The 72089-nt window shown below is 32.9% G+C and overlaps 1 protein-coding gene across 1 annotated transcript; it reads left to right on the top strand.

The window, feature by feature from the left end:
* Positions 1-59766: 59766 nt before the first annotated feature.
* Positions 59767-62834, top strand: LOC149179083 (putative disease resistance protein At5g63020). The gene is given in 4 exon segments (XM_089422344.1): positions 59767-59907; positions 59910-60365; positions 60368-61242; positions 61296-62834. Coding segments are annotated over 4 exon segments (2979 nt in total). The 5' UTR covers positions 59767-59798.
* The last annotated feature ends 9255 nt before the right edge of the window (positions 62835-72089 follow it).

Raw genomic sequence — 72089 nt, 5'->3', positions numbered from 1 at the left:
ACTAAAATAGAAGAAAATGCAAAAGACCTTAATCATTCTTCGTGTGGAAGTGTTGTAGAAGAGTAAGGAGGATAGGAGAAGAAAAGGAGGCTGAGATAGATCCTATCAAATGAGAGAACACACAACGCCAAGGGAAACATGCTCGAGTTCAAGGCTTTAAGAGTAGGCATGCATCCCAAGAAAAAATGGCCCAACTTTTTAGTCTAGAAATTAGCATGTATATTGAGGCATAGAATTCAACTCCAATGTTGAGTTTGAGGAGCTTCTACCTAATTTTTAGAGGTTTTACAGGTCCAAAATAGAGGAGGCTCAAAGTATATTATGGGAAAGCACAAACTCGAAAAACTAGGAGATATATGTGGGTTTGTAGCGCACACTTCAATGAAGAGAATGAAAGTATACAACATGAAATCTGGTGGTAAGAGACTATTGCGAGTGACAAAAAATTCAAGGTATGAAATTCTAATAGTGGCATGTTTTTCTCACTAAATAAGAGTAGATATTGGTAGAAGCTTCAACACAAAGATTGTTGAACTTGTGGACAAGTTTCCATATCTGTGGCACAATTTCCTTGATAGCAGCAGGGAGAGATAAGTACATTGTGTGATGTAATTAATGTTGTAATTAATCATTTGAGATTACCAAATAAAATCCTCCTTCAAACTCGTTTTCCCCTTTGGGGGGTTTTCCAGTGAGGTCAAAGATTGACCAAAAATATATGTGTTCATAATTTATGTGATGCTTATGTTTAATATTAGCTGGAAGCAAAAGAGTAGTTGTAGCGTAACAATGTTTTAGTTGCAATTTTATATTCATGTTGTAATGTGCAAATGAACCATGTAGTTGGGCATTAAACAATGATGTGTAAAATAAACTGAACCCAGAGGGGCTATAACACACCTAAATTTTCTACAATTCTAAAATAGGTTATATGTACTTCAATTTTTGTTTAATTTTTGGCTCTATTAGAAGGTATTCACCTCCAAAGACTTGCGTGTTTTTAGTGTGTTGTATTCCTCTTCAGAGGATAATTTTAATTTAGGAGTCTGTAGATGCTATTGAATATGGAAGAAAATCATAATGTAACTCTTGGTGTACAAATATTATCTGCACACATATTTTGTAATTTATACAAATATTCACATTATCATAAATAAAAAGAATAAAAAAAGTGGTACATGTACATATAACAACTCCTAGTCAAAAGATTGTTGTTTTCCAAATTTTCATTGCAACTAAAGTGTCATGACATGGAAGCATTAACTTGCATCATGCTAACACAACACATGAAATGACATAATGGACATAAAATAAACAATGTAATACAAATACGAGTTCAAAAGTTAATCATGGAAGAGGACATTTTCAAGTTTAATACACCAAGTCCGAGTGGACCTTGAGAGATGAGTTATGGAGATATGATATACCTATATATATTTATAGGCCCAAATTCTTATTTCATCCCCCTATAGCCCCTTTCTCATTTTAGGAGAAGCGACGAGACCTCATTGACACTAGAACAAAATGGACAATAAAATTTGCTGTGTATGATATTAAAAAATTCTAATTTAATGTGAATGTGTTTTATTAGATTAGCATTTACTATGCACAGGTCTTAGAGAGGATGCATGTCTTTCTTATGGCCAACTAGACACCATTTGACATTTATTTTGGAATCTTCATTATGCCCATGAGTATTGAAAGGACGCATGTCTTTCTTATGGCCAACTAGACACCATTTGACATTTATTTTGGAATCTTCATTATGCCCATGAGGATTGAAATTTTATTTAGAACAATTTGAAGTACATTGTCCTAAAAATTATCCACTAGAAATAGACTCTCCTAGGGAATAAAGGTTCCATTGCAGTGAAATATAAAAACATAATCTACTTCCCTAATGGACACATATGATCTTTGCTTAAAACAAGGTTAAAGTTTCTACAATTAGGATGTTTATATTGACCATATACATTTAATAACAACTCCCTTCACTGTCAAGGATGTTGTTTATATATTTTCCTAATTGGTTGTATCTAAAATAAAATGTTAGGAAAGCACATTAGTGATCTCTTAAAATCTGTGTCATCAAAATAGGTGAATAAATTAATGGGAAAATGACTTAGTTTACTAATAAATATGAAGAGACATTTTCTCCCAATTCCACTAAACCATGGTATGACTCGGTGGGATGGGTGAGTTTGCCCTTTCTCAAAGTATAAACAAAAGCAAAATAGTCTAATCATATTTCTTTAAATATTTCTGCCTTGACTAATCTTTTTGAAATTTTAACTTTATAATTGCAATAACGAAAGAAGAGATTTTTTTTTCAAATGATAACAGTAATTTTTAATTTTTACCAATCTTAATATAAAAATATGATCATACTAATTTTTAAATTTTACAAATATTCATATAAAAATAAGACAAAAAAAGAGTAATACTTTGATAGGTCAAACTATTATTTTTTTTTTTTTAAATTTACAATATTGATATAATTATAACAAACATACCGCTCATTTTTTTTCCCTTGTATGATTACTTTGAAAAGAAAAAAATTCCTTTTTTAATAAGGAAGATTTTATCATAACAATCCCTTACCTTGTTTTAATCTTAGAGCCAAATAAATCCTTAGATTCAAATAATCTCCACTAACATTGAAAATAAATATTAATTTTACTATTATATAATAAAAATTTTAAATCATAAAAATAAATTATCTATTTTTTAAAATAATATTTAACCATACAAATACAAAGTTGTGGAAGGTTTTTGATAAAATAAGTTGTGGAAGGTTTTTGATAAAATTGATTATTCCATGTAGCTGAATCCATATATTCTGTGAAAAAAACTAGTTTAAATAACAAAAATCAAGATTTCACTTCAAAATTTTCTACCAAATTCAAGCACTGAAAAGTCCAAAAATCTCACACAACTTCGTTCTAGTTTTTTAAATTTAAGTGCGCGAATAAATGGGAATGGGATGTTGTTTCAAACTGAAAACGAGATGGTCAATCTCATTCACACGCTCGTTCAGAAACTGCTCGATACACTTCCTAATCTCGAGCGGTTGGACATGCCTGACATGTCTGTTTTGGTGAGCGAATCTCTATGATAAATTCAGCGGTTAGAGTGGACTTATTATCTGCTCTGCATATTTCAATGGTTAAATTCCATTGTATATGCCTCTTGCAATGGCATAATTATTTAATTTTTTTTGTAAAATGTATCGAAGACGTTGACATGGCCTGATTTTTTACTTTTAATCCAATGCAGGAGATAGTTAAAGATCTGCTACCGTCACTTCTAACCGCACCAGTGGGCCATCTCCGGATAATAAAAGTAAAAATAATGTATTCGAACGAGAGGGTAATAGCTATGTTGAGTAGCCTTCTTGAGGGTTGTTCTACTCTTGAAATCATGGAATTGCCGCTAGATGGAATTTATTTTTTGACAAATTTGTTACATGTGAATAGTGCTTCCAAACAAGCACTATTGAAATCATGGAATTGCCGCTAGATGGAATTTATTTTTTGACAAATTTGTTACATGTGAATAGTGCTTCCAAACAAGCACTATTTTCAGAGAGAAATCCTTATCATATGGTCGAAGTCCATAGATTACAATTAATATGGCCGAGAGAAATCCTTATCATATGGCCGAAGCCCACAGATTACAATCAATATGGCCGAAGCCAGCAGATCATTACAGCATAGCCGTCACATATTTCGCCATAACTAGGGAGCCTCCGCAGGAATCGAACACGACTGGGGAGTGCGAAAGCCATCCGCCCCAACCGTCATATCATACATGTCAAGTGCGCCAAACAAGCACTATTACCATTTATATTTCATGGAATAGGCGGCAAGATATATTTCTTAATATCTACTGTAAATTAATGTCTAACATTTATCCACCATTACCATTATATTATATTAAACATAAAATAATGTTGACTTCCACTAAATATATATAACAACAATCAAATTATTAAAACTAAACCATAGTTGAATTCGAAGGGTTATTCCTTCCTTTGTTTAAAGGTTTTCTGTTTTTTTTTTAAATGACACCTCTTTGTGGTATAAATAAACTTTTTATTTTATTTCATTGTAACTCGCGTAATTAACAGTGATACTTATGGGCAATTCTTAACTGCTTGGCTTAGTGCATGGCCATACATTGCTATGGCCATTTGAAAACCATTTGGATGTGCCCTTGTATATGATACGATATACGACGATCAACAGAATACGTTGTGCGCATTAATGCCAAGCTTATTTGAATTTGAAATTCGAGATGGCTAAATCAATTTCATTCCATGCTATTTCATTCATGAATGTTAAGTTTATGTGCAGGAAACAATGATCGCAACTTTTCTGAGAAAGCTTTCTTTCCTTGCAGTATTTTCTCAAATTCAATATGAACTTGTACATTGTGCTATACCTTCGACATTTAAAATATCATTTAATGTTAATGTTATTGTTTAAACATTGGAAACATAGCAATTTATACCTCTCATTATTTTTTGTTTAATGGCAAACAAAATCCATAAAAACCTTTTTTCCTCCATGCTTTTCATGCTAATTTGATGGAAATAATTAATTTTATATGATTTTTTTATGCTTACAGTACCTTGTATATCTCATAATGAAATAATTAATTTTATATGACTTTTTATGCTTATAGTACCTTGTACATCTCATAGTTACTGTTACGCTATTTGAAATTTTATTAAAAAATACATCGATTAATCAATTTTATCAAAAACCTTCCACAACTTTGTATTTGTGTGGTCAAATATTATTTAAAAAAATAGATAATTTATTTTTATGATTTAATTTTTTTATTATATAATAGTAAAATCAATATTTATTTTCAATAGTATGGAGATTATTTGAATCTACAGTTTTATCTTGGTCTAAGATTAAAACAAGGTAAGGGATTGTTATGATAAAATCTTTCTTATTAAAAAATAATTTTTTTCTTTTCAAAGTAATCATATAATGAAAAATAAAAATGCGCAGTATGTTTGTTATAATTATATCAATAATTGTAAATTTTAAAAGAATTAATAATAGTTTGATATATCAAAGTATTATTCTTTTTTGTCTTATTTTTATATGAATATTTGTAAAATTTAAAAATTAGTATTATCATATGTTTACATTAGTATTTGTAAAATTTAAAAATTAGTGTTATCATTTGAAAGAAAAAATATCTTCTTTCTTTATTGCAATTATAAAGTTAAAATTTCAAAAAGATTAGTTAAGGAAGAAATATTTAAAGAAAGATGCATAGAGTGTTTTCCTTTTTTTTATACTTTGAGAAAGGGCAAACTCACCCATCCAACCGAGTCATACCATGGTTTAGTGGGAATTGGGAGAAAATGTCTCTTCATATTTATTAGTAAATTAAGTCATTTTCCCATTAATTTATTGACTTATTTTGATGACACGAAGATTTTAAGAGATCACTAAACTACTTTCTTAACATTTTATTTTAGATACAATCAATTAGGAAAAATATATAAACAACATCCTTGACTGTGAAGGGAGTTGTTAGAAGACTCTGTTTGGGGTAGTAAACCAATGTTAGATAGAAAGTCAGACCAATAAATCTTCTTCTTGTCTATTTCAAACTTGACCAGAATGTTAATAAGGGAGAAATGAAAAAGACTGGACATGTGGTTATCCTTCTGAAGCTGAACCTTTGCTTCCATCCTTTCCAAACTTTTGAGTAAGAAGAAAGGTATATTCATGGGTTTTTTATATGTGAAATTCCATAGAAGCCTCTAGTGATATTGGTACACCCTGCTAAATCTACCCTCACATGTAAAATACCTTTGGATAACTTTCAAAAGATCGTTGTAATGACCCTGAATATACATGGTTGGGAAAGTTGTAGAAAATTTATTGCTAAACTTAGGTTTAACAAACTACTTGAAGGCTGAAATATCCAACTCATCACCCTTGAACCGGTTCTCACCTATTGTAGGGAGGCTTGTGGCATCTGCAATAAGCTTCTCTGTGACAACAATTTCCACATTTCCCAACTTTACTCTGTTATCATGGAAGTTCAAGGTGAACAGACTAGCTAGTCTCATGTTATGACCCACTTCTAAACCTTTTGGAAAAATGAAATGCAACCAGCATTCTTGAAGGCGACTCTGATAGTTGGGGAAGAGTTCACTAGGTTTAAAGTGTTGGGCTCAGTGCGTACAACATCCCCTCCCTTTCTTATAGTAGTAGGATCCATTTAACCCTAACACACCTCGCAAATTTAGCTTGAACTTTATGGCAGGATACGTGTACAGGACAAAGAATGAGAGACTTCACAATTATGACAGCGCAAAATTCCACTAGACAGTAGTACTACACAGTGATGACAGAGCATGTTTATAATTTTCAACTTGAGTGGGAAATATTTTTATTTCACCCTATAATTTACCCTAGCCACTCAGCATGCATAATGACCATGACTCTCATCTATAAGACATAACTTTAAGCAACAAATTTTTCAAATAGAATGTAATAAGGGTATTATTTTCATCAATTGGAGTATTGAACATAAAATTCATAAAATGAACAACTGACCCCCATCTCCCAAAAACTGAAATTAATCTGTGTTGACATTGGTAGCCTCAAGAAAACACTGCGTAGCAGCTGCATAGTAATGACATAGCACAATTTTTGAATCTCTCTGCAATCTGTCTTTAAATCTGTAACCAATCTTGGAAACTCATGTAAGACAAGCCAAAAAATTCGCCTGCGATCATAAATAGTGAAAATGGCAATCTCCTGGAGCGATTTGAAACTGATACTTAATCTCTCATGACATGATTAGACACGATGTTTAACTGGCGCTCAATCTAAAAAGTAATCATGTTTGAATATGGGAGCATGATAGTATCTGGGTAATGGATTTGGGTATGATGATATGAATTCATGTATGGGGTATGTGGGTGATGTTCACTCATCATGTGAAATTATGTTTTTGCAAGGGGGATTTAGGCCTAAGATAAAAGGGAATTTAGGCCCGGGATAACATAAGGGATATTATAGGGATGTGAAATAATCTGAAAAGGACTAATGGTATAGGGAAATAGGATAGGTAATGGGGAAGGTATTCAAGGGAAGAAGGGATATTAGAAGTGGGAAAGAAGTATAATACTTAACAATCATGTTTCCTTTAGCATCATCCCCCTTTAACAGACCTTTCCTTCGACAATATACCTCATGACCCAAAATTCTACAACAATGACTCCCAAAGACTCGACACCACTCTACATCACTGACCAAAAACTTTGACAACCAATTTAAGGTGACTTCCGAGGGAGTGGTTGGTCGAATTCATGACAATAAAAATGTTGGTGAGTTTTACCTACTCCATGACAGCAAAATTATGGATTCGAAGACATTCAACTACTCATGAATTAACTTACTCTAACAATGTGATTTCCTTTTCGATTTTAAAAATTGGTTAAATTCATAATTGCACAATTGAGAATTTTTTACAAAATTGAAAAAATTTATATTTTAAAAATTTATAATTATTAAAAAAAGCATATGACATATAAGTTCATATGATATATATTATTTTTTATTGTTTAAGGTTTCTATCTCTTGCGCATAAGGAAATAGGTGAATAGTCCCAAACTAAGAGATATCTAATAAGAATGAAACTATATCCTCTTTCAAACTATTAGTAAATTATTTCAAGTGTTATGGATTTTTTCGAATCATAATAATTAGTCATTTGTTTTCATAAATAGTAGCTAGTGATGGTTGTCCTCATCATAATCTAGTTATTGTCCTCATCATGGTAGTTAGTGTTCTCATTAGAATTAAGGTAGTTAAAGAAAATAAAATGAAAAGTGAAAATTTAAAGTTTGATTTTTCTTTTCAAATAATATAGATGATATTTTTCTTTCCAAAGAGAATCACAATTTTTTGTTGTAGTTTATAATGAAAATGACCTTCACGAATATACTGTAGATGGAATTGAAGATTACATTACAAGAATAAAATTACATAATTAATATACATGTTATTTTAAACATTTTAAAAGTGGTCATCAACATTGTCCTTTTACAACTTCTTCTTTCTAACCTCATGGTTCCCCTTTAATAATGAGCCACAATGGCTGCCTGTAACTTAGGAGAGAGCCCTAGATTTTAAGAGGTCACCAATTCCTTATTAGAATTAGAGATTTCGGTTTCATGGAGTTACTTCATTCCACTAGGAGGGATGGTATGTTCAACTACCATGCTCAAGGATGAATTTCCAATATCCATGTCTTTTGCTTGAACTTCCAAGACATGATAGGGTTTACCAATTGGCATCTCTAGATAAGAAATATTGAACTTCTTTGAATATGTTCTTTGTTAAATCTTATCAACTTTTTTCTTTTCTTCAACTAGTGAAAATGTCCAACTATTTAATTTAGATTTAGCCCTGTTTTCCATGAAGGATGAGTTCATTCATGAGGACAAGAATCTAGTAGACGTCGTAGAATATGATATATTTTCCAACAAAATGTTTCATTTTCATCATCCAATACTTAATTCCATATAAAAGTGTATAATTGAGGATCATTTTGTCTAGAATATCCTTAGGTCAATCTCAACAAATAGGCAAACATATCGCTAAATCTTTCTCAAAATACATTTATGTAACTACCAAAAGTATTATCAATGTCATCCATAATTGAAATATGCAATAAATGTAAGTGAAAATTTGGGAGATGAACCCAATTTGGCATCTAAGTAATTGACATAAAGCTTGGATAAAAATCTAGAAATTGAAGAGCTATAAAAATTCCCACTCATCTTGAAAACTAGGGGCCCTCCCTAAAACTTACTCATATTAAGCATGATAAAAAAGATGAACCATAAACAAATATTTGGAACAAGGAGATATCTTACAGCTCTATATCCATTTGAATAAATTCACTAGTATAAATCCATTGAAGTAGGATAATGACTATTAAATATGCAATTCATAATTTTGATGTAGTTGAGTGACCTCAAGTAATATTATTTCCCTCAATGGTTCATCTTTCACTTTATATGCCATATAGGCACCACTTGGAAAACTAGTTGAAAAAATTATAGCGGAAGAATTTTTATTTTTCACCACATATTTAAAGGATACCAACTTTGAAGTTGAAGTGACCCCAAGTCCCACTAATTGCAATACCAAATGGATTATTAAATAATTAAATATGTTATATTCAGATATTAAATATTAGTATTCTAGTAGTTTGACTCTCTGCAATCTCCAATTATTGTTTTAAGTGTGTCATAAGTCCATTTGAATTCATGCACAAAAGTATGCTATTCCCACTGAGAGACTTTACCATCATCTAAAATCTCTGCAATATAATAATGGTTTTACCAAATAATAGTATAGTAGGTATTTCATCAAACACTCGGCATTCAAAGGGTTTAGAAAACACTTCTAAAATATGATTTTTATCAAACTCCTGCATTCAAAGGTTTTAGAAAGTAGGTGTTGGAAAGACATTATGTAAAACACGTAGCATTCAAGTGGTTTGTCTAAGACTTAGAATACAAGGATTTCATCAAACAATTGATGTGTAAACTATTCGTCAAATAATTGGCATTTATCTAAACTAAAAGTTGAAATTGGAATGTGCCAACATTCTTGACTACATGAAGAAACACATCCATGTCCTCAATATGATCTTTTCCTTATGATCCCCAACCCAACATGGCACATATTAGATCTGCCAAAGGCACACATTCACTTAGCTTTTTGATCTAGTTGTTATAATGATCACAAGAGACCTCCTCTCCATAGGGTACATAAGTTTTTGCAAAACATAAAGGCCTTTCTTTTGAGGATTTTTGAGATTTCAAGTACAAAGGATTGCTATAATAAAACCCTTACATGGTCACGTGAGTGCTATCACTACATATATCCTTGATACTTTGAGAGAAAAATACTTTGATAGAAAGAGACCTATGAAGCATGGTGGGTGTGTGTTCTTAATTAGGTGGCTCTGACTTATATTGTGTTGTGTTTCCTGAGGATGCAGAGATTCTTGTGGAGACGTTGGTAGAAATGTGGAGCGCAGAAAAGTTGATCACCCAAATGGATGCGGGGCACGAGTACATTAATGTACTGGTAGATCGATGCTTGATCGAACATGTTGCAAGGGATCACAAGGGGTCGGAGCATCCATATAGCCCAGAGTTTGTAAAGGTTCATGATGTGCTGCGCGACTTGGCAATCTATATTGGCCGAAGTAAGGAGAAGTGCTTGTTTGCCGCAGGTCAACATCGACAAAATTTCCCCATTTGACTGCAAACGAATATTAGTTGGTCATAATGATATTCGTGTTCTTCCAACCAGTCTGGCTTGCCCAAAACTGGTGAGTTTGTTAGCTCCATGTATCTGGTCATGGCCATGAACAGGCCACGACCGGTTCTCACGGAAACCGTCTCACGGGATTCCTTTTCTTGTTGAGAGCTCTTGAATTGGTCCATAACTTCCCTTAAGTACTCTTCCACATTCATAGGGCAGCTGGAACATTCCCCATGATCAACTGAAGCTGTGGAACACTTGGCACGTAGCCACCGATTGCTTGATGGAAGCTTGGCTATAAATACGTCAGTTTGGTCCCCAAACTCACCACTTAATTCCCTTCAGTCTTACACCATAAACACAGAGTGAGTAGAGTTTTGGAAGTGCCAAAATGGGAAAGAGAAACAGTGACAGAGTGTGAGCAAGTATCAATGGTCGGAGGTACGATTTCTTGGGCATTAAACTTTTCGATTCTTTTTAAGTGTTTATTCTGCATTATAGAATCGTTATTATGATAACATTTGGTATCAGAGCATTTTATCTCTGCCTTGGTGTTTATAGACATGCTCTGTTTGGTCTGCCTTGGTGTTTATGAACGACATTTTGTCTCTGTTTGTCTTCGTGTTATTATGCTAATTGGTTAGATCACCAGCCCGCAGGTTTAGATGGGCCATAAAAATTTATAAAACCAACGGGAGCCCATAAGACTTTAATTGTTTAGAATGCCATAAGTTTGATTATTCTTTATGCCATCATCTTCAACCTCCAGACGGGTCAGTCGTTGACCCGTTTCAGAACCGAAAAACCATAACAACTGAAACGATGGTTTTTGACATAAAATAATAATAATAATAATGGGTATTATGCGTGCGGCCCAGATGGCCCAACCCTCTTTCTTTCCTTATATAAAAATTGAAGAGGTATTTCGTAGGGACTCAAACCAGCCCCCTAGATCAGGTTATGAAGGCACGCATTGAGCCATTGAGCCATCGGTTTGGCTCAATGCCATATTTTGAGAATTTTCTGAATTAAGGCATTTATTTGGAATATGTCTAATTTTTGCTCAATTTTTATGCTTATAATATTTATTTGGTTTAATTATATGCAATTTGGATAATTGTTGTGCAAATTTATTAACTATGCTCATATTTAATTTGCATGAATTGATTATTTATGCTCTAATTAATACATGCTATTTTGGATGAGTATACGAGACCCATTGTTGAATGTTATGCATGAATATTATTTTTTTATTTATGCAATTTATAATTATTCTCATATCAAGTTAATTTTTATGCATAAAAGAAATAATGTCTAGTGATCCATATAGTTTTCCATTGATTAGAGAATAGCCACAGCATCTCTAATTAAATAATATTATATATTATGATTGATTAGGATCACATAAAGAATATTTAGACATTAATTGTAATTAATTATACTTAATATAATAAATTTTATCCCACGTGAATTTTTATTACATTTATATAATTAATGACGATAAAATATCAAATTATTCATAACTTACCCACAGGAATTATGAATTAATATTTTTATCGTAAAGTTTAATCTAAGATAGAATTTATATCAAATTATAATCATAATATACCCTTTAGAATTATGAATTAAGTGAATAATTTGATAAATTCTTTCATAAAGAATAATTGAATCTGCGTGAATTAGTAATTTAGCCCACAAACAATTTTTATGTCATTAGATTCAATTTTAAGCATGATTTACATTGGTAATGCGTGAAATTTTATTTAGGCCTCAATTTTAACATAAGCATGTAATCTTTAATTTTATGTAGTCGTACAACCCGCAAATTTCTCTGATATTCGTTGTGATATCCCTGAACTTAAGGGAGATAACTATAAGGTCTAGAAGGAGAGAGTTCTCCTTCATTTAGGGTGGATGGACATAGACTATGTTATTAGGAAAGATGAACCACCAACACTCACTGATACCAGCACTACAGCGAACATCACGCTTTATGAACGATGGGAGCGATCTAATCGCCTAAGCATGATGTTCATTAAGACTAAAATTTCTGACAGTATTCGTGGTTCCATTGATCAGCATGAAAAGGTCCGAGACTTGCTGAAAGCCATTGATGATCAATTCGTCACTTCAGACAAGGCACTAGCAAGCACCCTAATCATGAAGTTCTCATCCCTAAGGCTCACCAATGTGAAAGGTGTGCGCGAGCACATCATGCAAATGAGGGACATTGTGGCTCAATTGAAGAAACTCGAGGTTGAAATATCGGAGTCCTTCCTGGTGCACTACATCCTGAACACCCTTTCACACCAATACAGACCCTTCAAAATCTCATACAACACACATAAGGATAAATGGTCAATTAATGAACTCATGACCATGTGTGTTCAAGAGGAAGGGAGATTGGTGATGGAACTGGGAGAAAGTGCAATGTTGGCAACGTGTGGAAAGGTCAAATCTCAAGCCAATCAGAAAGGGAAAGGTAAAGTACCTCCCCAAGCTGATATCAAGAAGGATTTCAAATGTTTCTTCTATAAAAAGAAGGGACACATGAAGAAGGAATGCGCCAAATTTCAGAAATGGCTTGCGAACAAAGGTAATCCAACCTCGTTTGTTTGTTATGAATCTAATATGGTTAATGTCAATATTAACACATGGTGGATTGATTCTGGATCAACAATCCACATTTCAAATTCCTTGCAGGGTTTGCAAAACCTAAGGAAGCCAGTGGGAAGTGAGCAAAGCATATTATCAAGAAACAAGATGGGCTCGCATGTGGAAGCTATAGGAACATGCTATTTAACTTTAAGTTGTGGCTTTGTTTTAGAATTAGAAAAGACCTTTTATGTTCCAAGTTTTCCTAGAAACTTGATTTCAGTTTCAAGGCTTGTACCTTTTGGATATTCCTTTAACTTTTCAGAAACATCTTTCAGTTTATTTTATAAACATGATTGTGTTGGGAATGGTACTTTGTCTGATGGTCTTTACTACATTAATTTACAAAACAATGTCACTTAAGATTCAATGCATGTTCACACTGGCACTAAAAGATGTGTTATTAATGAAGATTCCTCTAAATTATGGCACCGGAGATTAGGTCATATCTCCATAGAAAGAATTAAAAGATTAGTAAATGAAGGGGTACTTAATACTCTAGATTTTACTAATTTTGAGACTTGTGTGGACTGCATAAAGGGAAAGCAGACCAACAAGTCAAAGAAAGGTGCCAATAGGAGTTCGGACATATTAGAGATCATACATACTGGTATATGTAGTCCAGACATGGACTCACATGGTCAGAGATACTTCATCTCTTTTATAGATGATTACTCACGATATATGTATCTCTACATGCTTCATAACAAGAACGAAGCATTAGATTCCTTTAAGATCTTTAAGGCTGAAGTAGAGAAACAATGCGGAAAGCAAATTAAGATCGTGAGATCAGATAGAGGTAGAGAATATTATGGTAGATACACAGAGGATGGATAAGCACCTAAGCCATTCGCAAAATTTCTTCAAGAGCATGGGATTGTTGCCCAATACACCATGCCTGGTTCACCCAACCAGAATGGTGTAGCAGAAAGAAGAAACCGAAAATTATTGGATATGGTGCGGAGTATGCTTAGCAGCTCCAATCTTCCTAAATCCTTGTGGGCTGAAGCACTTAAGACGACAGTGTATATATTAAACTGAGTTCCAACCAAGGCTGTTCCTAAAACGCCATTTGAATTATGGAAAGGTTGGAAACCGAGCTTGCGACATATGCGCGTTTGGGGATGCCTGTCTGAAGTGAGAATTTATAATCCACAAGAGAAGAAGCTAGACCCAAGGACCATTAGTGGGTATTTCATTGGATATCCTAAAAGGTCTAAAGGTTACAGATTTTATTGTCCATCTCACAGCACTAGGATTGTGGAATCAAGAAATGCAAAGTTTCTTGAAAATGACTTGATCAGTGGGAGCGATCAAACCAGGAACATAGTTTCTAAGAAGGATCATTCAGAATCTCAACCTTCCACCGTAAGTGATAGATTGGTTATTGTTCACAACACCCCTCAAGTACAAACTGGTGTTGAACAACCAATCGTTGAAGTTCCATAAGCTGCTGACGACATTCCACTAGATCAGGTAGTTCAATAGTTGCCAAGAATTTTTGAACAACGAGTTGAACCACATACTTCTCAGGAAGATGATGGTACAACATTAAGAAGATCTATTAGACCAAAGAAATCAGCAATTCCTGATGATTATGTTGTGTATCTGCAAGAATATGACTACAACATTGGAGCCAAAAATGATCCCGAGTCCTTTTCACAGGCCATGAGTTGCAAGGAATCAGAATTATGGTACAATGCCATGAAGGAAGAGTTGAATTCTATAAAGAGTAACGAATTCTGGGATCTTTTTGAGTTGCCTAATGGTGCAAAATCCATTGGATGTAAATGGGTCTTTAAGACAAAGAAAGACTCATTGGGCAACATTGAGAGATACAAGGAAAGACTCGTTGCTAAGGGATTCACTCATAAAGAAGGAATTGATTACATGGAGACTTTCTCTCCTATATCTTAGAAAGATTCCTTGCGCGTTATTTTGGCATTAGTAGCCCATTTTGACTTGGAGTTGCAACAAATGGATGTGAAAACAACATTTCTCAATGGAGATCTAGAGGAGGAGGTTTACATGAAATAACCTGAAGGATTCCCCTCTAGTGATGGTGAGCAATTGGTTTGCAAGATCAAGAAATCCTTATATGGTTTAAAATAAGCATCCCGCCAATGATATTTGAAATTCCATAATGTAATTTCTTCATTCGGTTTTGTAGAAAACATTATGGATCAATTTATATACCAGAAAGTCAGTGGGAGTAAAATATGTTTTCTTGTTTTATATGTGAATGACATTTTGCTAGCAACCAATGATAAGGGTTTTCTGCATGAGGTGAAACAATTCCTCTCTAAAAATTTCGATATGAAGGATATGGGTGAGGCATCTTATGTCATTGGCATTAAGATCCATAGAGACAGATTTCGAGGTATCTTGGGTTTGTCTCAGGAAACCTATATTGATAAAGTTTTAGAGAGATTTTGGATGAAGGATTGTTCACCAAGTGTAGCTCCCATTGTGAAGGGTGATATGTTCAATTTGAACCAATGCCTAAAGAACGACTTTGAAAGGGAACAAATGAAGAACATTCCATATGCTTCTACTGTCGGAAGCCTAATGTATGCTCAGGCCTGCACAAGACCTGACATTGCATTTGTTGTGGGAATGTTGGGACGAAATCAGGGTGATCCAGGTTTAGACCAGTGGAGAGCTACAAAGAAAGTAATGAGGTACCTTCAAGGAACCAAAGACTACATGCTTATGTATAGACGGACAGACAACTTGGAAGTAATTGGCTACTCAGATTCTGACTTTGCTGGATGTGTTGATTCACGCAAATCAACATCAGGATACATCTTTATGATTGTCGGTGGAGCTGTATCATGGAGGAGTGCCAAGCAAACCTTGACTACCACTTCCACTATGGAAGTCGAGTTCGTCTCCTGTTTTTAGGCTACTTTACATGGTGTATGGCTTAAGAGTTTCATTTCTGGGCTTAGAATTATGGATTCTAGCTCTAAGCCATTGAGAATGTATTGCGACAATTCAGCTGTTGTTTTTATGGCTAAAAACAACAAAAGTGGGAGTCGAAGTAAACACATCGACGTTAAGTATTTAACTATAAGGGAACGTGTTAAAGAAAAGAAAGTGGTCATTGAGCACGTCAGCACTGAGTTGATGATCACTGATCCTTTGACTAAGGACATGTCACCGTTGAAATTCAAGGATCATGTAGTGAATATGGGACTTGGTTCCATTATGTAGTTTCTCATTGTATGGACAATGTTATTTTAATTAAATTCTTAATTATTGTGATGTTTTCCTCATATTTATGTGCACCTTAATTTGATTTGAGAAATTCATCTGTGTAGGACCAAGAATAAACATAGGGTTTATTCATTAAGAAATTGTTGTCACATAAATTATGATAAAAATAAATACATAGTAATACATGGAAGATAATACTCGTCATTAGAGGACTTATCGCCATGATTCATGTATTTATTACTTAATATAGATTATCGATGGGTTTTAAGATGAGACGTTAGATTAGAAGTATGGACCAAGTAGGAGAATGTTAGCTCCCTGTATCTGGTCGTGGCCATGAACAAGCCACGACCGGTTCTCACAAAAACCGTCTCGCGGGATTCCTTTTCTTGTTGGGAGCTCTTGAAGTGGTCCATAACTTCCCTTAAGTTCTCTACCACGTTCATAGGGCAGTTGGAACGTTCCCCATGATCAACTGAAGTTGTGGAACACTTGACACGTAGCCACTGATCACTTGATGGAAGCTTGGCTATAAATACTTCGGTTTGGTCCCCAAACTCACCACTCAATTCCCTTCAGTCTTACACCATCAAAACAGAGTGAGTAGAGTTTTGGAAGTGCCAAAATGGGAGAGAGAAATAGTGACAGAGTGTGAGCAAGTATCAATGGCCGGAGGTACGATTTCTTGGGCATTAAAGTTTTCGATTCTTTTTAAGTGTTTATTCCGCATTATAGAATCGTTATTATGCTAACAGAGTTTGGTATTAGCTTGCACAAAAATTACAGAGGTTAATAAAGGATTTCTCTCAGCTGCCATGTCTCTCAAGGTTCTTGATCTCTCCCCCACTAACATAACAACGTTGCCAACATCACTGGGGCAACTTGGACAACCTGAGTTTCTGAATTTGACTGGCTGCTTCAATTTGGGTACTTTTCCAGAAAGCACAGGTAATATTTCTCATTTGAGATTTTTGAATCTTCAAAATTGTGTATCTCTATATTCATTGCCGGACAACATCGGTCATCTCAAAAATCTAAAGCATCTCAGCTTAGAAGGATGTCATAGCATAATGTCGATTCCACATGGTATCTCTCACCTCATTTCATTGAACAAGCTGTTCTTGCCATGGTCGACCGATAGTTGTGCTATAAATGTGGAGGATATTTCAAATCTCTCGAATCTGACGGAGCTGATTGCAGGGCTAGAATGTAAAAATAAAGTACAATGACTACATGGACTGACCTAAGAAGGTTGGAGGTATTGTGCGCCTACGATGCAGATAGAGATCATGCAGGTGGATATGATGCGTGGGATCTCTCAGATAGAGATGATGTGGGGGAGGAGTATCTGAGAGATGATGTGGGGGAGGAGCATATTTTTCCCTTCAACATGGATAATCTGAACAAGTTGGAACAATTTAAACTATGGAGTTATAAGGGGGTAAGTTTACCCAACTGTGTTCCTCAGTTTCAAAACCTGAGAGTTTTAGAATTGTGGAATTGTGAGCAACTTAGGGAGCTTCCTAGAATTGTAGGAGGCGGGGGCTTTCCAATGTTGAAGAGCTTGATACTTTTCGGTCTAACCCAATGCAAATTAGAAAGCATGATGTTGGGATCATCTGTTTTGTCAAGTGAAGAAACAATGCCCCAACTCGAAGATATACATATAACATCTCTCATTTCATTGTAGATGAGTGATGAAGGGTTAAGCCTCAAGTCCTTGAAGATGAGTGAAGGGTTCACTCAAAACATTAAGCAAATCTTTGAAGACAACACACAATTCTCCAAAAATATTCATAAACAAAATAATACTTTATATTATTTTTATATTTTATTAGAAATTTTACATTTTATTATTTAATGTATAATTATTAATTTTAAATTAGACTATTATTATTAATTTTAATGATATATAAAATGATAATACTAAAAATATATAATTGTTTTTTTTATTTGAAAATTAAAAAACTATTTATTTAAAAAATAAAATTTATTTTGTAATGAATATTATATTACAATATGCTTCAGTGTTTTAAATTGCTTAAAGAATCATAACTTCATGATATATAAATTATTTGAATTAAAGAGAGAATATTCATTATAGTAGATTGGATTATTTTGGATGGTAAGAAGAAGTTATTGATATCCTGCACATCTATTGTAAATTTTCCCTAGTAACATTTTTATTATAGTTAATTGGACTTATTTTGGATGGTAAGAAGAAATTATTGATATCATATCCATCTATTGTCACACCTATTGTCAATTCTCCCTAGTCACATTTTTATTATAGTTAATTGGACTTATTTTGGATGGTAAGAAGAAATTATTGATATCCTATCCATCTATTGTCAATTCGGACTTATTTTGGATAGTAAGAAGAAATTATTGATATCCTACTCATCTATTGTCAATTCAGACTTATTTTGGATGGTAAGAAGAAATTATTGATATCCTACCCATCTATTGTCAATTCTCCCTAGTAACATGTTGAAATTGTACTAATTATATTGTTATAATGATTTTGAATATTAATTTTTTTTTGTAGGTTAGCACCAACAGGGATTTGAACCAATGACCTATCCCAAGGAGTTCCTTAATAGTGCACCTATTCACCATTAATCCAAAGCTTAGTAAGCTAATTTTTCTCATTATAATTTATCAAAATTATATTTATATCTAATTATATATATAATTAAATTAAAAAATTTATCTTTTTAAATTAAAAAATAAATAATATTTATTTTAATATTCGTTCAAATAAAAAGAATAATGAAATATTAATTTATATCAATATTTATGGGAATTTGTAAAGATATTTGTACATTTTCATAATATTCAGAAGTATCATTAAAATATTTAAAAAATATTTCATTACTTAAAAGATATTAATCACAAAAATGTAATACTCTCATTTTAATCCCTAATTAATATTGTAATTATTGAAATAAATGTTGTTTGTATAGACATGTAAACACTAACCTGGTTAAAGAAACAACACAATATGCATTGTATTTTGTTTTAAACAATATTTCACTACTTAAAAGATATTAATCACAAAAATGTAATGAAACATGAATCATGAGTAGGGGCTAGCAAGACAGAATAGTAAGAATCTTGTCCTCACTAAAATAATATTTAACATTATTCTTTTGCCACTTAAAAATTTAAATATTTAATTTCTAAGAAAGTAGTTGGATAGGAATTGATAGTTGAATTACCAACTCTTTGCAATTATGAGATCCATTGGGATTTATACAAACCTCATTCAAAGGTATGCACAAATACATCCCTTACCTTTCTTCTTCCCATTTTTTCCATAATAGATAGCACCATGTTGAAGTCACACTACAATATTGTTTTTACCATAGTCAAATTCCCTCATTTCACTTAATAATTTTGATTTTGTTTTTTTTTTTTTAAATAATTTTTTTTTTCAATCAAATGTTTTTGAAAAGAAATATATACCCTTAAAAATTCCTAAATTAATATGTAAAATAACCCATACTAAATTAACACATGAAAATGTAAAAATTCTTGAAAATAATACCCTATAAAAAAAGTGTTGGATACACTTTTAGGAGTGTAATATCTTTATTCTCTCATTCCAATGTCAACTATTCTTTGGTTTTCTTTTAAAAGGTTTATTTAAAAAATTTAAATTTAATATTTTACAAATATTAAATCTAAAAATAACATACCAATTAATTAAAATTTTTACAATATAGTTAAGGTTTATGAAATTAATATATCATATAAATTAATTATATATTTGATAAAAAAAATTATAAATTAGATATTTGTATAAGAGGGGTGATTTTTAGTCATGGTGAATCTAAGTTTAATTAGAGTTATGTAATTGGAATTCAATTTTTTTTTTCACTCAACTAGTTTATTGTATTATAGGGTTTTTCGCTTTATTTTAACCATGGTGCACTCAAGGGGAGGGGGCATCTCTCTCTTATAGTAACATGATCTTTGGCAATGCACGAATCACAAAATGATGGGCCACACGTGCAATCTCTCCATTCAATTTTCGTGATAAGGGGAATGTATGAAGGTAATCTCTTCTTCTAGAGATCCACAACTAGGAGCTACCTAGAAATCATGAGGATGAGGTCGTTATTTGTCTAAAGCAACACAAGCATTAAATGTGAGATTAAATCTAATAGGATTGAGGAATATATTCATTTTACATAAGACCATGTCTTAATTAATAAGTTTATGGGATTTTGGCCCATAAAAAAGAGCCTTGATAATATGGATACAAAAAGAGAAAATTGATTTGGAGTTAGGAGCAATGGAATTTTTCCTAATAATATTTTCCAATATTGAGAATTGGACTTGAATCTTTGAAAGATTATACTTCTTTAATTATGTTGGACTATACCTCTAATTTTGGATGGACAATTTAAGCCTAGGCAAACAAAATTTCAAAGTGATGCTAGTCTAGATCTAGCTCTTCTCTTTTCCAAAATAATTATGGGAGGAAGAAACTCTTTAGGGCATATAAAATGTGTTGGGGCACTTTTTCAAAACCTCTAAGGTTACTCAAAGGGTACTATATACATCATATTCCATGATCTATGTGAATATGGACATATCACAACTCTTATTGGCTTTGATTGATATATTGTATCAAGATATAGTATGGAAACAATCATTAGACAATGAGAACATCCCCTTGCAGTGCCAAAAATTCCATGATTATGGCCACCTTTTCAAGGATTATCCCACACAAAAACCAAAGCCTACTCAAAAAATTAAATCTCAAATGAACAAGGATGACTTTGTCTAGCCCAATCATTAGTATAGACAACCCAAACCACAACCAACTTCCATGACATATCTAGAAATCTCAACTCGCATTAGCTTTGAGTCTCTAGCTAATTTATAAGATCCCTTCGTTAAAGAGGTATCCCAAGGTAATATAACCAACAACCATGTGGCAATGGGTTAATAAAAACAACTAGAGGAAAAACAACAAACCCAACTAACAAAGTCAATCTCATAGCCAAAAAAGAACATACCCACTACCAATCAGGGGATTGAATTCAAGAAACCCCAAAACATATGGATCTATATTCACTATATATCCATGCCATTGCAGTAGTTTAGAAGGGAAATGACCCATAGTTGATCTTAGAACATCATGTACAAATCCTCAAGGGACCCTTGCTAAAAAGAGATATTCATTGCACCTAACAACCATCATGTAATAACTCTAATAACCATAATCTAGGCATCAAACTACATTCTTTCGTAGACCCCATAAAATCATCGAAGGATGATCAGAGAAGGGGAAGGAGAAGTAATAAAATGATATTATAGGAATTAGATGAGATGCTTGTCAAATTCAAAATAATCTTCCATGTCTACAGTCACTTCCTCTATATGCTTGGCTCGGTTGTTTTGATTTGATTCCTCTCATTGAACCTGGAATCTTCCTCTATTTCCTATTGTCCTTTACCCCTTGTCTAACTTCTTTGTCTTCCTCTCTGACTTTGTTTCCTTGCAAATGTTTCCACTGCTTTAAGAGTAACTTGGTATGCCTCCTCAACTATTTTTAGGGCTAGAATGCTTATCTCATGTTGGATATCATATCTCAAGCCATTTATGTACCTAGATACTTTCTCCTCATCCCCTTCCACACAACTTACTCTAATATTGATCTGATAATACTCCTCTATATATTCTTTAACCATAATAACCTTTTGTCTGAGATTTTGCATTTGCCCAAAAAATGTCAACTAATAATATTTTTGCTTAAATTTTCCTTTCAATTTTGTACCATCCTATCATAGTTCTTAACCTTTTCTTTTCCTCTATTTTCCCTTTCTGCTAGCACCTCTTCCCACCATAATTTTGTGTTCCCTTTCAATCTCATCACATAATTAAACTTAACTTTCTTATCATCATTGACATCCTATCAAAAATTCATGTTACAAAATAAGTTTTACAAATTTAGATTTACTCTTAGATTTTGTGAATTAAGCTTATGAGAAATTGTTCTTATTTTAACAATATTTATATCTTAATTCTTTTTAAATGGAACTCCTTATCACACCACAATTTTTATACTATCCTTATTCCCCAAAATGATATCTTTTTTTATGCTTCCATAGTCTAACCAAGATCAAGCCTCCTTATGTCATCCATCTTGAGTCAAAGGTGGGTTTGGCTAGACTTCGAAATGATTTTATAGAACATCTTATTTTCCATGTGGTTTAACCTCTTAGTATACATTTCATACACAACCATAGTCATGCTCTCAATGAAAAATGGTTTTCTTTGCTTCCATGAAGAGAATAGAATTTTGAAATTAAGTTGTTTTAAATCTCTTGTATCTTTCTTTGAGACTTCCTCTAAATCCATTATAAACTTTGGAAACTCTCTTAATCATTTTTTCAATATTATAAATTTAGTTGAACATGTGATATGAACTCCAAGATATTTGAAAGAATACACTTACTTCAATTAATTATTGATTGTCATATACCAAATGTATAACTTTTTTAGATTTAATTATCATGATTTTCATTTTATCAATATTAATAATCATACTCAAATTAAAAAAATAAATAAATAAATTCTTAAATATATATAAAATTTGAAAAAAAACAAAAACATTATAATCAATTTAATAAATAATAAATATTTTAAATTTTAAAAATATATTAAAATCACATTTTCCTTACTGCTTTTTCAATTTTTTTCCAAAGAAATAACGTAAATTTAAAAAATTTGAAAACTTATACTTCAATTAATTCATGTGCAATGTTTTGATATTTTAGTTTAAAAATTTCACATTTAGATATATAAAATCATGAAATTGACATTTTAAAATTTTAAAAATATTTCTGCTAAGACTATTGTTTGCCTAGCGGAGTTGTTCCAAGTGGACTAGACGACCAAATTCTGTTGGTATACTTCCTATAAGTCGTTTATTGAAAGTCAGACCCATTGCAGCTTTCTACAATTACACAAAGGTTTTGGAATATAACCACGAAGCAAATTATAGCTGAGGTGGAGTACTCTCAACACCTTCAACTGGCCAAACTCCGTTGGAATTCTTCTTGTTATTAAATGTTATTTCAGAATTAAATAGTATGATGTTTAAAGGTTATTTTTATATAATTTGATTAATTTTTTTTTAATTTATAAGGTTATATTTTAGTATGTATATTTTTACACTTAATAAATTGTTGTTGATCAATATCTCTGGAGAGCTATGTGTTGCCTTCAAAGATTTGCTCAACATTTTGGGTAAACCTTTCATCGTTTTTTAGAGACTTGAAGTTTAAATGATGATGTGAAGAGTGCTAGACTTACCCATTTAAATAAAGGAAGAAGAATTTATCAAATTTCTCCTTTGATAATTTATCCAATTCTTTATTTAATAATTATATTAAGGTAATAGAAATTGTTCAAAATTCTTTTTTGATAATTTATTTAAGTCAATTTATTCAATTCTTTATTTAATACTTTACACCCTTTTATCCTGAAAGTCTTTCATCAAAGTCAATAATAATCATTACTTTCATCATTATTTCCTTCCCTAACAATAATATTTATACATCCTCTATCCGTTATATTTTATCGTCTTCCTTTATTTAAATGAGTCTAGTACTCTTCACATTATTAGTTAAGCTTCAAGTCTCTGAAGATGAGTGAAGGGTTCACCCGAAACATTGAGCAAACCCTTAAAGACAACACATAGTTCCCAGAAGTATTCATCGACAATGTTATACTTTATTATCTTGTATATATTTTATAAGAAAAATTATATTTATTATTTAATATATAATTATTAATTTTAAATTAGATATTATTAGTTTTAATTTTAATGATATATAAAATGATAATAATAAAAAAATAAAAAAATATGTAGTTGTTATTTTTATTTGAATATTAAAAAAATGTTTATTTAAAAAATAAAATTTATATGCTTTGTTATTTTAAATTACTTAAATAATCATAACTTCATGACATATAAATATATTGAACTTATACTAATTGCATTGTTATAATTCTTTTGAATATTTATCTTCTTTTTTTTTGATAGGCTAATATCAATGGGGATTTGAACTGCTGATCTATCACAAGAAGTGTCTCAACAATGCACCCATTCACCATCAATCCAAAGCTATGTAGGATATTTTTTTCATTATAATTTATCAAAATTATAATTATATATATATATTCTTATTTTCAAAGAAACAATAATTAAATATTAATTTATATCAATGCTAAGGTGGAAAGGGATGCACATACAATATTTATGGGAATTTATAAAGATATATGTACACATTCACTATATTTAGAGGTATTATTAAAATATTTTAAAAATAAATCATTATTTAAACAGTATTAATCACAAAAAGATAATACCCCCATTTTAATTCGTTGTTGATAATGTAATTAATGAAATAAATGTTGTTTGTATAGACATGTAAACATTGAGTTGGTTCATGAAACACCAATATGTATTGTAATTTGTTTTAAACAAAATGCCAAATAACTAATAAAAGGGATGAACAACTATATGAAACATGAATCTTGAGTGGGGCCTAACAAGGCAAAATGGTTGGAATCTTGTTCCTCACTAAAATAATCATTTCCATAATTCTCTTTCCATGTAAAAATTTAGACACCTAATTTCTAAGAAACTAGTTGGATGGGAATTGGTAGTTGAACTACCAACTCTCTACAATTATGAGATCCATTGGGATTTATACAAACCTCGCCGAAATATATGCTCAAAGTACTCCTCTAGATGTTTTTAATATTGACCCATGAATTTGTGGATATGATTCACGAAATCTCATGAAAGACAACAAAAAATGAAGAGAATTCGTGTGTAGCAAGCAAGGGATGTTCACTAATGGGCCTGGGGATGATGATAAAGCCCCTGGAGCTGGAATTAGTAATCCGGGTATATCAAAAATCTAGAAGAACAATAATTTGTTACATTTAAGTGGATGCAGATTTGGATTTGTTGGACCATGGTCATGTTGCAAGGTTTCATGGATATCAAAGTAAGCCCTCAAGGAGCCAAGGGGCTATGAAAATAAGAATCATTTGGGTCATTTGAATCAGATTTCCAACAGTGAAAATGAAAAGAGATACAATTTTATGAATTGTGTGTCAGCCTTGCCATGAATTTTTTGATTTAGTCAAGTATAAATAAGCTAGAGAAAGTGGTGTGAAAATGCACAACATCAGCGACAATTTGCAAATATAGAAGTGGTTATGTGGTGTGAAGAGTAAGAATGCAATTTGAAGAAAGCAAGTAGATGTAACACCCTCCTCCCACATCTACCCAAGTAACCAGCTAACTGGGATAAATATGTGACGAGAGGCCACTGTAATGGGACTCAACCTCCTAGGTGACCTTAAGGAAGTGGAATCGACGGAAACCCACAAAATATACCTTCTATACCTGCTACAAGACTCCCATAAGCCTTCCCAGTAATCTCCAGGACTAGTCCCTGGGTCCCACTGAGTTTTTAGACCATTAAAACCTTGGAAGCTCCCTTGATATTGACAAGGGAGTGTCTGAGAGGCTCCAAACACTCACACAATAAGGCATGTGTGTGCCTAAGGACTTTTCTCCTCAGACCTGTGTTTGTGACTCCAGGATTTGTGCCACTTTTTCAGGGCCAAAGCCTAGGTCACTGCACAGAACTGCATGACACCTTTAGAATTGAAAGATAACAACATAATAATGATATGAATACAATTACTTGAGAAAGGACTTGACTAGACCCCTATTAGCCATGACAAGAATTTCTTCAAACATGTCACAATTATGTAATCTATAGGTTTAAACAACAGATCTGAGTATAAGGTTCTCATACTCATCTGAGAATCGCTAAGAAACATTGTCCCCTTATATCATTAGCTGCATTATCATCTATTAGGTCATAGATACATTGTTCATTCATTTACAAATCAAAACATGAGGAGATCCATACATCATCACTGTCATAATACATGCTTATAACCAAAATAATAACAATATAAATATCAAGGATACATCAACCATAGAATCCATATATAAACCAATACATTTACACATAAGATGTCAAGGAAATAACCTCTTATTAATGAATGCAAAAGCCAACCTAGGATGGGACTACCACGTTCCACTCGACCATAGATTGGCTAGGCCAAATAGCTCTTCAGCTAATAATCCTTGAGCCATATTCCAAGCATGAATGTGGGACATAAACCAAAAGAACCAACCAGGGCATCCTGAGGCTAAACCACCTCACCCTCATCAATAAAACTAGACTTTACCACAATCCACACCTGAGCACTAGGCCAACATAATAAAAATGTAATAATAGGCTTTACCATGATCTACACTAAATCACTAGGCCAAAAAAAGAATGGATTCCACTGGATTTCTCCACCTACACCGTGAGGAATTTTCATGTCTCCTAGTCTCTAGGCTTTACCACAATCCACACCGGATCACTAGGCCATAACCGAGACTCCACCCTCTAGGCTTTATCATATACCCCGCCATTCACTGGCAAGGATTCGTAGGCCTAATCAATGGAAACCACCTCTAGGATTTACTGTATATCCCACCATTAACTGGTCGAGGATTCCTAGGCCCATCGAGGCACACAATACCTAGATTTACCACAACCAACAATCTAGTTCAGGGGTCACTAGGATAGTGGCTTTACCACATTCCAATGTTCGATTCAAGGATCACTAGGTCATGTGTTCTTTCTTTCATAGATCCACCTCACTCAGCTTCAAATCCATCTGGCAATCCAGCTCAACCAAAACATGAGAACCCCATCACACCATGGCTATCTAGAAATGGAAAGGCTAGGCTGAAAACACTGTCACACCTAGCAAAACCCATACCATAACAACAAAGAACCACATACAATACCATGCATGCCAAATCTAGCTAGGAAAAAACACATACAAATTGATACCTACAAAGAATCTTGTTGTAGCTGCTTGATCGCTCCTCTTTCCCCCTTTTCCTTTCTTGATCTAATGCCAAAGTGATTCAATAAAACTCTAAGTGTCCAAGAGTGAGTGAGAGAGAGAGAGAGAATAATGAGAGAGCTCCAAAACTGAACTAATGAAAGGTACCAACTAATCCTCATAAGCCTTTTTATCAATTAGGCCTCTATTTTCTTTATTTTTCCATTATTTTCCTTCATTTTCCTCCTCACATGCAACATGTGACCTTTCACCTTCCTTTTCTCTTAAAATTCCATTATTTTCATAAATAAATGTGCCAAAAATTCCATTTTGCCTTTCCAAAGCCTTAGCCATTGCCTTTGCAAATTTCCTTAGCCATAATAAACCAATGAACACCCACACTAGGATGCCTTGCCCAACATTAAGCTTGGAATAAGTGTCCCATCAACCGCAGTTATTATTTTCATGGTTTTTTTTTAAGTTTTAATGAGAAATAATTTAGGAAAATGGTTCACTAAATTATTTCCTAAGGTGAAAGTGGGTCCTAATATGTAAAAACTCATACTACATGGTATATGTCGATCAACCTAGTAAGAAATGGCTAGGTGAATATTTTTGGGTGATAGAAATTTCCTTTCATTTCCCTCTTCAAAAGGGTGGTTTTAGTTTTCTTGTTAATAATCACATAAAAAAGAAAACAAGTATGCATATAAATGTGATGGTATGGTACCTTTTTTTTCTTGTTTTAATCTATTTTGAGAAATAATGAAAAATAGTAATTGATTGAGTTTAACTTAGCTGGTTGGGAGAAACGTTGTTATCCTCCACACCTAGGTGCTTATAATGAGTATTTCTTGTAATGACTTTGACCTTACTATTTTAGCAATCATTGGAAGACTAAAACATATATCGTCCATATAAAATACAAAAAAAATTCTCATAAAAAAAAACAAAAATAAAAATAATATACATTAATACAATTTGTTAGGCCGATAGGCCTTCCTTTGAGTGAGATTTTCGTCTACACTTTGTTTCTCTGCTTGACATCTGTTATATGCTTTTCTGTTTGACATCTGGCAGTAAAAGATATTTACCAATTCATTATCCTCGCCGCGCATCACATCTGGCAAGCATGCACTCATCAGGTTACCTGTATTCCCATGTTTCTAATGGCGAACAGGTATCGAACAGGCCAGCATGCACTCATGGATTAGAAAACTGTGAATGCAGATTATCCCAAAAAGGGCATTGTGTAGCAAAGGATTTTGGTGTATGTTTCCAGGGTTATCTTCTTTTGGCTGTGTTTCTACGCACAATTTGTACAGGAGCTTGTTGTTTTTACTGGATGCCATGGTTCTTAAGCGACCAAAACCACAAAACCGCCCAGTTTTCCCCTGTAAATTGCCAAACCCCAGATATTTGCTGTATACTTTTCTTTTCATACCATAAATCTTTGTTGCATGCTTTGCCTTCCATACTGCAACTGCGTGCGTTTAAGACAGTGCAGTGATATTAAATCTAATGTCGATTTTTTTTCATGGTGTTTGTGTAACAAGGGTCAGTATTGTGGCATTTAATTTTCTTTTAACACATTTTCAGGTTAGTTTGACGGGACATCCATCTCCTCTAGCAACTGGAAACCAATTTTAGTCTCGGGTTCTAGATATATCACTGCGTTTTATTCCCCACTCGTCAGTCTTGGGGTCATTGCTGCATTTTCTCTTTGAAGTTGCTTTTCCATCTTGATCTTTACATGTTACCAGCATGTTACCCGGTGAGCAGACTCTTTCGGACATGCATATCATCAATATTGATGATGCTCGTTCCACGCCATGAGGATTATTCTTTACTCTCTCTTTTTTTTACCAGTGAATTTCACCCTTGCTTTTTTCTGCATTTCTTAGGTGATGGGAATCTACTTTGTTAAACAACCGACCAGTGAATTTTTCCCCTGCATTTTCATCCTGCTACTTTGTATAATGGTGAGTACTTTAAATCAAATTTCTCTACTCTATGACTGATTATACATTGTAGATTTGTTTCTAAAACAAGATTTTGGTGTCACTGAGTCCAATTTAGAATTTCAATTTTTAGTTGATTGGTTTATCATTAATTTTTATGCGCATTTTCAGGTTGCTTTGACAGGACATCGAGTGAATCGGGGCCGGAGAAAAGGAAAACACACAGGTCAGAAAGGCAGGAGGACAGACCAACTTGGAAGGTGGAAGAACCAGAGGTGAGTTAGATCCATTCGAAATTCACCCTTGATAATTACCAGCTCATTAAAATGAAATAGGCTTACTGACTGATAAATGAAACCCTGTTTGTGATTTCTATGGCTTATACCATCCTTGGCAATGTTCTTACTGTTCTCTATTTTTACTGGATGCCATGGTTCTTAAGCACCCAAAACCACAAAACCGCCCAGTTTTCTCCTGTAAATTGCCAAACCCCAGATATTTGTTGTATACTTTGCTTTCCATACCATAAATCTTTGTTGCATGCTTTGCCTTCCATACTGCAACTGCGTGCGTTTAAGATAGTGCAGTGATATTAAATCTAATGTCGATTTTTTTCATTGTGTTTGTGTAACAACCGTCAATATTATGGCATTTAATTTTCTTTTAACACATTTTCAGGTTAGTTTGATAGGACATCCATCTCCTCTGGCAACTGGAAACCGATTTCAGTCTCGAGTTCCAGATATATCGCTGCGTTTTATTCCCCACTCGTCAATCTCGGGGTCATTGCGAAATTTTCTCTTTGAAGTTGCTTTTCCATCTTGATCTTTACATGTTACCAACATGTTACCAAGTGAGCAGACTCTTTCAGACATGCATATCATCAATATTGACGATGCCCATTGCACGCCATCAGGATTATTCTTTACTCTCTCTTTTTTTTACCAGTGAATTTCACCCTTGCTTTTTTCTGAATTTCTTAGGTGATGGGAATCTACTTTGTTAAATAACCGAGCAGTGAATTTTGCCCTTGCATTTTCATCCTACTACTTCGTATAATGGTGAGTACTTTAAATCAAATTTCTCTACTCTATGATTGATTATACATTGTAGATTTGTTTCTGAAACAAGATTTTGGTGTCACGGTATGTACACACAGTTTAAATTTGATTCAGATTCTATCGATATGTTTACAATGTTTTCTTTATAGTATATGTATCTTATTGCAAATTGTTTAATCGACTGAACAGAGAAATTCGAAAGTATCAGAAGAGCACAGAGTTGCTAATTCGAAAGCTGCCATTTCAAAGGCTTGTGAGGGAAATTGCCCAGGACTTCAAGGTAATGTGTCACCTTTCTCATTAAAATGTTAGCTTAATTGGCGACCCATTTAAATGAATTGCTTGGTACTCTGTTCTGGCGGTGGTACTTGTCTAATTATTTTGTTTTATTGTGTTCAGACGGATCTGCGATTCCAGAGTCATGCTGTCTTGGCACTTCAGGAGGCTGCAGAGGCCTATCTTGTCGGTCTGTTTGAAGATACTAACCTCTGCGCCATACATGCGAAGAGGGTGACCATCATGCCGAAAGACATTCAGCTTGCAAGGCGTATCCGTGGGGAAAGGGCCTAGGCCTGTTTTCACGGTGATGATTTGTAAAGGTCGGATTTTTTTGGGGGAGAATTCTATAGCATGTACATATATTTGATGAAGGAAGCTTTTTGCAGAAACGCATTGTAGACTGCAGGATTCTGTAATGTCGTATAATTGAAGTTTACGTTGACTACAATGGATATTGTGGATTTATGACTTCTAATTGAATGGGTCGACTCGAGCTAATTGTAGCTGCTTATTAATATGGAACTTTTTTCCATTCGAAGCCATGTTTTTTGAACCCATACTACATGTTGATGCTTGTTAAGCTCTTCATTATTATATGGTATAATTATTGTTTATCATTGTTTTGGAACCCATACTACATGTTGATGCTTGTTAAGCTCTTCATTATTATATGGTATAATTACTGTTTATCAATGTAGAAGTGCTATATGTGTCTTCATGTATAAATTTAATTTATTTTTCGGTAGACAACATTCCTTGTGATTTATATTCTGCATTTTCTATTACTTTACAGTGATAATATTCTGCACTTTCTATTACTTTTCACTGATAATCAACCGCAATACAAGATGTTGTATGATGATGTCTTTTATCAATGTTGAAGTGCTATATGTGTCTTCATGTATAAAACTGGTTGTTGAACAATAATTTATCCTGTCTGCAAGAGAGGGCTGTGCATTTGCCAAAATTCTTCATAGTGGAACTTGTTTATATGTTTTTTAATAATTGACTTTGAAGTTTACAAATAGTTGGATGGATTTTATTTGCTAGGCTGAAGCAATTATTCTACAAATCCACTACGGTTGTGAGCAATGAGTATTTATAATTATGTTATTAAATATTTGGATGGATTTTATCAGCAAGGCTGAATCTACTATTTTGTAATGCACAATAGTCTTGAGATGTGTTTGCAAAAATATGTTCTTGAATATTTGCATGGATTTTATCTGTCTGACTATTTATCTGTCGGACTGAAGTGAGTGATTATGGAATGTCTAGTGGTTGTATCAATTTGTTTGGAAAATTTTGTTTTTGAATGCTTCAGAAGAGATTAGTTTGCAATGCGTGGTAGTTGTGAGCAATATGTTTGCAAAAGTGCGAGTTGTTGCAATGCTCAGGTGGGAAGTTTCTTTTGGAAAATTGTTTTGCCATTGTTTTTGTGATGGTGCAGTTTTAGCTAGTATTCATTTTTATTCCTTGTGAAATTTTATTCATTCTTTCCATATGGCCAATTCATTGTCAGTTTGTTGTTGCCGTCTCGTCGTGGCCACACTCGGCGAGCCACAATGTGGCTAACTCATTATTGTCAATTTAGTGCATCTCGGCCACTTTGTCAATTTAATGATGACTTGAAGAAACTCTTCAAGTGTCATGTTTCGTTATCCAGTGTGAATTTTTATGTCTTCTTCCCATGTGGCCAAATCATTGTCAATTTAGTGCATCTCGGCCACCGTGTCAATTTACAACACATGTTGGTTGAAGAGTTTCACGGTTAACTGCTTAACACTCGGTTCTGATTTTTCATGAAACCCTCATTCCTAGTTTTCAGGAATCATTCATTTTCAGTTTTCCAACCAAATTACTCTTTAAATAAAAGAATGAAACACTCGTTCTCAAATAAAATTGTTCTCACGTAAAAGATAGAAATACTCGTTCTCAGTGTTCTACCCAAATTTGAAGGGTTACCACCAAGTTTGAAGGTTTTAACGCAATAGCATTTTTAATGCTCAATTTGAGGGGTCTGGTTTTTTCTGGGTACTACAATTCTTCTGAATAATGGAAATTTCCAGCTTATTTGCTTATATCAAACATTTGTGTAGGGTTTCAACCAATTAACATTTCATTGAGTATGTATTTACAAATCAATGATTTTGGGATCAAATCCCACAAAGCAATTCTATATATGCTCTTCATATTCCTTCAAGCTTTTGAAAGTAAAACCAATGAACTATCAAATTTTACTATAATAAAAAACAATTAGAAAGCCTTTAGCCATCCCAAATTGCTCATCCTTTAAGCTTGAACCAACATCTCTTCTAGAAAAATTCAACAATTCCAAATTAATAATCCTATCGGTTTATCTTTGTACCTTTTGGGACAATTGCTAGTTTATTTATTTGTAATTTAAGCATACATTTTTCTCCAAAAGGAATATCCCTCTTTAAAAAAGAATTCAGTTTCATTACCTTCACCTAAATTTTAAAGTAAAATTGTAAATTTATAAGAATTGAAGTTAAAGGAATATAACATTTTATAATGTAAAAAAATATGTTACCCATTTTTATAGTTTTACCTATAATGTATTACAATGTATGTATGATATGTAAACAAATCTATATAAAATGTGATGGGGTTGAAAATCACAGTTGATATAAATTTGTGCATTAATGTGGTAATAGCCATAATGTGATTGCCTTTTCAACTTTAAAATTTAAACTATAATGTCTTACAATGTATGTATGATATGTAAACAAATCTATATAAAATGTGATGGGGTTGAAAATCACGGTTGATATAAATTTGTGCATTAATGCGGTAATGGCCCTAATGTGATTGCCTTTTCAACTTTAAAATTAGGTTAATTTCATAATTGCACAATCGAGAAAATTTTATAAAATTGAAAAATATATATTTTAAAAATTTATAATTATTAAAAATTATTATATGATATATATTATTTTTTTATTGGTTTAAGGTTTATATTTTTTTTGGATATAAAGAAATAGGTGAATCGTTTAAGACTAAGAGGTATTTAATAAAAATGAAATTCTATTTTCTTTCAAACTATTAGTAAGTTATTTCAAGTGCTATAGATTTTTTGGAATTTTAATAATGAGTCAAATGATTGTTCTCATCATAATCTAGTTATTGTTCTCATCATGGTAAGTAGTGTTCTCATTAGAATTAAGGTAGTTAGAGAAAATAAAATGAAAAGTGAAAATTTAAAGTTTTATTTTTCTTTTCAAATAATATAAATGATATTTTTCTTTTCAAAGAGAATCACAATTTTGTGTTATAGTTTACTATGAAAATGACTTTCATAAATATATTGTAAATGGAATCGAAGATTACATTACAAGAATAAGATTACATAATTAATGTACATGTTATTTTAAACATTTTAAAAATGGTCATCAACGTTGTTCTTTTATGACTTCTTCTTTTTAACTAGGAGCCACAATGGCAACCTATAACTTAGAAGGAGAGAGCCCTAGATTTTAAGAGGTCACCAATTCCTTATTAGAACTAGAGGTGCCATTTTCATGGAGTTACTTCATTCCAATAGGAGGGATGATATGTTCAACTACCATGCTCAAGGATGAACTTCCAATATCCATGTCTTTTGCTTGAACTTCCAAGACATGATAGGGTTTTCCAATTGGCATCTTTAGATAAGCAATATTGACCTTCTCTGAATATGTTATTTGTTAATTCTTATCAATTTTTTTCTTTTCTTCAACTAGTGAAAATGTCCAACTATTTAATTTAGATTTAACCTTGTTTTCCATGAAGGATGAGTTCATTCATGAGGACAAGAATCTGGTAGACGTCCTAGAATATGATATATTTTACATCAAAATGTTGTATTTTCATAATCCAATACTTAATTCCATATAAACGTGTATAATTGAGGATCATTTTGTCTAGAATATCCTTAGGTCAATCTCAACAAATAGGCAAGCATATTGCTAAAGCTTTCTCAAAATACATTTATGTAACTACCAATAGTATTCTCAATATCATCCATATTTGAAATATGCAAGAAATGTAGGGGAAAATTTGGGAGATGAACCCAATCTAGCATCTAAGTGATTGACATAAAGGTTGGATAAAAATCTAGAAACTGAAGAGCTATAAAAAGTCCCACTCATCTTGAAAACTAGGGGCCCTCCCTAAAAACTTACTCATATTAAGCATGATAAAAAAGATGAACTATAAACAAATATTTGGAACAAAGCGATATCTTACAACTCTATATCCATTTGAATAAATCCACTAGTATAAATCCATTGAAGGAGGAGAATGACTATTAAATATGTAATTCATAATTTTGATGTAGTTGAGTGACCTCAAGTAATATTATTTCCCTCAATGGTTCATCTTCCACTTTATCTACCATATAGGCACCACGTAGAAAACTAGTTGAAACAATTATAGCAGAAGAATTTTTATTTTTCCCCACATCTTTAAAGGATACCAACTTTGATTTGAAGTGACCCCAAGTCTCACTAATTGCAATACCAAATGGATCATTGAATAATTGCATAAGCTATATTCAAATATTAAGATTAGTATTCTAGTTGTTTGACTCACTGTAAATCTCCAATTGTTGTTTTAAGTGTGCCACAAAATCATTTGAATTCACGCACAAAAGTATGGTATTCCCCTTAAGAGACTTTACCATCATCTAAAATCTCTGCAATATAATATTGGTTTTACCAAATAATAGTTTGGTAGGTATTTCATCAAACATTTGACATTCAAAGGTTTTAGCAAGCACTTGTAAAATATGCATTTTATCAAACTCTTGCATTGAAAGGTTTTAGAAAGTAGTTGTTGAAAAGAAATTATGTAAAACATGTGGCGTTCAAGTGGTTTGTCTAAGACTTGGAATACAAGGATTTCATCAAATAATTGATTTGCAAACTATTCATCAAATAATCGACATTTATCTAAACTAAAAGTTGAAATTGCAATAGGATAACATTCTTGACTACACCAAGAAACACATCCTTGTCCTCAACATAATCTAAGTTGCCTTTCAATCCCCAACCCAAAATGGTACATATCAAATGTGCTAAAGACATACATTCACTTAGCTCTTTGATCTTATTGTTATAATGATAACAAAAGGCCTCCTCTCCATAGGGCACATAAGTTTTTGTGAAACATAGAGGCCCCTTCTTTGAGGATTTTTGAGATTTCATGTACAAGGGATTGCTATAATAAAACCCTTGTAGGGTCACATGAGTGCTATCACTACTTATATCCTTGATACTTTGAAAGGAAAATACTTTGGTTCAAAGAGAACTTTGAAGCATAGTGAGTTATGTAGTTTAAAATGCTTGGGATCTGACGTGGGTGAATGGAAGAATCCCGATGAGCTGTGGGCACTTATTAAAGTTCACTGTTCAAATAACTAAATAAACTTTTAAGATCATGAATGTTAGAAATTTTCAATGTTTAAATAATTAATAAACCAATTAATTTAAAAATGAATTCCAATTAAAACTTTTTTATAAAAGTTAAACATGAGGATAATAATGAAAGGAGGATGGACCCTGCACTAAAGTTTACAGACTGGTACAACCATAATTAAAATGGAGTTGTTTTTAGTGCTATTTTTTGGACTTTCGGGTGTCAAAATCTGTTGGATAAATTTGAGATGAAATCTTGATTTGTGTTATTTAAACTGGTTTTTTGACTATATATATGGATTCAACACCCTGAAAAATCCCTAGGGCACTTCGATTGTGCAAGAGTTACCCATCAACATTGTGATTTCAATAAATTCCTGTCAGATTTTAGAGAAATTAGAGTAGAAAACCCCACCAGAAAAACTTCCAAAAATTTTCACTAAACAACTCAAATTAAAATTAACACAAAATTGACAGTGCAACCGTGATTCAATATCATTAAAAGATAACCATAAAGTCATAATTGTGTCTGATCAACCTTTTCCCAAAAATTACAATCAGACCAGTACAACAATAATTAAAATTGACACTGCAACAACGATTCAATATCATTGGCAGATGACCATAAATTCAGAGTTGTGTCCGATCAATTTTTTCCTAGAAATTACAATAAAACATTATTGTTGTCGCATTGATAAGAGAGTTTTCTAAATTATACCCCTCATCAAATCCCTGCGACCGTCCACCAGCTGTATGGCAAATTTTAAACCTTATCAATCGCGGTTTTGCTAACATTTTCCAAGTGTCCATGTGATTTGTTTCGAAAGGCAGAAAATCGAACTTTTATTTATCCTCCTGTCACATCAAAACTTACCGAACAAAGACCGATGACACTTATATTATTTGTCTTCTCTGCAAAAAGATTGGAAAATACAGTTCCAGCCTTGCAACGCAACATGATTCGGCTCTCCTTGTACGCACCTAAATTTAAATATTTTAAAGTGTCATTATTACAATTTCTAAATATTTAACACAACGTTGTTGTAATTCCCAACATTTTATAAAGGTTAAAAGTACAATAATTCTGACTTTTTTAAAGTGATAGACAAATTAAGGCCGGCTGGCATGATTCCCTTTAAAATCACGAAGCGGGAAGAACGTTTTGAAAAAGCTGAGAGACTACAAATATTAATATTAACATTAACAGTGCCATTGACCTTCCTCTGAAGTTGAACCTTTGCTGCCATCCTTTCAAGACTTTTGAGTAAGAAGAAAGCTAGATTCATGGGGTTTTTATCTGTGAAATTCCATAGAAGCCTCAAGTGATATTGGTACACCCTGCTAAATCTACCCTCACATGTAAGATATCTTTGGATAACTTTCAAAATCTCGTTGTAATGATCCTGAAGATACATGGTGGGGAAATTTGTAGCAAATTTATTGTTGAACTCAGGTTTAACAAACTGCTTGAAGGCTAAAATATCTAACTCATCACCGTTGAACCACTTCTCACCTGTTGTAGGGAGGCTTGTGGCATCTGCAATAAGCTTCTCTATGACAACAATTTCCACATTTCCCAACTTGACTCTATTATCATGGAAGTTCAGGGTGAATAGACTAGCCAGTCTCGTGTTATGACCCACTTTCTGAACCTTTTGGAAAAATGCAATGCAATCAGCATTCTCGAAGGCGACTCTGATAGTTGGGGAAGCGTTCACTAGGTTTAGAGTGTTGGGCTTGATGCATACAACATCCCCTCCCTTTCTACTAGCAGTAAGAGCCATTTAACCCTAACACACCTGGAAATTTAGCTTGAACTTTATGGCAGGATACGTGTACAGGACAGAGAATGAGAGACTTCACAATTATGACAACGCAAAATTCCACTAGACAGCAGTACTACATAGTGATGACAGAGCAGGTTTATAATATTCAACCTGAAAGGGAAATATTTCTATTTCACCCTATAATTTACCCTAGCCACTCAGCATGCATAATGACCATGATTCTCATCTATAAGACACAACTTTAAGCAACAAATTTTTCAAAGAGAATGTAATAAGGGTATTATTTTCATCAATTGGAGTATTAAACATAAAATGAATAACTGACCCCCATCTCCCAAAAACTGAAATTAATATGTGTTGACACTAGTAGCCTTAGGAAAACACTGCACAGCAGCTGCATAGCAACAACGTAGCACAATTTTTGAATCTCTCTGCAATCTGCCTTTCAATCTGTAACCAATCTTGAAAACTCGTGTAAGACAAGCCAAAAAATTTGCCTACGATCATAAATAGTGGAAATGGCTGTCTCCTGGAGCGATTTGAAACTGATACTTAATCTCTCATGACGTGATTAGACACGATGTTTAACTGGCGCTCAATCTAAAAAGTAATCATGTTTTAATATGGGAGCATGATAGTATCTGGGTAATGGATTTGGGTATGATGAAATGGATTCATGTATGGGGTATGTGGGTGATGTTCACTCATCATGTGAAATTATGTTTTTGCAAGGGGGATTTAGGCCTAGGATAAGAGGGAATTTAGGCCTGGGATAACATAAGGGATATTATAGGGATGGGAAATAATCTGAAAAGGACTAATGGTATAGGGAGATAGGATAGGTAATGGGGAAGGTATTGAAGGGAAGAAGGGATATTAGAAGTGGGAAAGAAGTATAATACTTAACAATCATGTTTCCTTTAGCATCATCCCCCTTTAACAGACCTTTCCTTCGACAATATACCTCATGACCCAAAATTCTGCAACAATGACTCCCAAAGACTCGACACCACTCCGCATTACTGACCAAAAACTCTGACAACCAATTTAAGGTGACTTCTGAGGGAGTGGTTGGTCGAATTCATGACAGTAAAAATGTTGGTGAGTTTTACCTACTCCATGACAGCAAAATTATGGATTCGAAGACATTCGACTACTCATGAATTGACTTACTCTAACAATGTGATTTCCTTTTCGATTTTAAAAATTGGTTAATTTCATAATTGCACAATTGAAAATTTTTTACAAAATTGAAAAATATATATTTTAAAAATTTATAATTATTAAAAAACGCATATGACATATAAGTTCATATGATATATATTATTTTTTATTGTTTAAGGGTTTATATCGCTTGCACATAAGGAAATAGGTGAATAGTCCTAGACTAAGAGATATCTAATAAGAATGAAACTATATCCTCTTTCAAACTATTAGTAAATTATTTCAAGTGTTATGGATTTTTTCGAATCATAATAATTAGTCATTTGTATTCATAAATAGTAGCTAGTGATGGTTGTTGTCATCATAATCTAGTTATTGTCCTCATCATGGTAGTTAGTGTTCTCATTAGAATTAAGGTAGTTAGAGAAAATAAAATGAAAAGTGAAAATTTAAAGTTTGATTTTTCTTTTCAAATAATATAGATGATATTTTTCTTTTCAAAGAGAATCACAATTTTGTGTTGTAGTTTACAATGAAAATGACCTTCACAAATATATTGTAGATGGAATTGAAGATTACATTACAAGAATAAAATTACATAATTAATGTACATGTTATTTTAAACATTTTAAAAGTGGTCATCAACGTTGTCCTTTTACAACTTCTTCTTTTTAACCTCATGGTTCCCCTTTAAGAAGGAGCCACAATGGCTGCCTATAACTTAGAAGGAGAGAGCCCTAGATTTTAAGAGGTCACCAATTCCTTATTAGAATTAGAGGTTTCGGTTTCATGGAGTTACTTCATTCCACTAGGAGGGATGATATATTCAACTACCATGCTCAAGGATGAATTTCCAATATCCATGTCTTTTTCTTGAACTTCCAAGACATGATCGGGTTTACCAATTGGCATCTCTAGATAAGAAATATTGAACTTCTTTGAATATGTTCTTTGTTAAATCTTATCAAGTTTTTTCTTTTCTTCAACTAGTGAAAATGTCCAACTATTTAATTTAGATTTAGCCCTGTTTTCCATGAACGATGAGTTCATTCATGAGGACAAGAATCTAGTAGACATCAAAGAATATGATTTTTTTTCCAACAAAATGTTGCATTTTCATCATCCAATACTTAATTCCATATAAAAGTGTATAATTGAGGATCGTTTTGTCTAGAATATCCTTAGGTCAATCTCAACAAATAGGCAAGCATATCGCTAAATCTTTCTCAAAATACATTTATGTAACCAGCAAAAGTATTATCAATGTCATCCATAATTGAAATATGCAATAAATGTAAGTGAAAATTTGGTAGATGAACCCAATTTGGCATCTACGTAATTGACATAAAGCTTGGATAAAAATCTAGAAATTGAAGAGCTATATAAAGTCCCACTCATCTTGAAAACTAGGGCCCCTCCCTAAAACTTACTCATATTAAGCATGATAAAAAAGATGAACCATAAACAAATATTTGGAATAAGGAGATATCTTACAGCTCTATATCCATTTGAATAAATTCACTAGTATAAATCCATTGAAGTAGGATAATGGCTATTAAATATGCAATTCATAATTTTGATGTAGTTGAGTGACCTCAAGTAATATTATTTCCCTCAATGGTTCATCTTTCACTTTATATGCCATATAGGCACAACTTGGAAAACTAGTTGAAACAATTATAGTGGAAGAATTTTTATTTTTCACCACATATTTAAAGGATACCAACTTTGAAGTTGAAGTGACCCCAAGTCCCACTAATTGCAATACCAAATGGATCATTAAATAATTAAATATGTTATATTCAGATATTAAAGATTAGTATTCTAGTTGTTTGACTCTCTGCAATCTCCAATTATTGTTTTAAGTGTGTCATAAATCCATTTGAATTCATGCACAAAAGTACATCTAAAATCTCTGCAATATAATAATGGTTTTACCAAATAATAGTTTAGTAGGTATTTCATCAAACACTTGGCATTCAAAGGGTTTAGCAAACACTTCTAAAATATGATTTTTATCAAACTCCTGCATTCAAAGGTTTTAGAAAATAGTTGTTGGAAAGACATTATGTAAAACACGTAGCATTCAAGTGGTTTGTCTAAGACTTAGAATACAAGAATTTCATCAAACAATTGATGTGTAAACCATTCGTCAAATAATTGGCATTTATCTAAACTAAAAGTTGAAATTGGAATGTGCCAACATTCTTGACTACATCAAGAAACACATCCCTGTCCTCAACATGATCTTTTCCTTATGATCCCCAACCCAACATGGCACATATCAGATCTGCCAAAGGCACACATTCACTTATATAACATTTGACCATATATGATTGTCCATTGCTGAGAAGATTGGTATTAGAGAAGCTATCTAATTTAAGGGACATTCAAATATAATGTTGCCATGAGCTAAGGGAGTTAGCGTTCAGGAGCGGCGGCTTTCCAATGTGTGGTTGTCCTAAGGTTGAGAATATGGTGGGACCCATGACGTGTGGGATGACAAAACAATGTCTCAACTTACATTATTGAGGATATCAGACTGTCCATTATTGACTAGATTGCCTAGAGGAATGGAGAAACTGTCCAGGTTGCAGCAAATAAGTGGAAAGGTTGAGTGGTGACAAAATTTAATTTGGGAAAATGAGAATGTGAAAAATATTCTCTCTCATCTTTTCATTGAAAAATAATGAATACTATGTACACAGTTACCATCATAAATGTTTTGTTATACTTCATACAAATTGTAATATTATTAATTTTAAAGTGTGAGATATTTTGTGTGTAATATTATTTAAATGTTATTTTGGAACTACATAGTGTGATGTTTAAATGTTATTTTTATATAATTTAATTAATTCATATTTTTGTTATTTTTTCGCTTAATTAATTCATATTTTTTTGGTTATTTAATGAATTCAAATTTCTCTTTTTATAATTTATTCAATTTTTTACTGAATATAAAATTTAATAATTATATTAAAGTAATAGAAGTTATTCATTTAATTTTTTATAATTTATTTAATTCTTTATTAAATAATTTATATTTTTTTTATCTAGAAAGTTCATCAAAGTCAATAATATTTATCATTTTCATTATTATTAAAATTAAAAATTAATAATAATTATTACTTTAATCATTTTTTCTTTCTTTTCTTAACAATAATATTTATATTTTATTACTTTTTTCTACTTAAATGGGTTTAATACTCTTCACATCATTAGTTAAGCTTCAAGTCCTTGAAGATGAGTGAAGGGTTCACTCAAAACATTAAGCAAATCCTTGAAGACAACACACAATTCTCCAAAAATATTCATTGACAAAATAATACTTTATTTTTTTATATTTAATTAGAAATTTTACATTTTATTATTTAATGTATAACTATTAATTTTAAATTAGACTATTATTATTAATTTTAATGATATATAAAATGATAATACTCAAAATATATAATTTTTATTTTTTATTTGAAAATTAAAAAACTATTTATTTAAAAAATAAAATTTATTTTGTAATGAATATTACATTACAATATGCTTCAGTGTTTTAAATTGCTTAAAGAATGGTAACTTCATGATATATAAATTATTTGAATTAAAGAGAGAATATTCATTATAGTAGATTGGATTATTTTGGATGGTAAGAAGAAGTTATTGATATCCTGCACATCTATTGTAAATTCTCCCTAGTAACATTTTTATTATAGTTAATTGGACTTATTTTGGATGGTAAGAAGAAATTATTGATATCATATCCATCTATTGTCACACCTATTGTCAATTCTCCATAGTAACATGTTGAAATTGTACTAATTATATTGTTATAATGATTTTGAATATTAACCTATCCCGAGTGCCTTAATAGTGCGCCTATTCACCATTAATCCAAAGCTTAGTAAACTAATTTTTCTCATTATAATTTATCAAAATTATATTTATATATAATTAAATTTAAAAATTTATCTTTTTAAATTAAAAAATTAATAGGATTTATTTTAATATTCGTTCAAATAAAAAGAATAATGAAATGTTAATTTATATCAATATCTATGGGAATTTGTAAAGATATTTGTACATTTTCATAATATTCAGAAGTATCATTACAATATTTAAAAAATATTTCATTACTTAAAATATATTAATCACAAAAATGTAATACTCTCATTTTAATCCCTAGTTAATATTGTAATTAATGAAATAAATGTTGTTTGTATATAGACATGTAAACACTAACCTGGTTAAAGAAACAACACAATATGCATTGTATTTTGTTTTAAACAATATTTCACTACTTAAAAGATATTAATCACAAAAATGTAATGAAACATGAATCATGAGTAGGGGCTAGCAAGGCATAATAGTAAGAATCTTGTCCTCACTAAAATAATCTTTAATATAATTCTTTTGCCACATAAAAATTTAAATATTTTATTTCTAAGAGAGTAGTTGGAAAGGAATTGATAGTTGAATTACCAACTCTCTGCAATTATGAGATCCATTGGGATTTATACAAATCTCATTCAAAGGTATGCACAAATACATCCCTTACCTTTCTTCTTCCCATTTTTTCCATAGTAGATAGCACCATGTTGAAGTCACACTACAATATTGTTTTTACCATAGTCAAATTCCCTCATTTCACTTAATAATTTTGATTTTGTTTTTTTTAAATAAAAATATTTTTTTTCAATTAAATTTTTTTGAAAAGAAATATATACCCTTAAAAATTCCTAAATTAATATGTAAAATAACCCATACTAAATTAATACATGAAAATGTAAAAATCCTAAAAAATAATACTCTATAGAAAAAAGTGTTGGATACACTTTTAGGAGTGTAATATCTTTATTCTCTCGATATTCCGATGTCAAATATTCTTTGGTTTTATTTTAAAAGGTTTATTTTAAAAATTTAAATTTTAATATTGTACAAATATCAAATCTTAATAATAATATTTATAATATTATTTTAATGTAGTTAAGATATATGAAATTAAAATAACATACCAATTAATTAAAAAATTTATAATATAGTTAAAGTTTATGAAATTAATATAACATATAAATTAATTATATATTTGATAATAAAAAATTTATAAAATTAGATATCTATATAAGAGGGGTGATTTTTGGTCACGGTGAATCTAAGTTTAATTAAAATTATGTAATTGGAATTCAAATTTTTTTTTTCACTCAACTAGTTTAATGTATTCTAGGGTTTTTCGCTTTATTTTAACCATGGTGCACTAAAGGGGAGGGGGCATCTCTCTTTTATAGTAACATGACCTTTGGTAATGCACAAATCACAAAATGATGGGCCACACATGCAATCTCTCCATTCAATTTTCGTGATAAGGGGAATGTATGAAGGTAATCTCTTCTTCTAGAGATCCACAACTAGGAGCTACCTGGCAATCATGAGGATGAGGTCGTTATTTGTCTAAAGAAACACAAAAATTAAATGTGAGATTAAGTCTAATAAGATTGAGGAATATATTCATTTTACATAAGATCATGTCTTAATTAACATGTTTATGGGATTTTGGCCCATAAAAAAGAGCCTTGATAATATGGATACAAAAAGAGAAAATTGATTTGGAGTTAGGAGTAAAGGAATTTTTCCTAATAATATTTTCCAATATTGAGAATTGGACTTGAATCTTTGAAAGATTATACTTCTTTAATTCTGTTGGACTATACCTCTAATTTTGGATGGACAATTTAAGCCCAGACAAACAAAATTTCAAAATGATGCTAGTCTAGATCTAGCTCTTCTCTTTTCCAAAAGAATTATGGGAGGAAGAAACTCTTTAGGGCATAGAAAATGTGTTGGGGCACTTTTTCAAAACCTCTAAGGTTACTCAAAGGGGACTATATACATCATATGCCATGATCTATGTGAATATGGACATATCACAATTCTTATTGGCTTTGATTGATATATTGTATCAAGATATAGTATGGAAGCAATCATTAGACAATGAGCACATCCCCTTGCAATGCCAAAAATTCCATGATTATGGCCACCTTTTCAAGGATTATCCCACACAAAAAGCAAATCCTACTCAAAAAATTAAATCTCAAATGAACAAGGATGACTTTGTCTAGCCCAATCATTAGTATAGACAACCCAAACCACAACCAACCTCCATGACATATCTAGAAATCTCAACTCGCATTAGCTTTGAGTCTCTAGCTAATTTATAAGATCCCTTCGTTAAAGAGGTATCCCAAGGTAATATAACCAACAACCATGTGGCAATGGGTTAATAAAACCAACTAGAGGAAAAACAACAAACCTAACTAACAAAGTCAATCTCATAGCCAAAAAAGAACATACCCACTACCAATTAGGGGATTATGTCAGAAGGATCAATCCAAGAATTCAAGAAACCCCAAAAGATATGGATCTATATTCCCTATATATCCATGCCATTGCAGTAGTTTAGAAGGGAAATGACCCATAGTCGATCTTAGAACATCATGTACAAATCCTCAAGGGAGCCTTGCTAAAAAGAGATATTCATCACACCTAACAACCATCATGTAATAACTCTAATAACCATAATCTAGGCATCAATCTACATTCTTTCATAGACCCCATAAAATCGTCAAGGATGATCAGAGAAGGGGAAGGAGAAGTAATAAAAAGATATTATAGGAATTAGATGAGATGCTTGTCAAATTCAAAATAATCTTCCACGTCTACACTCACTTCCTCTATATGCTTGGCTCAGTTGTTTTGATTTGCTTCCTCTCGTTGAACCTGGAATCTTCCTCTATTTCCTATTGTCCTTTACCCCTTGTCTAACTTCTCTGTCTTCCTCTCTGACTTTGTTTCCTTGCAAACGTTTCCACTGCTTTAAGAGTAACTTGGTATGCCTCCTCAACTGTTTTTAGGGGTAGAATGCTTATCTCATCTTGGATATCATATCTCAAGCCATTTATGTACCTAGATACTTTCTCTTCATCCCCTTCCACACAACTTACTCTAATATTGATCTGATAAAACTCCTCTATATATTCTTTAACCATAATAGCCTTTTGTCTGAGATTTTGCATTTGCCTGAAAAATTTCAACTAATAATATTTTTGCTTAAATTTTCCTTTGAATTTCGTACCATCCTATCATAGTTCTTAACCTTTTCTTTTCCTCTATTTTCCCTTTGTGCTAGCACCTCTTCCCACCATAATTTTGTGTTCCCTTTCAATCTCATCACATAATTAAACTTAACTTTCTTATCATCATTGACATCCTATCAAAAATTCATGTTACAAAATAAGTTTTACAAATTTAGATTTACTCTTAGATTTTGTGAATTAAGCTTATGAGAAATTGTTCTTATTTTAACAATATTTATATCTTAATTCGTTTTAATGGAACTCCTTATCACACCACAATTTTTATACTATCCTTATTCCCCAGAATGATATTCTTTTTTATGCTTCCATAGTCTAACCAAGATTAAGCCTCCTTATGTCATCCATCTTGAGTCAAAGGTGGATTTGGCTAGACTTTGAAATGATTTTATAGAACATCTTATTTTCCATGTGGTTTAGCCTCTTAGTATACATTTCATACACAACCATAGTCATGCTCTCAATGAAAAATGGTTTTCTTTGCTTCCATGAAGAGAATAGAATTTTGAAATTAAGTTGTTTTGAATCTCTTGTATCTTTCTTTGAGACTTCCTCTAGATCCATTATAAACTTTGGAAACTCTCTTAATCATTTTTTCAATGTTATAAATTTAGTTGAACGTGTGATATGAACTCCAAGATATTTGAAAAAATACACACACTTCAATTAATTATTGGTTGTCATATACCAAATATATCATTTTTTTAGATTTAATTATCATGATTTTCATTTTATCAATATTGATAATCATACTCAAATTTTAAAAAAATCTTAAATATATATAAAATTTGAAAATACTCCAAAAAAAAAAAAAAAACCAAAACAAAAAATTATAATCAATTTAATAAATAACAAATATTTAAAAATTTAAAAATATATTAAAATCACATTCTCCTTACTGATTTTTTATTTTTTCCAAAAAATAACATAAATTTAAAAAATTTGAAAACTTATACTTCAATTAATTCATGTGCAATGTTTTATATTTTAGTTTAAAAATTTCACATTTAGATAGATAAAATCATGAAATTAACATTTTAAAATTTTAAAAATATTTAAATTCAATTTTATTTTTTTAATTTGTATATACAAATCATTTAATTATATTAATATAAATGGAGCAGCTCTGCTCCATAACATAATTCTTCGTGGACTCTTGCTCCGTAACATAACTTTGAATATTTCCGCTAAGACTATTGTTTGCCCAGCGGAGTTGTTCCAACTGGACTAGACGACGAAATTCTGTTGGTATACTTCCTATAAGTCGTTTATTGAAAGTCAGACCCATTGCAGCTTTGTACAATTACACAAAGGTTTTGGAATATAACCACGAAGCAAATTATAGCTGAGGTGGAGTACTCTCAGCGCCTTCAACTGGCCAAACTCCGTTGGAATTCTTCTTGTTATTAAATGTTATTTCAGAATTAAATAGTATGATGTTTAAATGTTTTTTTTATATAATTTGATTAATTTATTTTTTTTCAAAATTTATAAGGTTATATTTTAGTATGTATATTTTTACGTTTAATAAATTGTTGTTGATCAATATCTCTAGAAAGCTATGTGTTGCTTTCAAAGATTTGCTCAACATTTTGGGTAAACTCTTCACCGTTTTTTAGGGATTTGAAGTTTAACTGATGATGTGAAGAGTGCTAGACCCAGTGCTAGACCCATTTAAATAAAGGAAGAAGAATTTATCAAATTTCTCTTTTGATAATTTATTCAATTTTTTATTTAATAATTATATTAAGGTAATAGAAATTATTCAAAATTCTCTTTTGATAATTTATTTAAGTCAATTTATTCAATTCTTTATTTAATAATTTACATCCTTTTATCCTGAAAGTCTTTCATCAAAGTCAATAATAATCATTACTTTCATCATTATTTCCTTCCCTAACAATAATATTTATACATCCTCTATCCATTATATTTTATCGCCTTCCTTTATTTAAATGAGTCTAGTACTCTTCACATTATTAGTTAAGCTTGAAGTCTCTGAAGATGAGTGAAGGATTCACCCAAAACATTGGGCAAACACTTAAAAACAACACACAGTTCCCAAAAGTATTCATCGACAATGTTATACTTTATTATTTTGTATATATTCTATAAGAAAATTTATATATTATTATTTAATATATAATTATTAATTTTAAATTAGATATTATTAGTTTTAAGTTTAATGATATATAAAATGATAATAATAAAAAAATAAAAAATATATAGTTGTTATTTTTATTTGAATATTAAAAAACTATTTATTTAAAAAATAAAATTTGTATGCTTCGTTATTTTAAATTGCTTAAAGAATCATGATATATAAATATATTGAACTTATACTAATTACATCGTTATAATGCCTTTGAATAATTATTTTCTCTTTTTTGGTAGGCTAGTATCAATGGGGATTTGAACTAGTGATCTATCACAAGAAGTATCTCAACAATGCACCCATTCACCATCAATCCAAAGCTATGTGGGATATTTTTTTTCATTATAATTTATCAAAATTATATATATATATATATATATATATATATAAATTCTTTTTAAATTAAAAAATAATTAAAATATATTTTAATATTCTTATTTTCAAAGAAACAATAATTAAATATTAATTTATATCAATGCTAAGGTGGAAAGGGATGCATATATACAATATTTATGGGAATTTATAAAGATATTTGTACACATTCATTATATTTAGAGGTATTATTAAAATATTTTAAAAATAAATCACTATTTAAAAAGTATTAATCACAAAAAGATAATATCCCTATTTTAATTCTTTGTTGATATTGTAATTAATGAAATAAATGTTGTTTGTATAGACATGTAAATGTTGAGTTGGTTCACGAAACAACAATATGTATTGTAATTTGTTTTAAACAAAATGCCAAATAACTAATAAAAGGGATGAACAACTATATGAAACATGAATAGTGAGTGGGGCCTAACAAGGCAAAATGGTTGGAATCTTGTCCTCTCTAAAATAATCATTTCCATAATTCTCTTTCCATGTAAAAATTTAACACCTAATTTCTAAGAAACTATTTGGATGGGAATTGGTAGTTGAACTACCAACTCTCTACAGTTATGAGATCCATTGGGATCTATACAAACCTCGCCGAAAGATATGCTCAAAGTACTCCTCTAGATGTTTTTAATACTGACCCATGAATTTGTGGACATGATTCACAAAATCTCATGAAAGACAACAAAAAATGAAAAGAATTTGTGTGTAGCAAGCAAGGGATGTTCACTAATGGGCCTGGGGATGATGATAAAGCCCTTGGAGCTGGAATTGGTAATCTAGGTATATTAAAAATCTAGAAGAACAATAAGTTGTTACATTTAAGTGGATGCAAATTTGGATTTGTTGGATCATGGTCATGTTGCAAGGTTTCATGGATATCAAAGTAAGCCCTCGAGGAGCCAAGGGGCTGTGAAAATAAGAATCATTTGAATCAAATTTCCAATAGTGAAAATGAAAAGAGATACAATTTTATGAATTGTGTGTCAATCTTGTCTTGAATTTCTTGATTTAGTCAAGTATAAATAAGCTAGATAAAGTGGTGTGAAAATGCACAACATCAATGAAGATTTGCAAATATAGAAGTGGTTATGTGGTGTGAAGAGTAAGAATGCAATTTGAAGAAAGCAAGTAGATGTAACACCCTCCTCCCACATCTACCCAAGTAACTAGCTAACTGGGATAAATATGCGACGAGAGGCCACTGTAATGGGACTCGACCTCCTAGGTGACCTTAAGGAAGTGGAATCGACAGAAACCCACAAAATATACCTTCTATACATGCTACAAGACTCCCATAAGCCTTCCCAGTAATCTCCAGGACTAGTCCCTAGGTCCCACTGAGTTTTTAGGCCATTAAAACCTTGGAAGCTCCCTTGATATTGACAAGGGAGTGTCTAGGAGGCTCCAAACGCTTGCACAACAAGGCATGTGTGTGTTTGAGGACTTTTCTCCTCAAACCTGTGTTTGTGACTCGGGATTTGTGCCACCTTTTCAGGGCTAAAGCCTAGGTCACTGCACAGAACTCCATGACACCTTTAGAACTGAAAGATAACAACATAATAATGATATGAATGCAATTACTTGAGAAAGGACTTGACTAGACCCCTACTAGCCATGACAAGAATTTCTTCAAACATGTCACAATTATGTAATCTACATGTTTAAACAACATATCTGAGTATAGGGTTCTCATACTCATCTGAGAATCGCTAAGAAACATTGTCCCCTTATATCATTAGTTGCATTATCATCTATTAGGTCATAGATACATTGTTCATTCATTTACAAATCAAAACATGAGGAGAGCCATACATCATCACTATCATAATACATGCTTATAACCAGAATAATAACAATAGAAATATCAAGGATACATAAACCATAGAATCCACATATAAACCAATACATTTACACATAAGATGTCAAGGAAAAAACCTCTTATTAATGAATGCAAAAGCCAACCTAGGATGAGACTACCACGTTCCACTCGACCATAGATTGGCTAGGCCAAATCTCTCTTCAGCTAATCATCCTTGTGCCATATTCCAAGCGTGAATGTGGGACATAAACCAAAAGAACCAACCAGGGCATCCTGAGGCTAAACCACCTCACTCTCATCAATAGAAACTAGACTTTACTGCAATCCACACCTGATCACTAGGCAAACATAATAAAAATGTAATAAAAGGCTTTACCATGATCTCCACTAAATCACTAGGCCAAAAAAAGCATGGATGCCACTAGATTTCTCCACCTACACCGTGAGGAATTTTCCTGTCTCCTAGTCTCTAGGCTTTACCGCAATTGGATCAGTAGGCCATAACCGAGACTCCACCCTCTGGGCTTTATCGTATACCCCGCCATTCACCGGCAAGGATTCCTAGGCCTAATCAACGGAAACCACCTCTAGGATTTATTGTATATCCCGCCATTAATCGATTGAGGATTCCTAGGCCCATCGAGGCACACAATACCTAGATTTACCACAACCAAAAATCTAGTTCAAGGGTCACTAGGATAGTGGCTTTACTGCATTCCACTGTCTGATTCAAGGATCACTAGGTCATGTGTTATTTCTTTCATAGATCCACCTCACTCAGCTTCGAATCCATTTGGAAATCTAGCTCAACCAAAACATGAGAACCCCATCACACCATGGCTATCCAAAAATGGAAAGGCTAGGCTGAAAACACTGTCACACCTAGCAAAACCCATACCATAACAACAAAGAAACACATACAATACCATGCATGCCAAATATAGCTAGGGAAAAACACATACAAATCGATACCTACAAAGAATCTTGTTTTAGCTGCTTGATCGCTCCTCTTTCCCCCTTTTCCTTTCTTGATCTAATGCCAAAGTGATTCAATAAAACTCTAAGTGTCCAAGAGTGAGTGAGAGAGAGAGAGAATAATGAGAGAGATCCAAAACTGAACTGATGAAAGGTACCAACTACCTCATAAGACTTTTTATCAATTAGGCCTCTATTTTCTTTATTTTTCCATTATTATCCTTCATTTTCCTCCTCACATGCAACATGTGACCTTTCACCTTCCTTTTCTCTTAAAATTCCATTATTTTCATTAATAAATGTGCCAAAAATTCCATTTTGCCTTTCCAAAGCTTTAGCCATTGCCTTTGCAAATTTCCTTAGCCATAATAAACCAATGAACACCCACACTAGGATGCCTTGCCCAACATTAAGCTTGGAATAAGTGTCCCATCAACCGCAGTTATTATTTTCATGGGTTTATTCCATTATTTTCATTAATAAATGTGCCAAAAATTCCATTTTGCCTTTCCAAAGCTTTAGCCATTGCCTTTGCAAATTTCTTTAGCCATAATAAACCAATGAACACCCACACTAGGATGCCTTGCCCAACATTAAGCTTGGAATAAGTGTCCCATCAACCGCAGTTATTATTTTCATGGGTTTTTTTTTTTAAGTTTTAATGAGAAATAATTTAGGAAAATGGTTCACTAAATTATTTCCTAAGGTGAAAGTGGGTCCTAATATGTAAAAACTCATACTACATGGTATATGTCGATCAACCTAGTAAGAAATGGCTAGGTGAATATTTTTGGGTGATAGAAATTTCCTTTCATTTCCCTCTTCAAAAGGGTGGTTTTAGTTTTCTTGTTAATAATCACATAAAAAAGAAAACAAGTATGCATATAAATGTGTTGGTATGGTACCTTTTTTTCTTGTTTTACTCTATTTTGAGAAATAATGAAAAATAGTAGTTGATTGAGTTTAGCTTAGCTGGTTGGGAGAAACGTTGTTATCCTCCACACCTAGGTGCTTATAATGAGTATTTCTTGTAATGACTTTGACCTTACTGTTTTAGCAACCATTAAAAGACTAAAACATCATCGCCCATATAAAATATAAAGAAAGTTTTCATATATATACATATATATATATATATATATATATATATATATATATATATATATATATATATATATATCTATATATAGATATACAATTTGTTTATTTATTTGTAATGTAAGCATACATTTTTCTCCAAAAATAATATCCATCTTTAAAAAAAAATTCGATTTCATTACCTTCACCTAAATTTTAAAGTAAAATTGTAAATTCATAAGAATTGAAATTAAAGGAATATAACATTATATAATGTTAAAAAAATGTTACCCATTTTTATAGTTTTACCATTACAATGTATGTATGATATGTAAACAAATCTATATAAAATGTGATGGGGTTGAAAATCACAGTTGATATAAATTTGTGCATTAATGTGGTAATATCCATAATGTGATTGTCTTTTCAACTTTAAAATTTAAAGCATAATGTCTTACAATGTAGGTATGATATGTAAACAAATCTGTATAAAATGTGATGGGGTTGAAAATTACGGTTGATATAAATTTGTGCATTAATGTGGTAATGGCCATAATGTGATTTCCTTTTCAACTTTAAAATTAGGTTAATTTCATAATTGCACATTTGAGAAAATTTTATAAAATTGAAAAATATATATTTTAAAAATTTATAAGTTTTAACCATAATGTCTTATAATGTATGTATGATATGTAAACAAATCTATATAAAATGTGATGGGGTTGAAAATCATAGTTGATATAAATTTGTGCATTAATGTGGTAATGGCGATAATGTGATTGCCTTTTCAACTTTAAAATTAGGTTAATTTCATAATTCCACAATTGAGAAAATTTTATAAAATTGAAAAATATATATTTTAAAAATTTATAATTATTAAAAATTATATATAAGTTTACATGATATATATTATTTTTTATTGGTTTAAGGTTTATATTTTTTTTGGATATAAAGAAATAGGTGAATAGTTTAAGACTAAGAAGTATTTAATAAAAATGAAACTCTCTTTTTCAAATTATTAGTAAATTATTTTAAATGTTATAGATTTTTTCGAGAAATTAAACTTGAAAATCTCACTCGAAAAACTTCCAAAAACATTTCACTAAAACAACTCAAATTAAAATTAACACTCCAACCAAGATTCAATATCATTGGAAAAAAACCAGATGAAAACCATAAAATCATCATAATTGTGTCTAATCAACTTTTTCCCAGAAATTACAATCAGACCATTACAACAATAATTAAAATTAACACTACAAGAACGATGACCATACAGTCAGGATTGTGTCAGATCAATTTTTCCCTGGAAATTACAATAAAACATTATTGTTGTCGTATTGATAAGAGATCAATTTTTCCCTTGGAAATTACAATAAAACATTATTGTTGTCGCATTGATAAGAGAGTTTTCTAAATTATACCCCTCATCAAATCCCTACGACCGTCCACCAGCTGTATGGCAAATCTTAAACCTTATCAATGTTAGAAACTGCTATTAGAAACAGCAAAAGGCTCATTGCTTTTTAACGTTAAAGCAGTTTCTAATCTTAATGTGACCCGATCTAATCTTAAAGCTTTTAGATCTTATCTTAAAGCAGTTTCTAATCTAAAGCATTAGATCTTAAGCGTTGAATTGGTATATGATGGACGTACCAGATTAGAGTTAAATAATATATAAAGGATTGGGTCCTCTCTCTCCCACACACAAGAGTGGTATTCTTCTCCATCAAGAAACGCATAAAGGAAGTGAGGGCAAGAGGAGAGAAACCGAATTCTGAGAAGAAGACAGAAGACAGAAGATGGCAGCCATTACTTCTTCCGCTGTTAATCAAGGTATGTCATCTTAAACAAAGATCATATTAAGTTTGTCAGTGAAATATTTGGTATTGATAATCTTTGGGCTGTGAGTTAAGAAATTTACATTTGGTATCAGAGCGACAATCAATAACTGAATATTTCCTATGATTGCAATTGATAATTCTGTAGCATTGGGTCAATAATGCATAACTGTTAAGTTTGAGGCACACAATTGGCTTATTTTTGAGCTCCACGTGCACATAATTCTGCGGCCAAAGAACCTCATCGAGCCCACTTTCTGATTCCTAAAAGACACTACGTCAAGCCATTTCGCCACGGCCAAGCCCTCCGTGGTCCTTTCTGATCCTTATGGGACTCTTCCCTTTTGCACAGAGATAGACGCCAATTGGAACGATCTCATCTAATGCGCCTATTGACACCTGTTTGCTTCACAAATTGAATGATGAACAGGCCCTTTTTTAAATTGTAAGTTTCGTAGCGGTCACCGTAAGGCTTGTTGGGGATATAGGCGTGCTTATCTTAGGCGTCTCTCTTTCATTTTAATTTTGGCAATGGCCGTGCGAAGGCTCTGCCTGTGAGGGCTGTAGTCGTGGGCTTGCAGAAATCGCTAGGGTTTCGGGAAAAAATAATGATGGATCCATAAGGCTTAATAAAATTTGGGATCCCTGTGATATAGAATTCCTGCATATATGAATCTCACAATTTATTTATTCACCATATCATTGTGTGTTCACTGTGTATGTTGGAATGAATGTATTAAAATGTGGTGAATATAAGTTATTGAATCTTGGTAGATAGTCGAATTTGTGCATTGTAAGAAGACTAACAAAGCAATCATTTTTAGTACAGAGTTGAGTAGAAACTCCTGACGTTTGAAATTTGGGCATAAAAGTAATTGCTCTATGACTGATTGTTTTGCATAAGGTATGTGTTATAAATTATTTATGCACATGAGATTTATGATTTTGTTAATCACCAAAGTGGTCAAAATCAGAATGTTGTTTTGCAAATTATTTATGCACATGAGATTTATGATTTTGTTAATCACCAAAGTGGTCAAAATCAGAATAATCATTTAGTGCATAAGTGACATAATGATTATTGATAGAAATTGCCAGTTATAATAATACCAATTAAAAACTGGCGTCACTAATGATAGAACCTGAGAACTTACCCAAAGGAAAGTCTTGTTCTATAACTAGTTGACATGATGAGGTTTGATAGATATTTTGATTAAATAAATATTGATCATCCAAAGATGTCAGTTCTATTTAATTGAATATATTTATTACCTACTTATGTTTTGGTATTTAATTATGTTAAGTATAAGATAGTATCTACCCAAAGGAGTGCTATATTATACTATTATGTCTACATCTGAATCGCGTTAGTTATGAGCTTATAGTTATTTCATTTTTAATTTGCAGGAGTTACCATGAATACACATGCTTCATCTGTTACATTGTTCACTGGTGTTAATTTTTCTGAATGGAAAGAACAAGTCAATTTCCATTTAGGTATTCAGGATCTTGACTTGGCACTCCTTGTGGATAAGCTTGTTGCTCTTACAAGAGACAGTACTGAGGCAGAAAAATCACACCATAAAGCATGGGAACGCAGTAACAGATTGAGCCTTATGTTTATTAAGATGATTGTTGCCAACAACATCAAGTCAACAATTCCACAAACAGAAAGTGCTAAGGAATATATGCAGTCTGTGGAAGAGCGTTTTCGTTCAGCTGATAAGTCACTCGCTGGTACTCTTATGGCAGAACTCACGACCATGAAGTTTGATAGGTCGCGAACTATGCAAGAGCACATTATAGAGATGACTAATATTGCAGCAAGGTTAAACTCCCTGGGACTTACAGTAGAGGATTCTTTTCTTGTCCAGTTCATCCTGAACTCGCTACCTTTTGAATATGGACCTTTTCAGATTAACTATAACACTATAAAGGATAAGTGGAATGTTAATGAATTGGCCAGTAGACTTATTCAGGAAGAAGGACGTTTGAAAAATCAAGTGAATCAGTCAGTAAGTTTTGTGAGTAATAAAGTTGGTAAAGAAAAGAAAGGAAAATCAAGTCATTTCAAGAAGAAAAAGGCACCTGCTAAGAATGGGCAGGATGAGGAAAAGAAGGAACTAAAGGATGTTCAATGTCATTTCTGTAAAAAGAAAGGACATTATCAAAGTGACTGTCCGAAAAGGAAAGCTTGGTTCGAAAAGAGAGGTGATTATCTATCTTTCGTATGTTTTGAATCAAATTTAGTTGAAGTTCCTATTAATACATGGTGGCTTGATACTGGTGCTACAACTCATGTTTCCAACAATGTGCAGGGATTTCTTACGATCCGAACCATAAATCCAAATGAAGATCGTTTTCTCTTTATGGGAAACGGAATGAAATCTTCAATTGAAGGCATTGGGACTTATTGTCTAATTCTAGAAAGTGGATATGTATTAAACTTATACAGTACCCTTTATGTACCTTCATTATCTAGAAACCTTATTTCCGCAAGTAAATTGGATATTTCTGGTTTTAGATGTATGATTGGATCTGGTTGTTTTGATTTATATAAGAATACTGATAATGTTGGTTCTGGTATTCTAATTGATGGTTTATATAAGTTGAAACTGAATGACACTTATGCGAATTCCTTGTTGAATGTAGTAATTAATGTTGGATGTAAACGTAGCATGTTGAATGAAAATTCTGCTTTCTTGTGGCATAAACGACTAGGTCATATATCCAAAGAAAGAATGATGAGATTAGTAAGTAATGAAATTTTGTCTTTAGTGATCTAGAATTATGTGTGGATTGTATTAAAGGTAAACAAACCAAACATAATAAGAAAGGAGCCACTAGAAGCAGCCAGCTTCTTAAACTAATACACACTGATATTTGCGGACCTATGGACACTCTAGCCTTTAATGGAGAAAAGTATTTCATCACTTTTATTGACGATTTTTCCCGTTATGGTTATGTCTATTTGCTTCATGAAAAAATCTCAATCTGTGAATGTCCTTGAGACGTTTGTAAAGGAATTTGAGAGGCAATTAGAAACTGGTAATGCAAGATTCATTGAGAATGGTGAAGTCAGTGGGAGTACTAGAAGAGAAATAGTAGAAATAAAGGAAACAAGGGTAAATGTTACATTGCCTAGAATAGTTCCTCCATCTACTATTACTCCAAATGTTGTTCCAGCTGTTGTAGAACAACATGATGATAATGAACAACATATAAATGAAGAAGTACTTCCTGAAGGAAATGACTTACATAATGCTGATATGCATGAACCACAACAAGTAGCATTAAGAAGACCTCAAAGAAATCGTAGGTCAGCTATTTCTAATGATTATGTGGTTTATATGCAAGAATCAGATTATGATTATGTGGTTTGGAATTGTTGATTACAAGGAGTGTCTGGAGATCTTGATGAGGATGTTTATATGGATCAACCTGAGGGTTTTTCTGTAGAAGGTAAAGAACAATTGGTGTGTAAACTTAAGAAGTCAATATATGGGCTTAAACAAGCATCCCGGCAATGGTATATTAAGTTCAATACCATTATTACATCTTTTGGTTTTAAGGAAAATACGGTTGATCACTGTATATACCAAAAGATCAGTGGGAGCAAGTTTATTTTACTGGTCCTTTATGTTGATGACATCTTGCTTGCTGCAAATAATTTAAGTATATTGCATGAGACTAAAGAATTTCTCTCGACGAACTTTGAAATGAAAGATATGGGAGAGGCATCCTATGTGATTGGATATAGCGATTCAGATTTTACTGGATGCATCGATACTAGAAAATCGACTTTTGGTTACCTGTTTATGTTTGCTCAAGGTGCCATATCATGGAAAAGTGCGAAACAGACTATCGTTGCTTCATCCACTATGGAGGCAGAATTTGTGGCATGATATGAAGCCACAATTCATGCATTATGGTTGCAGAACTTTATTTCAGGACTTGCGGTTGTCGACACCATTAGCAAGCCGCTGAAAATTTATTGTGATAACTCTGCAGCAGTATTTTTCTCAAAGAACGACAAGTACTCTAAAGGTGCCAAACATATAGAACTGAAGTATCTTGTTGTGAAAGATGAGGTTCAGAAACAAAGAGTGTCAATCATGCACATCAGGACAGAACTTATGATTACAGACCCTTTGACGAAAGGGTTACAACCAAGACAATTTAAGGAACATGTTCAAAGAATGGGTCTTGGTTGTATTAATAATAATTGATGTGTGACATTCTGAGCTCTTTTATGTGTTTCTGATATACAATCATGTGTTTCTTGTTTCAATGTAGTAGTACGTATTTGATGTAATTTTAAAACAAGAAAGAGTTTTATAAAGATATTATGTTTAATCATTATGATATAAGACATTATGTGGACCATTATGCTGTTTTATATAAATTATGAGTATGAATTGATGGATTGCTGGTATTGTAGTATATGGAAGGGAATGCATTTGAATTAATAGTGCACAACCGCCATAACTCTCAGCAATTTATCATAATATGATGTTCAACACTTAATATTATGAATAGTCGGGTCAAGTGGGAGAATGTTAGAAACTGCTATTAGAAACAGCAAAAGGCTCATTGCTTTTTAACGTTAAAGCAGTTTCTAATCTTAATGTGACCCGATCTAATCTTAAAGCTTTTAGATCTTATCTTAAAGCAGTTTCTAATCTAAATCATTAGATCTTAAGCGTTGAATTGGTATATGATGGACGTACCAGATTAGAGTTAAATAATATATAAAGGATTGGGTCCTCTCTCTCCCACACACAAGAGTGGTATTCTTCTCCATCAAGAAACGCATAAAGGAAGTGAGGGAAAGAGGAGAGAAACCGAATTCTGAGAAGAAGACAGAAGACAGAAGACAGAAGATGGCAGCCATTACTTCTTCCGCTGTTAATCAAGGTATGTCATCTTAAACAAAGATCATATTAAATTTGTCAGTGAAATATTTGGTATTGATAATCTTTGGACTGTGAGTTAAGAAATTTACAATCAAACGCTGTTATGCTAACTTTTTCCAAGTGTCCATGTGATTTGTTCCGAACGGCAGAAAATCGAACTTTTATTTATCCTCCTGTCACATCAAAACTTACCGAACAAAGACCGATGACACTTATATTATTTGTCTTCTCTGCAAAAAGATTGGAAAATACATTTCCAGCATTGCAAAGCAACATGATTCGGCTCTCCTTGTACGCACCCAAATATTTTAAAGTGTCATTATTACAATTTCTAAATATTTAACACAACGTTGTTGTAATTCCCAACATTTTATAAAGGTTAAAAGTACAATAATTCCAACTTTTTCAAAGTGAGACGAATTAAGGCCCGCTGGCATGATTCCCTTTAAAATCACGAAGCGGGAACAACGTTTTGAAAAAGCTGAGAGACTACAAATATTAATATTAATATTAACAGCGCCATTGACCTTCCTCTCCTCTCTTCTTATATTTACTCGTAATTCACCTGCATTTCTCAAATTCGCTTACTCTCTCGCAGCCTTTTTCCGCTCCTCTCGCGCTACGCTTGCATCTGCCCCTTCTTTTGCTTCTAGTGCTTATCTATGGCGGATTTTGGAATTGGAACCGCAGCCAACGTAGCGGCAGCCAATGTTGCAGGCCCTATTATCGGTGTAGTCATCCGAAGAATGACGGATATCATTGAGATGGGGGAAATGTCCGCCATCTCAAAACTGACTTCACCCGTATGCAGGGCTTTGTTGTCCATATTGAAAATCATTTCCGAGAGCAGCAGAGAGCGCTCCCACAGCCCGTCCAGAATTGTTTGGAAAGAATGCAAAATGCCCTTCAAGAGGTCGATGATTTGATCGTTCGTGCGGAGCCACAGCCACGGTGTCTCGGCTGCTGCTCCCTCCGCAACCCCAAGCTGTCCACCCACATTAGAGATTGGAAGACGAGATTTGATGGAGTCTTTGAAGAGCTGAGAACGGAATTTTCAGTATGTGCCAATACGCAACTGATTGCGCCCGCCGCAGCGTCTCAGGCAGAGGTGCTTCGTCAACCTATTCCACACTCCGGCTTCGTAGGCTCCTCCATTGAATCTGCTCGGATGCAAGTGCAGGCATGGCTTGGTGAAGCTCATCCCCAAGCTCGGATGGTCGGCATTTATGGCATGGGGGCGCCGGCAAGACGTCTTTACTGAAACTAGTCTACAACCACTTCAAAGAGGTGAGAGGTATTTTTGATGCAGTAATTTGGCTTACAATTTCTCAGAAGTATGAGATTACAAATTTGCAGGCCTCCATGGCCGAGACACTTAATTTAAAGCTCGAGGGCATCTCTGACAAAGATATAAGGAAAATGAAACTGTCTGCATCGCTTCGAGAGAAGAAATTTCTTCTAATTTTGGACGACTTGTGGCGTTCAATCGATCTCACCGAGGTCGGCGTGACATTTGAGGATGATCACAATTGTAGCAAGGTATTAATGTCCAGTCGCAGCAGAGAAGTGATCTTCGCGATGGAGGCAAGCGAAGGGTACACATTGAGTATACAACCCCTGTCCGTAGAAGAAGGGTGGGAGTTATTCAGGACAAGAGCTTTTACAGATGGGGTTCTTCCAAGGGAGAACAACAATTATATAGAGGGTATAGCTAGAGAAATTGCCTCTGAGTGTCGAGGTTTGCCATTGGCCCTAAACACAGTTGCTGCAGCAATGAGCCGGAAAAAGACTGAAGATGAATGGAAGCGTGCTTTGACTCTCGTGAGAATTGCAGATCCTTGCTTCCGGGCCAGTCACAGCACCATTGATGCAGAGCTCTATAAAAGGCTAAAATGGAGCTATGACAATTTGCCTGCTCGTAACTTGAAGCTTTGCTTTTTATATTGCGCCGTGTTTCCTGAGGATGCAGAGATTGCTGTGGAGACGTTGCTAGAAATGTGGAGCGCAGAAAAGCTCATCACCCAAATGGATGCCGGGCACGAGTACATTGATGTACTGGTAGATCGGGGTTTGCTCGAACATGTTGCTGAAGGTAATCGTGGGAAGGTAGAAATTATAAAGTTACGCAAGGGCTTCAGGCTAGAATGGATTCGGGGAAGCGAGTAAAAGTTCATGATGTGGTGCGCGACCTGGCAATATATATAGGCCGAAGTGAGGAGAAGTGGTTGTTTGCCACAGCTCAACATCTACAAAATTTCCCTACTGAAGATGAGATTAGGGATTGCAAACGAATATCTGTTGGTCATAATGATATTCAGGATCTCCCCACAGATCTCATTTGTTCACAAGTTGTGAGTTTGGTGTTGGCCAACAATGAAAGCATTAGAGAGGTTCCTCAACGATTTCTCTCCACGGCCATATTGTCTCTCAAGGTTCTTGATCTCTCTCAATGCATCTCAATAACATCGTTGCCAACATCATTGGGGCAACTTGAATTTCTGAAATTGACTGGCTGCTACAGTTTGCAGACTTTGCCAGAAAGCACAGGTAATCTTTCTCGTCTCAGATTTTTGAATCTTGAATATTGTGAATCACTAAATGCATTGCCGGACAACATCGGAAATCTCACAAATCTAAAGCATCTCAAGTTAGAAGGATGTAAGAGCTTAATGGCGATTCCACATGGTATCTCTCACCTCACTTCATTGAACAAGCTGTTCTTGTCAGTGTCGCATGGTTATTGTGCTATAAATGTGGAGGATATTGCAAATCTCTCAAATCTGATGGAGCTGACGGCAAGGCTAGAATGTAAAAATAAAGAAAGTACAATGACTACATCGACGGAGCTAAGAAGGTTGAAGGTAAGCTGCGTCTACGATGCAGATAGAGATGATGTGGGGGAGGAGCATATTTTTCCCTTCAACATGGATAATCTGAACAACTTGGAACATTTTACACTCTCGGGTTATGAGGGGGTAAGTTTACCCAACTGCATTACTCAGTTACAAAACCTGAGAGTTTTAGAATTGTCGTTCTGTGAGCAACTTAGGGAGCTTCCTGGAATTGTAGGTGGGTCGGGCTTTCCAATGTTGAAGAGCTTGACACTTAAGTTTGTAAGCAAATTAGAAAGCATGATGGTGGGATCATCTGTTTCTGTTTTGTCCAGTGAAGAAACAATGACCCAACTCGAAGATATAGAGATAAGATTTTGCAGTTCGTTGAAGAGATTGAGAACGAGGAAATTACCTCGTTTAAAGAGCTTACTTATCGACGCTTGCAGCGAGCTTGAGGCACTCGAAATTGAGAGTTTTGGTCTTCCGATGCTCGAGAAGTTGGCGCTTTTTGGTCTAGAAAGGTGTGAGACTATAGTGGGACCCTCTGGTGTGATCAACGAGGGAGTAATGCCCAAACTTCAACGTTTGACCATAATTTATTGTCTATCGCTGAGAAGATTGGTATTAAAGAAGCTATCTAATTTAAGGGAAATTGGTATATACGACTGCCATGACCTAAGGGAGTTAGCGGTGGGGAGCGGCGGCTTTCCAGCGTTGGAGACGTTGGCTCTGTATGACTGTCCGAAGGTAGAGAATATGGTGGGGCCCCATGATGCGTGGGATGACCAAACAATGCCTCAACTTAGAGTATTGAGGATATCGCAGTGTCCATTACTCAAGACATTAAACAATGCCTCAACTTAGAGTATTGAGGATATCGCAGTGTCCATTACTCAAGACATTGCCAAGAGGAATGGAGAAACTGTCCAGGTTGCAGCAAATAAATGGACAGGCTGAGTGGTGGCAATATTTAGTTTGGCAAGATGAAAATGTGAAAAATAGACTGGCACATTTTTTTATTGAATATTGATGTGTACACAATTACCATCATCACTGTTTTGTTATACACATTGTAATATTATTAATTTGAAAGTGTGAGATATTTTGTGTTTAACATTATTTAAATGTTATTTCGGAATGACAATGACAATGTGTGATGTTTAAATGTTATTTTTATATAATTTAATTAATTTATATTTTTTCTCTTAATTAATTTATATTTTCGTTATTAAATTAATTTAAATTTCTCTTCTTATAATTTATTTAAGTTTTTATTTGATAATTATTTTTAGGTAATAGAAAGTATTCCAAAAAAAATTATAATTTATTTGAATTAATTTATTTAAATTTTTATTTAATAATTTATATTTATTTTTCTAGAAAGTCTTATTTAAAAAATAAATAAGATATATTTTAATATTCTTATTTTCAAAATAAAAAAAATGAATATTAATTTATACCAATATTTATGGGAATTTATAAATATATTTGTACACTCTCACAATATTTAGAAGTATCATTAAAATATTTTAAAAATATCTCACTGCTTAAAAGATATTAATCACAAAAATGTAATACTCCCATTTTAATTCCTAGTTGATATTGTAATTAATGAAATAAATGTTGTTTGTAGATACATGTAAATGTTGGCCTGGTTCAAGCAACAACTATATGTATTGTATTTTGTTTTAAGCAAAAGTCCAAATAATTAATAAAAAGGATGAGCAACTATGTGAAGCATGAATCATGAGTAAGGGCTAGCATGGTAAAATGGTTGGAATCTTGTCCTCACTAACATGATTGTTTTTCATAATTCTATAGTCATTTAAAAATTTAAATATTTAATTTCTAAGAAAGTAGTTTGATGGGAATTGGTAGTTGAACTACCCACTCTCTACAATTATGAGATCCATTGGGATTTATACAAATCTCATTGAAAAGTATGCTCACATTTATTGTCTAGATGCTTTTAATATTCATCCATGAATTTGTCGATATGATTCACAAAATTTCATGAAATACAATAAAAAATGAAGAGAATTTGTGTGTAGAAAGCAAGGGATGTTCATTAATGGGCATGGGGATGATGATAAAGCCACTAAAGTTGGAATTAGTAATCTGGGTATACGAAAAATCCAGAACATCAATAATTTGTTACATTTAAGTGGACTTGGATTTGGATTTGTTGGAACATGGTCATGTTGCAAGGTTTCATGATTATAAAGTTAAGCCCTCAAGGAGCCAAGGGGCTATGAAAATAAGAATCTGGGTCATTTGAATCGGATTTCTAGCAATGAAAATGAAAAGAGTAATACATTTTTCCAAATTGTGTGTCAGCCTTCCCAAGAAATTTTCATTTAGTCGAATATAAGTAAGTTAGAGAAAGAGATGTGAAGTTGCACAACATCGGCGATCATTCACAAATATAGAAGTGGTTATGTGGTACGAAGAGCAAGAATGTAGTTTGAAGAAAGTAAGGAGAGGAGCACGAAAGTGGTGTATAAGGATTCTAATTAGTGCAGTGAGTAAAATGAAGAAGTAGAAGAAATATAGAAGGAGAACAAAATCGATCTCAGTTTGAAAATGCATGAAAAAGGAATCTAATGTTGGAAACTAGGTCACTACTGAGAGTGAGGGGTGAATCAATATTGATAGCAAATAAGCAACTTTAAAACCTTTTCGTTAATCTATTAAACAATAAATAACCCAACATATAAACAGAAAATTTGAACATGCAACTACATCAAGAATCAACACATAAGAGCCATGACACATAAAACAATCATGCACAATGAGAAACAAGATATTTCTAATGGAATCCCCGAAGGGACAAAAACCACCTTACTATTGTTGCTCTATTTCTCTTTCTTCTATTAATCAAATAATTTATTTTACAACATTTAGTTGGTCACCACCAGCAAGGAACCACTACTCCTATCTTAGCAAGCCACCACTTTTTGGTGGCCCCAACCTCCTCGATCTCTCTAGGGCCACATTTCAAAATATTTCGGACTAGACCTCAATACAAACAATTAAATGAATACATCAATCACTCACTACAATTTAACTCTCAACAATACTGTCTCAACCAATCTCTACTCACATCAACTCAACACCATGAATCTCATAATCTCTTAACAATAAGTAACATTACTCTCACTCTTCCATATACAACATCCCATTAACGAAAACTCATGACAAATGCCACATTATAGACTGTAGCATATAATTGAACCACTCACAAGATACAAGCACTTTGTCTAAAAAGAAACTTTGCCACTCATGGATCAAACATATAAATCACACCAGAATACAAGCTCTCACATACATATGGCGTTCATGATTTTTAGACATATAAAACTCAACCATATGACATCTCAAACAATATACTAGTAGTTCTATCTCTGCTAATCAAACCCTACAAGCACCAGGTTAGCTATATAAAAACAATAGAGCCAATAAGCTTTATTATGTCATCAATCTATTCACATTGTCAAACTAGCTCGACCTCTGTCCAAAACTAGCCATCTAATCTCTAACCCAATGCATGGGTGTATAACATTCCATCACTTATAGGTATTTTGCTTGCAATTTGTCTCCTTGCTATGTGTATACCATAATTTTCCTCTCTGTCATAATATTTGCAATCTAAACTAGGTATACATCGCTTTGTCCCATCTCACTTTACAGGTTTTCTATGCTCTCTTAAGTAGGAGAATGTGTTCCTCCATCAACCAAACATCTTTCCAACACTTGGATATAAATAGCCATGTCCTAACATTCCAGATCAATTTGAACAGATGATCAATGTGTGACTAAATCAACCACTCTCTTCAAAGATTCTTTGAAATACGATATGAAATACATTGGTTTTCGAGTGGTTGTTTTTCATTTTCTCGCCCTACAGGCTATAACACACCCTATTCATTCGAGAATTCCATTATAACTCAAGTGAAAAGCCTGCTAGGGTGAATTATAATGCATGTTTCCCTTCCATTATTTGTGTTACCCTATGTTCAACCCTCTTTTTGCCCAAAACCTCACTTGTAAGCATCTCCAAACCCTGTCAGACATCCTACAACTCCTTTGCAATCATCAAAGACACCATCATAAGGCACTAGTTTCCAAACACCTCTGCATCAAGTCAGGTTCATGAAGGCCTAGTTTCTCTGCATTAAGTCAAGATCATTAAGGCTTAAATAAGTTAAAGATCGAAGATTGCAGCGAGCTTGAAGCACTGGAAATTGAGAGTGGTGGTCTTCTGATGCTCAAGGACTTTACCCTTAATCAACTATACAATTGTCCAACTATAGTGGGACCTTCTAGTGTGATCAATGAAGGAATAATGCCACAACTTCAACATTTCAACATATTTAATTGTCCATCTCTGATAATATTGGTATTAGAGAAGTTATCTAATTTAAGGGAAATTCTAATATACAATTGCAATGAGCTAACAGAGTTATAGTTCGGGAGTAGCGACTTTCCAATGTTGGAGAAGTTGAATCTGATAGACTATGGGAAGGTAGAGGATATGGTGGGACCCCATGACATGTGGGATGACAACACAATGCCTAATCTTAAATTTTTGCAGATAGGTGGGTTTCCTTTATTGCAGATAGGTGGGTTTCCTTTATTGCAGATATTTCCAAGAGGATTGGAGAAACTATCCAGATTGTAGCGAATAGTTGGAGAGGTTGAGTGGTGGAAAAATCTAATTTGGGAAGATGAAAATGTAAAAAATAATCTTTCTCATTTTTTTGAGAACTTATCATAAATGATTTTGTTATATCACTTGTAATATGATTTTTAATTATAATTTTTTTTTTTTTAATTTTTTTGTGTTATATTTGAATACCATTTTTAGGGCTACTTTAATTTATAGATTATAGTCTAATTTATAGATGAAATAACCTTTTCATCCAAATTTGGCAATACAATTTTAAGTATGATTGTGATTTTTTATTGTTTAAACTATATTTTTGAATGCATAAATGAATTTAGCACCCTAAAACCATAAGACACTCAAATTTTACAAATTAAATGACTTAAGATTTTAAAATTTTTTGCTCGATTTTGATTAAAATTAACGAGGAAAAATAATTTGAAAAAGGTCATTTTGTCTCTAACTTAGACTATGAATTATTATATATAGTTCTGTTTATATATAAATAATATATATATAGTTATTACATAATGATTTTGATATATTATAAATTCTTTATAGTTTTATTAAATTTAATATTCTTTAATTTTTATAATTTAATTTTTAATTTAGATTTGAAAATATTATTTACATTATACTTTATTATTTTATATTTATATTAAATATGATAATTCTATACATGAATACATAGTGTTTAATATAATATTATAAGTTTTTAAGTGGTTGCAAAATTTAATTTGGGAAAATGCAAATGTGGGAATTACTCTTTCATATTTTGGATGTTTTTGTTTTGTTTTTTGTTTTTAAGTCAAATTGTTTCTATTAATTAGCAAAATAATAGTAGTGATTACATTTGTTCAAAATTTTGTTGGCCTCACTCTTACTAGATTTGTTGGCCAACGGATATAAACCAAACTAGTCACTTGAACATCCTTAATAATTAGAACATGGCGGACCACAAAAACCAGCATGTGTTTAAAATAAAATTGCAACCTAACTGGACCAAGATAACCATGACCAGAACATGGAGAGAACATAATAAATAGTGTTGTTTTTTTCCCAAGGAAATATTTGAGCAGAACCACCCGAAGCAATCACTTCCTATCCACTTATTAGTAGAGCAAAGAACTAATTGGACCACGATCACCATGACCAAAACTGAGAGAGAACATAATAAATAGTGTTGTTTTTTCCCTGAGGAAATATTCAGGTAGATCCACCTTAAGGGATCACTTCTCGCGGGATTATTATTAAAGCCAACGACTATCTGGAGTGGGATTTACCAAGACATGTTGGAATACTGATCCATTTGAAATTATTAGAGTTGTTATTTTTAGTGAGATATTTGTGGAGAGATTTATGGAGTGATTTTTGAGAAATTATAAGAAATAATTGAGAGATTATAGGAGATAGAAAACCTCTCCTCATGTATAAATATATACCATTGATAATGAAATTGAGTGAGCCTATGTGCATTATAGTGAAATAATTTTTCTCTGTTATTTGTTTTCTTTCTAGTGTGTTTTTTTAATATGCAAAGTTATGAAACATTTCAGGAGAAAGTTTATGTTCCTTGCTCCACACACTCGTTTCCCCACACAACACTTCTTCTTCACACACAAACTTTAATAAGACAAAACCTCCAATTAATTGATTGATATGTAGTGTGAATATGAAACATTGTTGAAGAAAGTAGTATTTGGGAATCGTAAATACCAAGATTCCTCACTTTTTCATAACTCTTTTGCATTCAAATATAAAATAAAATGTACATGTAAACCAATTTTTTCATGGATCAAACTTTAATAAACAGAGATCCCTATTAATTTATTAATATGTAGATCTGTACAAGAGGGACATATGCTGAGTTACATAATGTTCTAAAAGAAAGATTCTATTACTTCCTTTGGACATTCATTTCCCCGCATAGCGCTTCTTGCTCACACACATTAAAAATACATTTAATTGAACAATGGATAATAAGTATTTAATTCACAAATGTGAGAAATGCACATAGTATTTAGAAACTGTTGTAAAAGCCTTGGTGAAAATTTCATGTAATAAAAGTTAAAAATAATAACCACAGATGAATGGGACACTTATTCCATGTTGAATGTTGGGCAAGACATCCTAGGGGGGTGTTCATTTGGTTGTTTATGGCTAAGGAAATTGGAAAAGACAATGGCTAAGTATTTGGAAAGGCATAAGGCATTCATTGACATATTATTTATGAAAATAATGGAAATTATTAGGAGAAAAGTAAGGTGAAAGGTCAGAGGTTGCATGTGAGGAGGAAAATGAAGGAAAATAATGGAAAATGGAGAAAATAGAGGCCTCATTCATAAAAAGGTTTCTGAGGATCAGTTGGTAACCTTTTGCCAGTTTAGCTTTGGATCTATTTCATTATTCTCTCTCTCTCTCATACTCTTGGACACTTATAATTTTCTTGGAGCACTTTGGCATTGGAGCAAGAAAGGAAAAGAAGGTAAGAGGAAGCAAAGATCAAGCAGCTACAACAAGTTTCATTGCAGGTATCGACTTGCATGTGTATTTTCCTTGATAGATTTGGAATGCATGGGATTGCATATGTTTCTTTTCTACCATGGCATGGGTTTTGTCAAGTTAGGTGTGACAGTATTTTCAGCCTAGCTTTGCCATTTCCTGATAGTTTTGATGAGATGGGTTCTCTCATTAGGTTTATGTGGGATGGCCAAATTGGATTCAAAGTTGAGTGGGGTGGATCTCCGAATTGACAAACACATGGTGTAGTTGTCCCTGAACCGGACTAAGGATGCACGAAGCCACTGGCCTAGTAACCCCCGAACCAAATTGTGGGTTGTGGTAAAGCCAGATTGTGTGCCTCAATGGTCCTAAGAATCCTTGTCGGTGAATGGTGGGATATTCGGTAAAGCCAAGAGTTGGATTTTCTCTCCGTTGGGCGTAGTGATTCCGGGATGGAATTCACAATAAAACCTGGAGAGTATGTCTCAGTGTATGGTCTAGTGATCCCTGGTTCGAACTACGGATGCACTGTAAAGCCTGAGAAACTAGGAGGCACTCAAAGTCTTCATGGTGTAGGCAAAAAACTACAGTGGCATCCACATTGATTGGTGTTTTTGATGTGTTCTATGAGTCCCACATTCATTCTTGGAATATGGAACGGGGGTGATGGCCTAAAGAGACACTCGGATAAGCCAATATTTTGTTGGGTGGAACATGGTAATCCCATCACCAATGGGTTCATTCCATTGATTAATGAGAAATTCATTCCATTGATTTTCATGTGTGTGTGTGTGTGTGTGTGTGTATATATATATATATATATATATATATATATATATATATATATATATATATATATATATATATATATATATATATATATATATATATATATATATATATATATATCTATGGATTTCGATGCCTAATATATTTATTGTATTTATGTTCTTATTATGTTGGTTGTATGCTAATTTCGTGAAAACAACTATGTATGGCTCTCAACATCTTTTTATTTGTATATGAATGGATAATGTGTCTATGACCTAATAGATGAATATGCAACAAATGACATGAGGGAACAATGGTTTATAGTGATTCTCAGGTAAGTATGGGATCCCTACACTCAATTATTTTGTTTACACCTGTAGGTTACATGTTGACAATATTTTTGATAAAATGCCTGTCATGGCTAGTAGGGGTCTCGTTAAGGTCTTGTTGAGTTTATTTCTTTTGCTTCAATGTTTCCCTGTACCTTTCTTGATTTCAAGCTGTCATTCCATTATGGGTAGTGGCTTGGGCTCTGGCCCTGAAAAAGTCGCTTAAATCCTGGGGTCGCTGTCACAGAACTAACAAGTTTGGTCCATAGTTGCTGGCATGCAAGCCTATGAGAACGAGTTTAGGTCTTTGGTCACTCCCTTGCCCATAGCATGAGAGTGACTATGGCCTCTGAGGCCCATAACAACAATTGGACCCAAGGACATGTTGTTTGAGTGGCTGACTTGTATCCTGAGGGTTCTGTTGATGATGTTGGATGACTTTGTGTGATGTTCCATCGATTCCACTTCCTTAAGGTTACCTAGGAGGTTGAATATGATCATAGTATCCTATTGTCTCATGTTTACCCCAGCTGGCATGGTTACTTGGGTGGATGTGGGAGGAGGGTGCTACAGAGTGGTATCAAAGAATGGTTCGACTCTCGGACTAGATGGGTTGAATATGCTAGTCATGCATGCATGTCAGTTGCATGTGTGTCTCTTACACTTATATACTTGTTACAATTGTTTTATTTTGGATTAGGGTTGTAGTATGGTTATCGTGGAGAATTTAATGTCAATTTCGTGAAGAATATTTGACATGAGTATGTGACTGACTGTATATGGTTATTTGTCACTTACATGTTGATTTTATGTCGCCTACTTACATACTTGTATGTTAGGTTAAATTTTGAATATTTTGATTATATGTATCAGTCTTATAGGTTGATTACAAGAATTGATCGATTATGATTGACTACATGGATTTATGTGTATTCGTAGTTGGCTAGGCATTGCTTATGCATATTGTCGATTGCATGTTGCAATGTGTATAATGGAGTAATGGTTGTTTTCATGCATGAGGTCATAGCATGCATTGTTAATATGGCCTTGCATTGATGATTGGATCCTAACTAGAGTGATGATTATGTGTTGATACAATTACTTGTGAATGTCTATACATTCCTATGATTATGTTATACATGTATCACATTGATATGGTGATCTTGCAGACAAGGTATGCTCCCCAAGCTATACTAAGGCACGTTGGTTTATTGTGATTTTGTTTATCTGACATATTATGCATTGCAGGAAGAGAAAGAACAAATGGCTAGCAAGGTGGTAGATTACGTAGAATCTCCCTATGCATTAGATGAGTAGCGTGGTGTGGGGCATACATCTGATTTGGATGATACATTGAGAAGATTGAAGGAAGAGATAAGAAGTTGTAAGGAAAATAATGATTGGATCATACAGGTATAAGAGAAACAAACATAGGTCAATGCTATACTTCTTCAGAGTTTTCAGAACTACAACGACAATGACCGCTTTGGATCAGCCATGCACATGAGGATGGGAATAATGGAGCATATGGCAGTAGATCTCCTGGTAGACATAGGTCAGATAGATCTGAAATAGTTAGAGATGTCAAGTTGTTGGATACTCTGGAATGGAGGGGAGATGAGTACATGTATTATTCTAGTTCTAGTTCTGATAGACATCATGATCATCGACGCTATCATCATTACAAGAAGAATGATAGGGGATACTTACCGATTGAATTAAAAAGATAAAAACCACCTACTTTTGATGGATATGTGAAGAACTCAGAAGATGCAGATGCTTGGATACTTGAGATGAACAAATTCTTTGAGTTGCATGAGTACATAGATAACATGAAGGCTAGAATAACTA

Source organism: Pinus tabuliformis, chromosome 4_1 (genome assembly GCF_031772625.1).
Source record: "Pinus tabuliformis cultivar Carrire ecotype Pingquan chromosome 4_1, CPIR1, whole genome shotgun sequence".
Lineage (NCBI taxonomy): Eukaryota > Viridiplantae > Streptophyta > Pinopsida > Pinales > Pinaceae > Pinus > Pinus tabuliformis.
This window is presented reverse-complemented; position numbering and strand designations above follow the sequence as displayed.